Source organism: Pinus tabuliformis, chromosome 6 (assembly GCF_031772625.1).
Source record: "Pinus tabuliformis cultivar Carrire ecotype Pingquan chromosome 6, CPIR1, whole genome shotgun sequence".
Lineage (NCBI taxonomy): Eukaryota > Viridiplantae > Streptophyta > Pinopsida > Pinales > Pinaceae > Pinus > Pinus tabuliformis.
In genome coordinates, this window is record NC_142292.1 from 1,571,725,192 (window position 1) to 1,571,797,280 (window position 72,089).

The window sequence follows — 72,089 nt, forward strand, 5'->3', positions numbered from 1 at the left end:
AAAGGCAAAAGGAAATAAATGGAAATTAATTAAGATAAATAAAGGAAAATAGGAGAAAAAAATGATAAAGAGACAACAATATGCATGCAAAGGAAAATGAGTGAAATTGAAAGAAAATAAAAGGAAAAGGAAACAAAAGGAGAGGGAGAAATTTTTATGCCTCTCTTAGCTACTCTTTGTCATTCTTACACACTTACACTCTTGGAGAATTCTAGTATTTACTTGGACATAGAAGCATTCTCACTTGGAGAAAGAGAGCACTTCAACAGAAGGAAGGAAGCAAGCAAGGAATTTGTGGGCAGCGAAGAAGAAGGTTGGAAAAGCGCCTATAACAGGAGAACATTGTAGGTAATATGATGCATGTGTGATTTCATAGATGTCATTTGAATTCATGGTACATGAATTTAATTATTTGATAAATTTATTATCACTGACATGGGATTTTTATGGATTGATAGTGGTTTCAACCTTGCATTGCCATTTCCTAGATAGCCATTTTGTAGTGGGTTCCCTGTTTTGGTTAAGCTTTAGGTGGTCGCTAGATTTTAGATCCTGGTTGAGGTGGTCTCAGGAAAATTCCCAAGGGTCGAGGGTGGAGATGGTTTTCCTCCTAGAACTCTTGACGGATGGGTGGAGGTAGGAAAATTCCTCTAGATATGATGAAGAAAGTATGAGGCATCCAAGCTTGTTTTGGTATTAGTGATTTTTGGACCGGTTGAGGTGAAATCACTTTGGTTGATGGTAGAGATGGTTTAGCCTCTAGATTCCTTGGTTGGTTTTATTTTGATTTATCCCATGTGATCCAACATTAATGCTTGGAATATGGCACGAGGATGATTGATTGAAAGAAAGAATTAATTTTGCCTAATCTATGGTCAGGTGGTCCATGGAAGTCCCTGATTTGGTTGGATTTATGCATATGTCATTATGTGTTATTTTTTTTTGAGACGAATGAGCACATGTACTAGTTATTGTGTTGATTTTATGATTGGTTTGTCTTGAATTCATTCTGGTTAAATGTTGGTTATCATCATGACATATTCTTGTTGTATAGTGTGCTCTTGTTATGGATATTGCTTATAGCTTTATAAGTTATTGAATGGTTATGTGAATGCATGTTCTAACTAGTGTTTGATGCAGCTAGCTTGAGAGGGCATTGATCCTTCTTGATAATTCTCTAATGAAGATAAGGAGACAATGAACAAATATGCATTCATGACCTGTAGTTACTATGTTTACCATGTGTTTGACAAAATTTTTATCATGTGTTTGGAAAGTTTGGGAAAGATCTTAGCCTTAGTATTTATTATATAGACTTATCATCATCTTAAATTGAATTTCGAAAAGTTCTAGATTCTTCTAGGTAGTTGATCTTGATCTAGGTGGATATTAGAGGCCACCCGCTTATTCCACTTGGATCCCTACTATTGTTTATTTTCAGTTTCCTTAACTATAGAACAACTTATTATTTCTGGCATTTTTTCACGTCCTAAACTTTTGGATCCATTTCGAGCGACTAAAATATTTTTGTTAGGGAAAACAAAGAGATTAGAAAACTCCCAAACTAGCTTTTTGATTTTTTTTTTGCCTCCTCTTAAAGATCTTCAAAATGATTTATTATGATAGCCAAACAGAGATTGTATCCCAAAGTTGCGACCCTGGGAAGTTGATGTACCAATTTAGCCAAACGGGTTCCACAGTTTTGGTGCTTCATCTCCTAGGGTTAGGTTTTTGGATGTTTAGGGTTTTCCATTGTTTCTAAATAATAAATAGGCCTTTGAGCCTCATTGTAACACAATTCAGAGGCATGTACCCAACACATCTCTTCTCAGAGATAAGTTACCATCGCCCGAGCTAGTTTATTTCGATTTTTGTATGTAAGCATATTTCAGTTCTTTGATATTAATGGAGTGAAGTTTTATTTCAACTTCATCCCTGTGTTTATGTGTATATCTATATTTTGTTGCGTTCCTGCATAACTTTGGATTAGTGGTATCAGAGCGGTTTGTACACAGTTTTCTTATGTACAACTCAGAGCATCCACGTACATGGGATGATAGCCTCCCATATGTCCAACACAGCTATAACATAGCTTTCTAGAGCTTAATTGACCACAAATCCTTTTAGGCGGGGTTTGGATTCCATCCACTATGTCCCATTGATGTGGCCATACCATTTGGAGCTACTAAAGAAAATTCGACTCATGTCCAGTCTGAAGTTGATGAGGCTAAAAACTTCATTGAGTGCATTCAACACATCAACCAGTAGGTCCATGAAATATTGGATAGATCCAATGCTAAGTACAAGAAACATCATAATCAGCATCAGGTGCCACACAAGTTCCAAGCGGGTGATAAAGTTTGGTTACATTTACAAAATGAGCAACTCATTGGGCCCCACCACAAGCTTTGCCCACTTCGATATGGGTCGTACACCATCACTAATGTTGTAGGGGACAATGCTTTCAAGCTCAACATTCCACCATTCCTTTGCTTGCATCCAATGTTCAATGTGGACTGCCTTCAACTATACTTTCCACCATTACTGGACACATCAAACATTGCAAAACAACTCACACCAACAGAGTTAAACCCAGATTGCATGTAACATGCCACAATTGATTAGATCACGGACATGCATATTAAGAATACTCGTCGGAAAAAGATCCAACTATATTGGGTTGTCAAAGCTGCCCAACTCCTACACCAAGGCAAGTGGCTCACCAGGGACCAAGTTCAGCATAAGTTTCCCCATCTCATGGAGGCACTCTACGCAATTGGGACCATTGATTCCTAACAAGGGGGGACTAATCCAGGTGGATATTTCTTGCCACCCACCTATTCCACTTGTATCCCCACTATTATTTCCTTTTAGTTTCCTTACTTGTAGCACAACTTACTATTTTTGGTAGTTTTTCGGGTTTTAAACTTTTGAAGTCGTTTTGAGGGACTAAAAGGGGAAAACGGAGAGATCAAAAGAATACCAAGTCAGCCTACCAAGCTTTTTTCGGCCTCCTCTTCGTCCTTATCATGACATGTATTTACTAGCCTCGTTGAGGGTCAGGTGCTCAATTGGTCAAGTACCCATTATCAAAGCACCTTCATTATCTATTAAGAGGTCATGGGTTCAATTCTCTTAAGGATCTAGGGATCACGTAAATTCACTTAAGATTTATCAATAAGTGGATATTATGTTTTAATTGATTCACTCTACATAAATGGGGTTATGAATGGGGCCAACGTTGATTTTATTATTATTATTATTATTATTTTATTTATTTATTTTAATTTTTAATTTTTTTAATTTTTAATTTTTAATTTTTACCTTTTTAATTTAATTTTAATTTTATTTATTTATTTATTTATTTTTGTTTGTGCTCATATGCACTGAAATTTTTCATGGTTATAGTAGATGCATGCATTGATGGTATGGGATGGTTTTGAGCTCAAATATGACACACACAAATAATTTGAAAAAATTATAATATAAATGTTAAGAAAAAAGATTAATTTTTATTTTTTATTGTCCTTATCATGGTATGTATCTACTAGTCTTGTCGAGGATTAGGCACTCAATTGGTCAAGTAGCCATCGTCAAAGAAACCTTAATTTTTTGTTGGGAGGTCACATTTTCAATTCTCTCGACACTCTCGGGGTCAGGTAAATGTTCAATTCACTTAACATTTAATAATCATTTGAAGTTATGTTTTAATTAATCAAGCATGCATAAAGGGGGTTGTGAATGGGGCCAACATTAAAAAAAAATCAATTTGTGCTGGTATGCACAGAAATATGACATGGTTATAATAAATTCTTTTGTTGAAGGCATGGGAGGGTTTTGACACTCAAATATAATTCACACAAATTATTCGACAAAATTATAACATAAATGTTGAGGAGATAAAATTATATATTATTTTTTTTATTTTCCTTATCATGGTATGCATTTACTAGCATGTCGAGTGTTAGGTGCTCAATTTGTCGAGTACCCATCATCAAAGCACCTTAATTTTTTATTGAGAGGTCATGTGTTCAATTCTCTTGATATTCTGAGGGTCAAATAAATGTTTAAATCACTTAATATTTAGCAATCCGTGGAAATTATGCTTTAATTAATTGACCCCACGTAGAGGGGGTCGTGAATTGTACCATCGTAATTTTTTTTTTTTTTTTTTTTTTTTTTTTTTTTTTTTTTTTTTTTTTTTTTTTTTTTTCAGTTTGTGATTGTATGCGCTAAAATTTGACATGGTTATAGTAGATCCATGCGTTGATAGTATAGGAAGGTTGCAAGACTCAAATATGAATCAAACAACGAATCCAAAAAAATTATAAAATAAATGCCAAGGAGATGAAATTTGTTTTCATAGATATTGTGGGGTTTCTCTCACTCCCATAGTCAATCTTGAATTGATGAGTGAGTGCTTCATGCTCTCTAGAGGTCATATCTCCTCTTTGGGTAGCATCCTCTTGCTAACTAGTGCCTACACCTTTCTCATCGGTCATACATTATATTAATAAAATGAAAAACTATATAATGGTTTAATAAAATAAAAGTAAATATATATATATATATATATATAACACTTGTCGATAATATGCCATTTCATTCCACGTACATTTGTCACAAGTGTTCTCCATGTGCCATAGGTGTTCTCTGCGTGCGATAAAATCTTGAACAAACATATATCCTACCTCCTCCACCTTCATTTCACTTTGTTATACATTTTACACATGTGTTCTTTGCATGCCATAAAACCCTAAAAAACAAAAATCTTACCTCCTCCACATGCCATAAAACCCTAAACATAGAAAGCTAGATCTCAAGGGGAAGAAGATTCAGATTCCATGAGCACTAGGAGAGAACCAAGATGAGAGATGAAGGTAAGCACTCCTAATTTCTCATGGTTTCATTAACAATTCTCAGGGTTATACTTGGTTTTCAAGGAACAGGTTATGTTTATACTTAGATTCTCACCAAAAAAACTTAAAACTTTGATATTTGAATCAAAATATGATTTGTAATATGTTAAATTCATTCTCATCCATTGGGAGTCCTCCTGGAGAATCCTAGCTTGTCTGTTTATTGTTTCTATTAGCATACCTCTTGTGTGAGTTTTCCTCCTAATCATAAGAGTAACAATGATTGCTTATACTTGTTTCTCGATATGGATCAAAAAATATTTGAACCAAAGGTCATTTTTATTTGGTAGCATTGATTTAATGTTTGGAGAGATGAATTCTGTGTGGGTTTGTGATAACTCGTGCACAAGCGGGCCCCTGTAGGAAGCTTGAGATTCTCGACTCAGAGATTTTATACTAAACTTTATTAAGCCATTGATTCTATACTAAACTCATATGGATCTCTTATTGATCCATACATCCGATTAATCAACCCTATTACCTTCATCTTTTATCCTAAGGAACTGAACTACCCTAATGAAAGAGGGAATTGAATAAGGAGTTGTGGGGGTGTGATAAATATATTAACCAGGTGGGTCGGAGGGAAAGCTTATCTAATTAGATGGTGTTGATGGTAATGTTTAGCCCTTGTCACATTGTACCTTACAATTGGGTATTTAGACAGATGTTAATTCAAATAATTGGATATTTAATGAGATACTAATTAAATGGGTAGGAGTTGAAACCATTTGGTACGTAATTTAGACATTAATGGAGTGGATTTGTCTCAAAGTGTACATTTTTAAGGTTTTTCAATTTTCTAAAATGTTGAATATGTGTATGAGAAAAGGTTACCAATTTCATAACAAAGTGGAATATGCAGTATAAAAAGTAGAAGTGTTATAGGGTTTAGGGAAAATTTGAAATTTGAGATGAGTCATGAAGGGATGGAAAAAGTAGAAATATTATAGGGTTTCGGGAAACTTTGAAAATTGAGATGAGTCATGAAGTGGTGGTGAGGCCATTGTAAATGGATTGGATGATCTTTTTATTTTCCAATTGAGATATGATACATGAAGTGGTGAGGGTGATCATTCAATAATTTTGTTACATAGAGTAAAATTGGTAATTGGGCTAGTTTTATATTTTTGTGACATACTCGATGTTAATTTTTCACCTATTCATTCATTGAGAAGGATGAAAACCCATATACTCCTAGATGATTACACCTTGCCATCCACCACTTCAACTTTTCACCCCTTTCCATCCACTGCTTTAATTTTTCACCTATTCACTCATTAAGGAGGATAAAAACCCATATACTCTTAGGTGATTGCAAGCCCTTGCCATCCACCACTTTATCTACCTAAAAACATGATATTTCCCCTTTTATAAATCCTTATCCACTGAGATTCATATTAAATCTCCTTCTAACTCTCGTTTATCTCCTAATGTTTTCACATTCAACATTAAAATATCTAATCCCCCCCACTAAATCAAAACCTTAACATCAATATTCACGAAAACACAAATGCCTTATAGTGCCTGTAAACTATTTATAATTTTTTTTTGCTACTATTGTTAACGAAAAATTATAAATTTAACTCTAATGTGAACTTCTTTAATTTTTAAATTTAAGTACACAACAACTCCAACTTTTGGAATAAGTTGGAAAAAAAATAAAAGTTGCTAGATAAGCAATTGGATAATAACATTGCTTATCTTTACTATTCTTCTTACTAAGATGTGATTATTTCTCCCTAACAATATTTACAATACCACCTTCCGTAAGAAACCTGTCCCATGTAATTTATCTGATGGGCCTTGATTAATGCCACATGATAATATTACACGATATTGATGGCTTTACACATTCTCTTTTATTAATGCCACTTGACAATATTACACCATATTGATGGCTTCACCCAGTCATATCTTCAAAGTTTATATTTGTTTGTTTGTTTTTCTTTTCAACCATGATGGCTTCATCCATTCATATCTCCAAAGTTTAGATTAGGTCTTCTTTTCTTCAGCCATGAATACTTCTCTCCAACACATGCCCTATTACCACACCCTTCATGCATACTAGTGCTTGTGGCACAATTAAAATCCCAAATATGAATCCCATCAGTTGTATAAGATGAATAATTCGCTTGGTCAATCCCATCACATCAAACCATATAGATCCCATCCTACTTCAATTATATTTGGTAAATATTATTAAATGTTAATTAGTAAAGGATTGTCAATTAATTTTATATCTTTCATGGGGAAAAATGAAGTATCACCAATTAAGTTGTGTTTGAATGGTAAGTATAAAGTACCATTATTAAGTTCCATGAATCATTAAAAATATATATATGAAGTTAATATGTGAATAATTACAATTTTTTTTAATAATTTAAATTGTTTTACGAAAAGACAAAACCACTATAAGGTAACCCCTTGGAATATCTTAATTTTCCCAACTATTTTTTTCTAAGTTTTTTTAGTTTGTCTTTGAGATGTTTCGTCAAACATTTTGCTTGCTAATGACTATAGGTGTGTTTTTTAATTTTTGTTTTAGATAAAATGAACACAGAGGCATAAATACACCATGAAAGTACTCCAATCCAATAGAATATGACTTATAATAATCTCAAAGATGTGCATCCCAATAGGAAGCAAGCTACAACATCATAAAAGGGAAATATAATACACATATATCAACAAATAAGCTCAGATATTTTGGTTCTAGAATTGCACCTAGAATGAATTCTAGAATCCAGACACAGATATTTATAGTAGACTGATCAATAGAAAGCTCTTCCATCTCTCCACACGTACCCAACAATAAGGGATGAATTCTAGAATCCAGACATAGATATTTATAGTAGACTGATCAACATAAATCTCTTCCATCTCTCCACATGTACCCAACAATAAGGGAATACAACTTTTCTTGTAGCTTGAATGGTTTTCGATAAGGGAACTCGGAATCTGTCATAAATCAACTCAACTCTTACTAAACTCATTCACATTTTTCTTATTATCTCTTAGCTCCATGCACAAAGATACACAAAATTATGGAATGCGTCTAGCAACACTAATATTCATCCCATAAACAAACTGAGAATGGTTACAAATCTCAGCCAACTGAAGAAGAGGCTCACAAGCCTATTTAGCTTATGAAACTCAGCCCTAATAGAGGTTAGACTCATCCTAAAATATGTGGTTTAGCATCATCTTAGCAATGTAAGAATGAACCCATCCCCCTACTTTAGTAGAACTCAACCAACAAATTCAGAAGAAAATTTTCCCTCTTTATCTAAGGAAATTGACCCCTTGAACAGTCAAGGAAATGGCTATGGATTCTTTAATATAAGTCATATTTGGTCCTCATCCTTCATAGATAGTTCAGTGTGAAAAAATATTGAAGAATTCCCAATATTAGGAGATAAAATCAATTGATAACATTGAGAACTTACTTCCTTTGCTAATATCTTTTTCTTCATTGAAGCACAATGGTGAAATCTAAGTGATCCCACTCCCAAACTAGATAGGGTGTACATTATTTTTTCCACTTGAGCCCACCTTTCAAAATTAAAGGGGACGACATAACTTAGCTACAATCTAGTCCACATATTTTTCAATGTTTTCACATGTTCTATTCGACATCCCATATCCTCTTGTCTACCATTTGTTTATTACATGTTTAAAATACTTATCAAAATAACATATGCTCCAATTCAATTCTCCATCTACAATTAAATTGCAAATAATGTTTCTTTGATGCATGAATGAAAGGAATATTCTTTTCCCTAAATATCCAGTGAAATCAAATTGTACTAAGGGGAAATTATACAACCTCCAAAACACCAACTCTGAGTTTAAAAAATATTGGTTTGGAATATTTATTACCTATTTCGCCTTGGCATTTGATGTCTATTTTGGTCAATTAGTGAGCTGAAGAAGTTTGCTGTCTCTCTCTCTCTCTCTCATGCACACACACACACACTTTCCACATAAACCTTGCAAGGAAACCCCTGGTCAGTTCCTTGCATTTCTTGGATGGTGCCCAATGTAAACTTTTCAGTGCTAATTACAACTCTTTACCTGACAAGGACATTGAGTGACACACACAACTGACATAACCAGCCTGGGGCATTGACCCTAAGCCATTTTGCATTAAATTTGAAGTACCCAACCAATCAAGATAGCCCATCAATTATCTCTCACAACACACACATGTGGGTGGATGTGTGTACATTTGCATATTTTCACCATAAGAAAAAAAAATGCATATATTAAAATTTAAAACAAATACATTACATTTTCGAATTTGTGCCTTTGCACAACATGAGTACTTTGTAATGTTGATACATATGCACTTTTCCTCAGATGTGGAAGGGATTTCTCTCAAAATTGTAAAATATTATTTAGTCCTAAGATGCCTATTGTACAGAGCAAGTAAAATGTTGTAAATATTATGACCTTGATGTAATACTTGCCAAAATTTAGATAGTTATCAATTTGATCACTTAACCGACATTTTGATGGACTGCTATCAATTTTTAACCAAAAATGGAGTGAGAATGTGGGTACCTTATAACCTTGATACAAATGTACTTTTCCTCATATTTGGAAGGGATTTCTCTTAAAATCATAAAATCTTCTTCAGTAAGATGCCTACTATACATAGCAACTAAAATGTTGTAAGTATTATGACCATGATGAAATACTTACCAAAATTTAGATTAAAGTATAATTATAAAATTATTAATAATAGTTTTTATTTTGTCGTCATATCAAATTATGAAATCTTAAATCATATTCTTTACATCAAACTAATAATGTGTTTAACTTTTCAATGTTCTTTGTACTCTTTCTTCACAATTTAGGGTTTGGTCTATCATTTGAATTGGTTGCAGTGTTACCCTTAGCGTCTCCTCAAAACTCTGGTCCTACTGAGATTTCGTTCAATTTTCTAGTGTTGGTCTGTGGAGTTTGGTACCCATGTACCTTCTTCAACTGGTTTTAACAGGATATATGGGTTTGTTCAAATTATAATATTGAAAGTCCTTCTCTCTCTTTCAATAAATGTTGCTCATAAAGTTTGGGGTAATGGGAAACAAGGAGAGTTTTTTCCTGGAAGTATCGTGGGTTTTCAATTTTCATTTTTAGTTCACAAAAGTTTATCTCTTGTGTCCCCTTAGGGTTCTTGGCCCCTCTTTTTGGGGACCCCTTCGCTCCCTTAGCTTGGTCCATCCACATCGGCTAGTCTTCCACAATTTCTCTTTTTTTTCCTTGCAGGTCAATTACCCAATATGGCTCCACAAAAACGACTGCCTAGTCATAGGGGTAGCACTCATGGGTCACCTTTGATGCAACGTTGGTGTCTGTCTAGATGGGAATTTGTGGCCAACTTCTTCGATGCAATTCCTCTAGAGATCTATAAGGAAATTATCCATCTGGAGGCCAAGGAGTTTGTTGATCGTGTTTATTTCTTGGATTTGGAGATTGGAGGAAATAACCTCAAGTGTGCTCCAGACCTAAGGAAATTTCACAAGAGAAGGCTCCACTTCCTTCACTCCATCAACCTACATCGACAACTAGAAATTATATTAAGCATGGTAATTAGAGACAATCAAGTAGACAACTACAAGTTATTTGCAGGTCAGGAGGAGATCAAGAGAATCCTAAGGGATATCAGATATAAATTGGATGATATGGTGGTCAGATTGACTCGAGTTGAACGTTACGTGGTCGCTGATTCAGAAATTGAATCAAATGAGCAACATGACGTGCCTATGGTCATCAATGCTCCAGCTGAAGTCTCTCCTCACACCAAATCTTCTTCCACTTCACCAATAATCATCTTGGACTAACAAGTCTACCATGTACTATGTCTGTAGGTTTTCCATGGGTGGCAACTTGTGCTTTCTTGTAAGCAATATTATGATTTTTTGTCAATGTTGATTATGGGCGCATATATGTATTATTGTACCTCATTTTTTGGCTTTTCTTGGCTTTGTAACAGAGCCCTAGTGTTACTAGAAGAATGAAATGGTATTTGTCTAACTCTCCAGTCCTTAGGCATTAGAAGTAGGGTACTTTAAACTTATCATGTTGTCTTTGTTTGACCAAACGTTGTCTATGGTTTTCCTCGATGGCATACAAGATCTTCGAGATCTCTCTTTTGGATGTTTTGTTGAACAACTTTCACTATTAAAACTTTTGGTATTAATAGAAATATATTGTAGAAATTTACCAAAAAAAAAATTGTATGATTCACTTAATATTTTATGCGGCAATATCATACTTTTCACTCGAGTGTAAAGTTCCAATTATGAGTCAAATTGTATACCGTGTGTTGTGGTTTCCCGCAAGCCAAACCAAAACCAACATGAGACTTTTTAAACATAAAAATATAATTTGATGGTAATTGATGGATGTACTAAATCTCACTCATTAATTGATTGGTGGCAGAGTTAATTAATTGTATAGACACTTGGTGATGCTATAATTTCTTTAATTTTAATTTTTATAAATATTTTTTTGACAATTATAATTAAAACCTAAAGAAGTTAATCACTTTTTATATATTGACTAATAAGGTGTATATATATTGTGTGGTCGGGGGTGACCGTTATCGTTGGTCAGCTCCGGGGGGTGTGATTTTTCCAGATCTTCCTTGAGGTTGGGGTTCTTGTAGCCCTTCCAAGTTTTTCCCATGGGATTGGGGATTTTTGGTGTAAGGTGGGGGTCTTTGTCATTGGCAGGGTTAAGTTTTTGTATACTATGTAATTTTTCTTTTGAATTAATGAAATAGAAGGTTCGGCTCTTGCTTCAACAAAAAAAATAAGGTGTATATATATATATATAATAAATTTTTAATTTTCAAAAAATAAAAAATAAAAATAAAAAATTGATTTTTAATTTTCAATCAAAACTTTTTTACTATAAACTAATTACAATATAACTTACCTTAAAACCAATATAAAAATAAAATTTTAGAACACATTTCCATTTAAATATATATATAAAACATAAATGGCAACATTTTTTTTTCACTAACAAAAAAACATATTTTCACACATTTCAAATATAACCAAAATGCAAATTTCTAAATAAAAATGCTAAATAGAATTTGCATTTTGGTTATATTTGAAATGTGTGAAGATATTTTTTTTGTTAGTGAAAAAATGCTGCCATATATATATATATATATATATGGAAATGTGTGTATATATATATGTAGAAATGTGTTTTAAAATTTTATTTTTATATTGGTATAAAGGTAGGTTATATTGTAATTAGTTTATAGTAAAAAAAGTTTTCATCTCTCAAATATTCTGAAAATTAAAAATCAATTTTTTTATTTTTTGAAAATTAAAAATTAAATTTTTATTATATATATATATATATATATATATATATATATTTCTTTATTAGTGAATATAAAAAGTGATTAATTTCTTTAAGTTTTGATTATATGTCATAAAAAATATTTATAAAAATTAAAATTAAAGAAATTATAGCATCACCAAGTGTCTATACAATTAATTAACTCTGCCACCAATAATCAATTAATCAGTGAGAGTTAGTACATCCATCAATTACCATCAAATTATATTTTTATGTTTAAAAAGTCTCATGTTGGTTTTGGTTTGGCTTGCTGGAAACCACAACCCAGGGTATACAATTTGACTCATAATTGGAACTTTACACTCGAGTGAAAAGTATGATATTGCCGCATAAAATATTATAATAAATTTGAAATAAAATATTTTAAATTTAAATTTAAAACAAAATAATTTAAAATTAATTTTTTTAGTTTAAATCAAAATTATATTTATATTTATATTTGTATATTGTTTCCTTCATCTATTAAATAATTCATCTATTAAATAAAGTGGTTATATATATATATATATATATATATATATATATATGTGGGGTATGATGTATGGATATAAACTAAAACATTCAATTTTAAAAAATATACACATAATGTTAATATTTTAAGTATTTTTAATGAAATATGTTATGAGCGTTATAGAAAACAAAAAAAATTTAATTTTAATTTTTTAATTTGAATGAAAATTATATTTATATTTTTGTAGGGTAGTGTAAGTTTTTTTTTTTTTTTTAATTTTTTTTTAACAATCTTAAAAAAATTAAATTGAAATTTTAAATTTTAAATGTTAAATTTTCAATTCGATTTTACTTGCATTTTTTAAAAATGTTGAAAACTGACCCTAAAAAAAACCATCATTCCAGTATCAACACTTTTCATTTTTAGGGTGTTTTGTTGCACAATTTTTCCACAAAAAAATTGTTTTCACTGCCATTTTTAAAACATGTTCAAAATTGACCCTTTAAAAAAAACCATCCTTCCAGTATACCCACTTTTTGTTTTTAGCACTGTTTTTCATGTTTTTTCGGGGTTTTTGGGCGAGAGTTCTTGTTTTGAGTTTATAGTTCACCCCTTTATAAAGACCTCATGATCTAAATTATTGAAAGCCCTACAAACCTGGAGGGTGGGAACCCAGTGAATGGCTCCATAAAAAATCAAAAGTTGTGAATATTAAATATAATAAAAATTGAAACCAAAAACATAAATAAATTGTAATTTTCAAATAGTTACATTATTAACTAAATTATAACTTTATTTTAAATTATTATTATTATAATTATAAAAAAAATTAATACATAATATGTAATAAAATTATTAATTATGGAGATTCACTTTCATTTATTATCGAGATTTTTAATTTGAACATAAATTTTGTCACAAGACTATGGGCCGATATCATGGCTTATCAATACCATATGACATTTTTATAATTAGTCAATTTAATTAAAATGCAAAAAAGACAAAACTATTTTGAAAATAAATGTGAAACTTTGATTTCTGAACTTTGCTATGAATATTCTATAATAGTTTGTGGATGCTAAAGCTATAAATACTTTATAATATTACATGAAGACTAAATCTCTATTGTCCACCTAAATAATTAAATTAAAACTTTTGAACCCCTAATTTGACATAAGTTATACCTAGCATAGCCATATAACTTAAATCACTGGTATATGTGTGTGTGTCAAAACACTTAAATCATGATATATTTCACATTGCCAACAAAAAAAATTAAATTAACACTAAATTTTCAATTATTATCATCAATTATAAAAGAATTATACAAATTAAACATATATAAATTTAAAAAAACAAACATATAACAAGATTAGCTAGTGAAATTCATTATCATTTTATTACAAACAAATTATTAATACCATATACACACAATTTTTTTTTTAATTAATTAAATTAGAAACAAATAAACAAACAAATGCAATTATTTTTTAAATAAATCCAACTTTTAATTTATAATTATTATTTTAAAATGTATTGAAATATTCATAAAAATCCATTCACAATTAAATTAAGGGATTGGACCACTTCAGTTATCCATGTAAAAAAACATATTTTTTATTTTCCAACAAATTGATCTGGACATAAGCTACTTTCCAATTATTACTGCAGTAATCCATCTTTGCCACGTGGTTCACATGCGATAACCACTCTGATTATTGACGGCGTAATCCATCTTCGCCACGTGGCTTCATCAAAATACTCACGACCTTGAATTTGATGCGGAGTCATGGCGGGAGCGCCTGCTGACTGGGAATAGCTTCGCACAAATTTATTTGTTCCAGCCATGCCTCTTTACTGGAGTTAATGCAAGCATGTTCTTCTTCCAAAGCGAAAGAATGATAGAGAAAGATTGGAAATTTAATAGAGAAGAGTTCTCTAAATAGCTTTCTCAAATCTTTTCTCTAAAGTTTATCTAGGTTATAACTTTATGCTTTTTCAGTAAATTTGTTTATTTTTTCTCTAAGTTTAACTGTATGATTTTTCTCTAAATATAAAAAAGTTTCTCTATGTTTTCTCTAAACTTATTTATTTATAGCCATTTACACACAAGTTTACCTAAGTTATAACTTCATGTTTATTTCTGTAAACTTGTCTATTTTTTCTCTAAATTTATCTATGTCATAACGGTATGTTTCTCTATGTTATAACCGTGGGTAGAGTAGTGAAAATTGGAATTTTCGTTATTTTAAGAATAGTAATTTTATAATTAATCTTTCAAAATATTTTTATATAAAACTTCTTTATAACAAATACATGAAATTTATATTTTTATTTAAAAATTTAATGATATTTTTTACTAAGAAATATAGAAAAAAATATTATAATAAAAAATAACTATTACGGATGACATGGTTACGATCCTTGGATCTTTTGATCAGTGCCTCTCGACCTTGGAAACCGCCCTGCGTCCCACTCAGGTCAACAATTAAATAAATAAAGAATCCTGCATTTGTTCTCTGTCAATCCCTTGTATTACAGTGCATCTAAATTATTTATCGCATTTGCCTGGATTTTTATTGAAGTCCGGAGATCGCGCTTTCGATTCCCTGGGGTAGTACCAGGGCTTCTTACTGATATCGTAAATTGAGATACTTTCCCACTTAATATATAATGAAAAATGCATAAAGAACATAATACTTTGAAGATGGCAAAAAGAAATGTGGAGATTGCATACAATTATATTCAAATTTATTCAACTTCGACTATTGTTCGTGTATAAAATTTGTCCGTAGTTGATATTGTTCATATGTAAACTGTGTCTGTAATGGGTATCACTATGAGGCACCGAATTGGAATTCTAATAATGCATCAAATGAATTTTTAAATGAAGCATGTATCAACCCAATATTTATTAGGTGAATCATTTTTTCCGTATAATTTATTTAAAGGGTATGTTAATGCTTTGTAGGGTGGATTTCTTTGGAAATAATCCAAAACAATGATCTTATAAGAGATAGGATGGTTTTTACTAACATGAAAATAGTACCTAAGTTGTTGTAAGAGAGGTAGTCCCATTTGAAGAAGCCTGAAAACTAAGAACATTCCTTACGAATTGTGCTCGTAGTAAAATCAAAATACCCTAAACAAATAGACACCGAACAGGGCATAAGCTCTATTGTGGACCAACGTCGCGGTATCGTTGTGATTGTTCCAATGGAGGGAAGCAGGAAACTATGAATTGGAGAGCAAGGTTTCAAAATACCTAGAACAACCAAACACCAAATAGGGCATGAGCTCTATTGTAGACCAACATCACGGTATCTATGTGCTTGTTCCATCGAAGGGAAGAAGAAAAAGATGAATTGTAGAACAAGGTTTCTGGGTGAGCAAGGGTGAGAATGAGCTCGATCAGCAGCAATCCCGACATGTGGTTTACTTCGTCATAAATTATGAATATCTCCAAATTCATTTCTACATCTTCTTTCCTTCAAATCTACTTCACATAAGCTTCATCTGTGAAAGGTAACTAATGCATAATAGCTCAATCAACTCTCACATTATCCTACTCTCTAACCTCTCAATGCCTTCCAAAATCACATATTTTATAAAGATATTTTGTTGGATGTTTGTATCCCACTTAGGAATATGAAGTGAATAGGCTTGACTCTTTTCCTTCCACTCATTCATTTCCACACTCTTCATATCTTGAATATTAGAACACAAAAATAAATAATCCATCGAATATTAATTGTAGCCACATGTAATGATTAAATGCATCAACCTAATTTCAACATCAAATAACAGTATTTATCATTAATACATCACAACAATATTTGCAACATATTTTCCTTTTCCTTGGAGTCTTGCCTTTGCATCAAACTAACTCGACTCAACCAACAATTTCACATCACAACAAATCCTTCAATATATCAATCTCTGCAACATTATCAAAAAAATTCAATGTATCACAGCTCCTCCTCCTTCTTCTGCTCCTTTGCATTGATGATATTATTCATTATTGTATACATTGCTTTGTTGTTTCTCCTTTACCCGTTGTTGCTCCTTCATTGTTCTTTGTTGCTGCTCCTTCATTGTTCCTTGTTGTTGTTTCTCCTTTGCCTATTGCTCCTCATTCATTGTTCCTTGTTGTTGTTCCTTTGAATTTCATCTTTTGTTTCTTTGTTGCCTCTTCACTACACTTTTTCATTCTTTGCCTTATTGTTGCTCCTACATACCTTGTTGCTCATTTTCTTGTTGTTCCTTGTTTTTCTCCTTTTCCATCAATGACAATATTGCCAACAATCCCCCCTTTGGCATTGCTGGAAACACATTTTTCCTCCCCCTTTCATTCTAAGAAGTTTCTTCCTTCCTCTGATTACCTCCCCCTTTGACATCAATGGAAAGAGGGTTAAAAATGTCTTGTATATTGTAAAAGAGTCCTTAATCTAGCTATCATCATTGCATTAATGCTTTATAACCTGCAACGTCTTGTTCTATATAAACAATGTTGACACTATCATTGAATGAATGCCATTCCAGATGGCTTATTAGGGTTGCTCCATATTGAATGAATGTTGCTCCATAAACATTGCTTCAAATAAGCTTCAACAAATTTTAACACTGTAAGATATTATTGTGAGAACACTCTGAAAGCAAGAATATTGTTGAGAGAACGCTTTGCATACTATTGCAAGAACTCATTGAATAAGCACATTGTAGAGCACATTGCAAGAATACATCACAGCACCATAAGAAAGAACAATATCACCATAAGAACATTGAAATATGAATATAAACATTGCGCACCAACATTCCATGCTTACAATTCTTTTTCTATGCATATAATCATCAATTTTTGTAGATAAAATTATATAGAGATATACACAAAAGCCTTCCCTACTTCTAGTGTAAACCTAATTTTGAGCATATGAGAACTTCAAATAATAAAGAGAAGATTTCTATTGATGAGCCATGAATCTCATTTAAAGCATATTGGTGAGGGATCTAGAAATAAAGGACCTTCAACATAGAAGGCGCTTGGCATTTTGTTTTTTGTTTTCCAAGAAGCAGGAAGCAAAGGTGACCATACAATGCGACCATCTCCAAAATAAAGCGACAAAATTTTTCATGTCTACGTTAATAATCACACCAATTTCCAAAATATATTATGATCCCTAGTTATTTTGATTTTCTTTGTGTTATTCATCTTTCTTGTATAACAACTATCTCTTCAACACTTTTTAGCACCAAGGTTACCTTCAATTTCAGTAAATGGTCCTTCAACCATTCAAATAAATTGTGCTATACTTCAGCAATTGAAACACCATCCTTATCTAATGATAATTCAATAGCAGTTGCATCTATGAATTTAACAAGATTATTCCCACAAGTTCTTTGAATACAATATTAATCTATAATAATATGGCCAGCTTGATCAGTAAACTCAATGTATTCAACTCATCATCTGCTAAATTTGCCCCATAGTGCACAAAAAGAATTTTGACACACTGATAAAGGAAAATCGGCCCTTTATTGAGAAGAACTTGGTCAGGATAGTTGAGAGGAAGCTTGGTTGATAAAATTGAAGGAATCTCAACTTCTGTGGCTGGAACTTTGACTCCAAACCAAAACAAGCATTGGTTTCAATGTTCAAATCTTGGATTTAATATGCGTTCAAATAGTTGCATCTAGTATATTATAATGCAACAAGGATATTCAAATGAGTCAGTTTTCTTATCATATTGGCACATATTATAGTGTATGGTGATCGACAGTAAAATATTCATTGGCTAAGTTAAATTCATTAACAATATATTCATTTGCACTATAAGGGAAGAAGACATTTGGCTAAACCAATTATTTGAGTCTTAGTTTATAACATCTTGGTGATAACGACTTCAGCCTTTAGCGCGAAAATCATGATACCAAGGTAACGGATGAGTGTAACAACATAGGTCGGCTAGTCGAGTGAGATGCATAACTAAGAATCTATCAAATCACAATCTCCTTGTAAGGCTACTTCGACATTAAAATTCCACATGGGTGTATTAAATGATTCTGCAACTGCCAATCCCAACATTCACAGGGCTTCCATAAATTTTTGCATAGACTCTTCTGACAATGGTCACAAAACATGGATGACATTAGCTTGGTGGAGGGAATGTGTTCTCTACTTTCTGGGCCAACGCAACTTTAAACTTCTACATGACTTGTTTTGACTTCAGCCAGAACGCAATCAAACATTCTTTCACAGATCATCTCGCATGGTTGGCTTGCTACAAATATTGACGTCAGGGCCTTATGAAAGAATGACTCATGGGATCACCAATTTTATGAACAACTATGGATTAAAAACTTGTGCTCACAAAAATTGTGCAATTCTTCTTCTTCACGGTGGCCAGATTCGAGCGTTATACTAGGATCAATAAAATTAAAATAGTCATGCCACAAAAGCCCAAATGAATCCACAACACTCCCCCCATAGGAGGCATGCCAAAAAGGACAAAAATTCCAAATGAAGCTACAAATTATCATTGACATGTAATTATGACCCAAATCAGATGTCCTGCCATAGAAAATCATCTTGCACCACTCAGTTTGATCTATGGGCCCATGTAATGCCCCACTATTCATAGGGAGAATGGTTTTCAGGTTACAATTACTGATTGGTCTCATTCAATCCCCCTTTCTTTTCTTTAATAGAAATGAAACCTGCAAGAGAAACAGTCAGAGCTAATGGAAATACACCCAATAATGCCATCATAAATCTCGTATGAGTCATGGTGCCTGATCAGATAATTTTTTAACTTCATAGTAACAAAAATTACGTATAGACAGAGTGCAACAGTAGTCATGTTTTTTCGACATCAATCCTTAACCTCATTTTTAACCTAGGCCATGGAGTCTCAGGCATATAAATTCATCTCATTGCAGTGTAGGCATATCAATTAATACCAATTCATGGATGTTGCTTCAATGACCATTTCCCTGGTTTGACATCTACTTTCATCTATTCTTGCATGATGAGGATACTGAAAATTATATAACGCATATCCTGGAATTTTCGTAAGGCTTCAGATTTGGTAGGTAGAGTAATGTTCAACTTTTCAGTTTTCCTTTAATGCCCATCACGCACACTTTGCAATTGACACAATCCTCTCATCCATTCCTTGGCATAATATGCCACTTGTCCACACTACAATTCTATCACTGCACGCTCAGATCTGCACTATCATTGCATTGTCATTTCATTATCATACCTCTAAGGCATCTGTCATATGGTCACACCTCTCAAACTATTATTTATGGCACATTTCTTTACATATTTTCGCTGGCATAGATAATATTGGTCCATTGTATAGTCTGAAATTAACGTTCCACATTCATAATGTTCCATAATGCTCCAACCTAATTAACTAAGCTCTTCATGATCATGGCAAGGCTTCCAGAACAACCTCTATTGTTAGGATTCCAATAACGTATAAAATGCACTTTCATGAGATTTATTATTTATTCTCTTGTGCATCTTACACATTGTAAGTAATTGCAGTTTATGCTCCATAGTATGACTGGAAATATATATTTTTTGAATAATGAATGCTTGGAATAGGTTTTTTTTCATTCATCTTGATTTTCATTCTAGTTGTCACTATCATTGTCTCGGTAGGGCTATTGGAATAGCGTGACAACTCCATCATGATTATCATAGTGCACCCATGTAGGTGATTATTCAACTCCCATTGCTCTCCAATCATGTTCTTTCAACACTTTGACTAGCGGGAAATTTTCAAGAATAACATTATGAAGCATAACCTGCCTATTTCCATTCACCATTCTCCATTTTTATTCCCAAAACTATATGGATGGAAAGAACAGAAGGAAAAAATGATGTATTGGTTTGTGGAGGAAGTTGGAGGAAGATCGCATCCTTGGTTGAGATATCATATGTCTTTTGCTGAGACTTCTTTCTTTTTTCATCATTTGAATCATCAAATTGTATGGACTTTTCTTCCCAAATAGTATTTATCAAAATGTTTTATGGTATATCTTCTCTTTCAACAAAAAAAAATCTAAGTCACAAATATGTATGGGCAGTTCATTGCATAAGCCATTTATCATAGAATTAGTTTCTAACTTAATAACACCAAATTCAAAATGGGTTGCACCATAGTATTTCAAAGCTTTTCCGTACTGGAATTTCACATCGTCTAGGATATGCCTATAAGAATTGTGGAGAATACCACAATTATTACAGGTATCTATATTAGATACCAAAGACTTTGCCAATGATTTTTTGTTGTGCCCCAATTTGTAATTGATCACAACAATATTGGTGAAATCCTTAACTTTTATAAATGTTATAATTGTTGTTTCAAAAGAAGATTCAATGGATTTTAAACCTCTATTGGATAACTTCCGAACCAATTCATTAAATACCCAATCCTTCTTCCAAGTTGTTAATTGAACTCCTCTGCTCCATGGATGATAATTCCAAACAATATTGTTGTTGATCCAACTCTAACCACTCAAAAACCTAGTACTCCTTAGATGTTAAAACATGCAATATATTCAAATCATTTTTCTGCATCTAAAGAAATATTACTAATAGAGGTTGCAATTCACATTCATGTTGAACTTGTTTTCCATCTTTTTGCAGATGTCTTAACATTTATTTAAACTTCCGTTAATTTCTCTGGATCCACTTAGATTTTCTTTAAAGATTATGGGGCTTCTCTCCCCCTGATATATTGTTTCTCCTGTGACACTACATGAATTCTTCTTTTGTTTTCTTGCACAACTCCCCTTGAGGAAATGATAGCTTCATTTTACTATTGAAGTCTCAGGCTGCTCCCTTTTCTTCCTCTTCCATACCGTAGTTGGATTCCTTGGGTTGTTGTGTGTATTTCTTTTTGGCTCATTTTTTGGTCTGCTTGGAGTTAGTTTTGTTTTCTGTTTATAACTCTTTAGTTTATATGAAAATCTGTGGTCATTAGCTTTGTTCTTCTTTGAAAACAATTTACATTTAATGAGTTTGTGACCATATTCCTTGCACATATAACAATAGCCATGGAAACGGTTTATGTAACTAGTTGTTGATGTTATCCTTTATTTTCTTGTTGGATAATACCTTCTTGTTTGTTGCATGTTTTGCTGAATAATATTGATCGTCTTCTTCTTACAGTTTACTGTTATGTGTCTGCCATGAGATATATTTTTTCCTTTTAAATTTTCTAAATTTTATCAATTCATCTCTAGGAGAAAATGACCTTCTTGTATATTGATTAGAAAGTGATCCTCTATGACTTTTTAATGCTCAAAAATGAAAGTCAAATGATGCTTTTGGAAATAGTCTCATTGCGTAGATTTCTTCATTCTGAATCCAACGCAATTTGAACGGGTAAAAATGGACTCCGGATGAAGGAGATATTGTAAAAAGAAAATCGCCCAATATCCTTACAAAAGGAGGCATTTTCTTATTAAATTGGACTTTAGAAAAATTTAATGTGCATTAATAAAATTTGTTGGAGTCCATGGGATTTGATTCTATGACCTCTCCTCCATAAAGGGGCGTGCCTTAACAAGTTGAGCTGCATATTAAGTCTTGTAATGTGGTGAGCTCAACATGTATTTATTAACGTGGATGTTTTGGATACTGTTTAAAGAAGGGGAGGAGACCGCCAAATCTGGCGGCTCCACTCGACATAAACCTCCAAACAAGAGCGCCCTCCAAGATGGTGCTATGGATATCAACGAATCGACCAAATCGCCATTAGTCGAAGGTCATACGTGGGAGTTGATACAAAGGATAATGCTTATGGAGATTATGCCAATCCACACGAAGTCAAACTGCCAATTAGTACATCTGGACTGTCATGCAGACAGCCACAAGGGCGAAGATAAAGCCATTGGTTTCAATGTACTCATCCAGCCTCCATGCACTCCAAATATAGCTATCCGCTATGAAACTCCAAGATATATATATCCGCTATTTTTAACTCATGATTCTAAATTCGAGATATATAATATGGTGTTATGAAACCAGCTCAGGAAAAGATAGAAAAGATAGATCAACACCTTAGAATTCAGCCTCTTCGAGGGCGCTACCTCCTTTACATTACATAAAAGAACAATTCTTGGATGATTCAAATGACAAAACCTCCTTTCTATATATAGGAGTCTAGGGAGTCACAATATAACCCAGTCGACCTAACAATAATAATATAAAGTCACAAAAATAACAATAGAGGGATTCTATGGGGCACAGTAATAACAATATGGGGACAATAGGGGCACAACAATATTAATAAGGGGTATAACTACAATAGTAATGGGGTAATCACTAGTATTATAGGGACCCAACATGCCCCTCTCCAAAAAAAGTGTTGTCCTCAACGCTTGAGTAGTTCTGGAAACTTCTGTATAAAATTCTCATCCTCCCATGTGGAATCTTCAGCGGATAAGTTCTTCCACTTGATCAGATACTCTGAAATTGATTGATTTCGTAGCTGTCAAGTTCTTGCTTCTGTGATTGCTTCTGGTTCCAATATAATTTTTCCTTCCTCGCCAAGTTCTGGAAATATTGTTTGAACTGGGAGCTAGTCACCTATAACCTTCTTTAAACATGAAACATGGAAACTGGGTGCAATCGAGAAGCTGCAGGAAGCTCCAATTTGTATGCCATAGTACCAATCTTTTGCAAATCTTGTACGGACCATAATACTTTGGTGATAATTTATTATCCTTCTTAGCTTGCTTGAGGGACATTTTCTTATATGGTTGTAGTTGTAGGAATACCCAATCACCTACATCAAAACTTCTTTCGCTGCGATGTTGATCTGCCTGTTGTTTCATTCTATTCTATGCCAACACGAGGTTATCCTTTAAGAGTTGGAGGACTTGTTGTTGATGTTCAATGTGATGTTCCACTGCCTGAACCTTAGAATTTTCTCTTAAATATGATGTGATGGATGGTGGTTGATACCCATAAAGTGCCATAAATGGGGTCATTTTTTTTGTTGTATGGAAGGAAGTGTTATACCACCATTCAGCCAGAGGCAACCATTTGACCCATTGTGTCTGTTTATCAGATACAAAGCAACGAAGATATCCTTCCAAACATTTGTTTACTATCTCAGTTTTTCCATCAGATTGAGGATGATAAGATGAGCTATGAGCTAACTGAGTACCAAGACAAGAAAATAATTCTGTCCAAAAATTTCCAGTGAAAATGGGATCTCTGTCACTTACAATAATCTTTGGGTTTCCATGTAGCTTTTGAATTGTTTCCATAAATGCAGTAGAAACTGTACTGGCTTTAAATGGATGTGATAATGCACAAAAGTGTGCATACTTGGTAAGTCTGTCAACTACCACCATGATGACACTCTTTCCCTCAGACTTGGGTAAACCTGTGATAAAATCCATTGAAACCTCCTCCCAACGTTGGCTTGGAATGGATAAAGGTTTAATAGACCTGGTGTCTTAATTGTTTCAACTTTATTTTGTTGGCAAACCAAACATTCCGCCACAAACTTTTGAATATCTGATTTAAGGCCATCCCAAAAAAATTCCTTCTTAACCCTGTGGTAAGTTTTTAAAAATCCTGAGTGCCCTCCTAAGGGAGAAGTGTGCAATTCCATAAGAATATTTTGTTTTAGCTGGGAATTCTTACAGAGGTATAAGCGATCTTTGTACCATAACGAATCATTTTTCCAGCTAAATGTATCAGACGTACTGGAATCTTGTTGTAACTTTCGAATAAGTGCCCACACTTCTTCGTCATTCTTCCATTCCTCCCTTGCTTCGTTTATCCAATCTGGTTGGATAATAGAAATGGCACACAACAATGCTTCCACATCCTCATCCTTTCTTGAGAGTGCATCTGCCACCACATTTTGCTTCCCTTTTTTGTAGATGATTTCAAAGTCATAACCCAACATCTTTGTGACCCACTTTTGTTGCTCTTCAGAGGATAATCTTTGTTCTAAAAAGTATTTAAGGCTATCATGATCCGTTTTTACCTTGAAGTGTCTTCCCATTAGGTAGGGTCGCCATTTCTTAAGTGCATGGAGTATTGCCAACATTTCCTTCTCATAAATAGCTTTGTGTAAAAAATTTCCCTTGATTGGACGACTTTCAAAAGCAATGGGTCTTTCATCTTGCATTAGAACAGCACCAATTCCATTTCCTGAAGCATCACATTCCACAATAAAGGTTTTTGTGAAGTTCGTGTAGCTAAGACCGGTGCTTGGCACATTTCCTCTTTAAGATGTTCAAAGGCCTTTGTTGCTTCCGGAGTCCATGAAAATGAATCTTTCTTCAATAATGTTGTTAGAGGTGCTGCTATTCTCCCATAATTCTTAACAAACTTGCGATAATACCCTGTCAACCCGAGAAATCCTCGCAGATGCTTTATGGATGTGGGGATTTTCCATTCCTTAATGGCTTTAATTTTGCTAGGGTCTACCTTAACTCCTTCATGAGATACAATATGACCCAGATATTCCACCTCTTGGACTCCAAAGAAACATTTGGATCTTTTTGCATATAATTGTTTCTCCTCCAATAGTTGTAGCACCTTGTCAACATGTTCAACATGATCCTTCCAAGACTTGCTGTAGATTAGTATATCATCAAAAAATACTAACACAAATTTTCTAAGGAATGGTTTGAAAATTGAATTCATCAAACCTTGAAATGTTGAAGGTGCATTGGTAAGGCCAAAAGGCATGACCAAAAATTCATAATGACCCTCATGAGTTCTAAATGTTGTTTTCAGAATGTCTTCAATCTTCATTCTGATTTGATGATATCCTGAACGAAGATCCAACTTGGTGAAGTAAATTGATCCATGCAATTCATCCAGTAATTCATCAATGACAGGAATGGGAAACTTATCTTTAATAGTGAGCTTGTTGAGCTCCCTATAATCCGGACACATGCACCATGATCCATCCTTCTTGTGCACCAATACTACTGGAGCAGAGAAAGAACTTTGACTCGGTTGAATTATACCAGCCTCTAGCATTTCTGCAACCATACGTTCAATTTCACTCTTTTGGGCATAGGGATATCTGTACGGCCTGATGTTTGGAGGAACACTTCCTGGAATCAGATGAATAGCATGATCATGATCACGCATAGGTGGGAGACCTTTGGGAGTCTCAAATACCTTGGAATGATTGTCCAGGACTTTTTGGAGATCTGGAGAAATAGATGATTCCTGTGTGGAAACATCTAGCGAACATAATTGTGCAATTACACCTCTTTGTTCCTTTTTTAGAAGCTTTGTCATACCATTAGAGCTGATTATCTTTCCTGGTTTCCCTGCAATACCCCTTAATTCAACTTCCTTTCCTTCCGCAGAAAATTTGATGAAAAGTTCTTGAAAATTAAAAGCTATTGTACCCAGGGATTGTAGCCATTGGACTCCTAGTACAACATCAACACCTCCCATTGGAATGGAAAGCATTGGGCTAGTCAATACATATTCTCCCATGGATAGCTTGATATTATGGCACTTTCCAGAGAAATTTATTGTTCCTCCATTTGCAATCATCACTTGACACTCTGGTGCTGGATATAGGAAGCAATTCAATTCTTTTGCTACCTTACAATGAATAAAATTGTGGGTGCTTCCTGAATCAATCAACACTATTACCTTTTTCTTCTTGATTTGTCCTTATCTTGATGGTTTGAGGAGTGGTAATTCCAGCCAATGCATTACAAGATATGGTCAGATTCATTTCTTCTTTATCTAGGCTTTTTCTTGGAGTATATCCTCTTCTTTTGACCTTTCTTGCTCCTTTTCTTCTTCCTCTTCACAATCTATGTAGAATAATTTCTTCTCAGCACACTTATGAATTTTAGTGTATTTGCTATCACATCTATAACAAATCCCTTTTGCTCTTTTTTCTTCCAATTGTTGTGGTGTCAACCTTATAGGTTGTGGAAGACTAGGGGCAACAACACTTCCATCTTTATAGTTGTGAGTGGTATGCTTCCTAGTTACCATAATTTTGCTTTCCATTTTTCTTGCTAACCTGAATGCCTTCTCTAATGAATCAGGTTTCCAAAGGCGAACATCATGTTGGATATTATCCTTTAAAGACCCGATGAACACATCAATTCTATGCTCCTCTAGAATATCTTTTACCCTTATGTTCAATTTTTGGAACTCCTCAATGTGCTCCATTATTGAACCCTTTTGTTTGAGACTTATCAATTGACTAAACAAAGTGTTGCTTTTTTATCCTCATAATGTGTTATCAATTCTTCCGTAAAAATTGCCCAAGTGATAAATTGTTTACGAGAGAAAAGCCATTGATACCATAAAAACTGATTTGGTTCCAAATATAAAGTTGCAATACGTACCTTTTGTGTGTTTTGCACATTATTGAGATCGAAAAATTGCTCCATCTGTAATATCCATGTTGCGGGATCCTTGCCATCAAAATTCCTCATATCGATTTTTGGAATATGGTAGGTCTTCGATCCCACATTAGATTCTATGATATCATGATTAACATTTCTTTTGTTCGCATCATGAGTTTCCTTTACTACCTTTTCACCATTAGTAAGTATTTCTTGTAGAAAATTTGTCAAATCTGTCTTCAAATCTGCCATGCCTGTCTTCAAATCTGCCATGCCTGTCTTCAAATTTGTTTTCAAATCTATCTTCAAAATTGTCCATCTTAGCTTCCTTGCCATTCATCTTAGCTTCCACGCCATTTATCTTAGCTTCTGTTAACTTTTGTGAGCGTGACATTTGTTGCACTTGTTCTCGTGATTTTGATATACCATGTAGCATTTCTTCATCTTCTTCATGGGTCATGCTAGAGCTTTCAGGTTCCTTACTAGGTGTTTACATTTTCTTTCCTCGGGGCATCAGTTACCAATAATAATGCTCTACTAGCCCTTTGAATTCCTTCAAAATAAATTTTCAAAACAATCTTAAGCAAAAATTTAAAAGAATCTACACACCTTTTTTTTCACTTTGTAGGAGCTCGATATTGCCTCTGATGTATCTTTGTACTTTCAAAACATCCAATTCTAAAATTACGAAGTGTGGTAGCCCTCTGTGTCCTCTTTCCAATTCCACCAGTCTAATCCAAAGTGGATTCTTGAAGGAAGAGTTATGCAAAATCTCCCACAGTGACCTGATTATAGACTAGCTCAGTAGAGCGAACTTGTACGATGTGCCACGAGTTACTATTTCGACCTTTAGCTCTGAAAAATATATAGAAGAAACTACAGTCCGTCCTTTTTCTGCACCTTCTTACGAAATTTCAATCCAATGCTCAGAGAAAAAGTTATGATGATTTTCCCCAGGTCACCTGTTTGGAATGTAGTTCAGGAGTCTGCAAAAAGACAAACTTCCTCAGACCATATCTCCGCAAATATAGCGCAAAAAGCTCTGAAATTTGGACCCAAGATTTAGCGCGATGTATTCTCAAATGGGTTTTTTTTCAACTTCTGAAATGTCACAGAAAAAAAGTTATAGCAAAAATGCCACGATGACCTGTTTGGAGCAGCGAAACCCTAGAATCCAAAGCTCTGAAACCAAACGTTATAAAACCAGCTCAAGAAAAGATAGAAAAGATAGATCAATGCCTTAGAATTCAGCCTCTTCGAGGGGGCAACCTCCTTTACATTACATAAATGAACAATTCTTGGATGATTTAAATGACAAAACCTCCTTTCTATATATAGGAGTCTAAGGAGTCACAATATAACCCAGCCGACCTAACAATAATAATATAAAGCCACAAAAATAACAATAGAGTGATTCTATGGGGCACAATAATAACAATATGGGGACAATAGGGGCACAAAAATATTAATAAGGGGTATAACTACGATAGTAATGGGGTAATCACTAGTATTATAGGGACCCAACATATGGTTTATATTTTAAATGGATATGGATGAGTGACTATGGCATATTTAAATGGATATGAGATGTGATTCCAAGGATATGCAAGGTTATTTAAAAATGTTAGTTAATCAAAGTGAGCCGAGAAGGTAGGGACAGGAATTCGAACACAGGGTTTATCCTCTACATAAAGCCTTTAACCAGCGCGCCACAAGAACATACTTGTGAGGAAGGCAAAGCACATTCTTTTTATTACTGGTATATTGCAGAAGTCTGCTAACTAAAGTTGGCACCTGGCTAACTTTGGTGGAACTGCCTAATTTGGAGGCAGATTTAGCAGTTGCAGACAGAGAGTTGAATTCTGGGAGGTCCAGAGGTCACTTTGTTAGAACAGGGTCGTGTTTATAGTCAATTTGCATTGTCTCGATGTTCTAAACTCATCTGTGCTATCGGTTTCTTCATTTGATCTACAGAATTCGAAAGGAGTAGTGCCATCAAGAAGCTCATGGTAGCTTAGAGCACTGATTGAAGGAATCAAGTCCAAGGGAGCTTCGATCTGTTTTCAGCCATGAAAAGGATATAGATGGTATTCTAAGTCCATTGGTTTAGTTCAATAGCCTTTGGAGTTAAGTGTGAGACTTGTAAAAGAATTATTGCCATAATCCCAAAGACCCAAGTCAAGTTGACAAGAGCTCGCGGAGAGTAGCCCCTGAGATTTGGGTGAACTCCTAGATTAAATTTGCTGTTATGTGTGGTTGTTTATATGTTGTAGTATATGACTGTTATATTTGTTTAATATCAGCATAGGCAAAAGAACTTAAAGCACTTAAACAATTAAAACAAACACATACACCTATCTCAAGTATTTAATTCTGCAAAATGTCAACATAAGCTAGATCATATATTTGTTAAGTTTTGGAGTGGGAGGTTCTTGTAAGTATAACAAGATGTTAAACCCCCATTTCAGATCATATATGACCATTTCTTCACCATATTTTTTGGTTCTTGATGTTGTTGCTTGTTTTTATTTGTTTCTTTACAAAATATGTTGTTGTTGGACTCTTCTTCTATAGGTATTTTTAGAGTTGATTCATTATATTTTATGGTTTCCTTTGATCTACTGCATTTTTCTGAGTTTTTCATAGAGACAACCTCCTCTTCTAACTACTTACACAACATGTTCTTTTCATCTAGATCACGTTTAACTCAACTAATCTTGACCTCTAACCTTGCACATTGTACCTCTTTCTCCTTTAGCTTACTATTCCTCATCTCTTTTATTCTTCTTGCTTCTTCAAGCTGTGTCCTTAGGCTAATGATTCCATTATTGTATTCATGCTCTCTTTCATCACATATTTGCACCAGTTCCTTCAAATCTTTGTTTTCATTCTTCAGTCTTTCTATTTCAGTTAAGGCTATGTCAAACTTGGCTTGTTCTTCCATTGTTTTTTTTTTCATGGCAATAAGGTCCATTCACACTAGAAGACACCTCTTTTAAATGAATACTTTCCTTTTGAGAGGAAATTTTATTTTTCCTCTTTATCTTATCCTTCTTGACAATGCAACTAGTAGCGTCTCCTTCATGCACGAGATGCAATTTATCCTAGATTTCTTTTGCAGAATTTAATTTTATCACTGTATCAATATCCTTATTATGAAGATTATTAATCATAACACATTTTCCTTAGCATTCCATTGTTGTTATTACACAGAGGGAGAGTCTTTACATTAGCCATCACATACTAGTTTCCACACACCAGGTCCACAAACTATTAGTTCATATTTTACCTTATCTCTCCATTCATTAATGTTTGATGTACAGAGCACAAGTAAAATTTGACAGTCCATGACTCAACTAGAACTACCTTCAAGTTGTTAGGCTTACACCGAAAGAACTGTCTTTGATACCAATTGATGAAAACTTGACTAAAATGAGAGGGGGGTGAATCAGTTTAGTATATTCATTGACATTAAATTATTTTCATTAAACTCATTAACTAAAACATTACATGAGCATATTATCAAATAATGACCAACAAATTGAATATGTGAACAACAACTAATAATCAAACCAAAACATCGCATGAATACATAATAAAAACACACATTAACACCAGATTTATGTGGTGTCCCATAACAGGAGAAAACCACGATTTTATTATTGGTGTGATCCAAAGGCAAGCCTCGACTTCTTATTACATCTGATTTTCTGTAGGCTCCAACCTACACGAGGTTGATATCTCAATTTTCTGCAAGCTACAATTGCAAAGAAGCTCCAACTCCCATATGTTTTATGTAGGCCACAACACACAAGAGGCTCCTACCTCAACAAAATCAAACTTTATGTTTATCAAGCCACTACTTGAAAGCAGACTACAATCCCCTGATACAAATAAGAAATAACTATGTGTTGGTTTACGTTGTCATAATTCTACAATCTCCAACTTCATTTCTGCATCTTCTTTCCTTCAAATATGCTTCACATAAGGTTCATATGTGTCAGGTAACTAATGCATAATAGCTCAATCAGCTCTCACACATTCTATAACCTCTCAATGCCTTCCAAATCACATCTTTTATAAAGATATTTTGTTGGTTGTTTGTATCCCACACAGGAATATGAAGTGAATAGACTTGACTCTTTGCCTTTCACTCATTCGTTTCCAAACTCTTCATATCTTGAATATTAAAACACAAAAATAAATAATTCATCGAATATTAATTGCAGCCACATGTAATGATTAAATGCATCAACCTAATGTCAACATCAAATAGCAATATTTATCATTAATGCATCATAACAATCTTTGTGACATCTTTGCATTTTCCTTGGAGTCTTGCCTTTGCATCATAACAATTCATCTCAACCAACAATTTCGCATCACAACAAATCCTTCAATATATCAATCTCTGCAACATTATAAAAACATTTCAATGTATCACAACTCCTTCTCCTCCTTCTCCTCCTTTGCATTGTTGATCTTATAACAATGTAAACATTGAAACGGGAACTGATACTGTTACCCGTTTCGTAGAGATAGCAAAAAAGTAACCTGATTTTGAAAAGGGGTGATGCAGAACAAACATGTTTTTTTTAGAGCATAGTTTTTGGCACTTTAATTTTTTATTTTTATTTTATTTTATTTTATATATATATATATATATATATATATATATATATATATATATATATATTTTAATGTACATTACATTTTAGAATGGTAGTGATTTTCATGCTGATTTAAAAAAGTGAGTATTCTACATCACACCCTTTTTTTAAAAAACCTGTTTTTTGGCTTTAAATTTTCTAATGTATAAAATGTAAATAATTATGTTGTAAATTTGATAATTTTTGAAGTGGTCGTTTTCTTCATATTTTCTTGTTTTTTATTTTAATTTTATTTTTTTTAGTGAGGTTTTTATTGTTTTGCATTTTTAAATTAGAAGGTCGATATTTAGAATTTTCGATGTTCTACATATTTATACATCCTTAATTAATTTTTCAATCCACATGAAATAATTGTTTCTAGAAAACAATATTTTTTAACAATGGACATAAAAATACCCATTTTTAACATAAATATAACTAAAAAACTACATGTTTTGATAATTTTTTGCTAGAATTGACATGTGAAAATCACAATTTTTATACGAAAATTTTAACTAAAAATGGTTAAATAATGGTTTTTTTATGAATTTCATGTCAAAAAAATAATAATAATCACTTTTTTTTTTCAAAAAATAATGATTAAATTAAAAATCAATGATCACATATTACAAATATTGAACATATAAAAACCCTAATTGAGTGTTTATTCTTCTCCGAAAAAGTCAAAGTCAAAACATTGCAAAGCTTGATTTACAAGCATAACTTAAATTTAATCAACAATGTCACGTGATCCAAACTCATCGTCCTCTGGAGTTTCATCATTGTCTTTTTCCACAATATTTTCTGTTTCTTTTTGCTCATTTTCCTCTTCTAATGGATCTTTGATGTCTGCGAATCTCCCAATGTATGTCTTTCCAAACATTCCATGTCAGTATACATAGATTCAACACCTGAAAGATAATAAAACTCTCAAACTTTGCAGATTAAACAACTTAAATTTATACAAAATATTTCCCATACTTTTTCTCAACTTTTCTCCAAACAAAAGGTGAAAATGATTTTATGTATGTTACAACACACAGGATGATCCTACCTCAATAGGCTCAAACCTTATGTTGATCAAGCCACTACTTGAAAGCAGACTACAATCCCCTGATACAAACAAGAAATAACTATGTGTTGGTTTACCTTGTCATAATTCTACAATCTCCAACTTCATTCTGCATCTTCTTTCCTTCAAATATGCTTCACATAAGCTTCATATGTGTCAGGTAACTAATGCATAATAGCTCAATCAGCTCTCACACATTCTCTAACCTCTCAATGCCTTCCAAATCACATCTTTTATAAAGATATTTTGTTGGTTGTTTGTATCCCACACAGGAATATGAAGTGAATAGACTTGACTCTTGCCTTCCACTCATTCGTTTCCAAACTCTTCATATCTTGAATATTAAAACACAAAAATAAATAATTCATCGAATATTAATTGCAGCCACATGTAATGATTAAATGCATCAACCTAATGTCAACATCAAATAACAATATTTATCATTAATGCATCACAACAATCTTTGTGACATCTTTGCATTTTCCTTGGAGTCTTGCCTTTGCATCATAACAATTCATCTCAACCAATAATTTCACATCACAACAAATCCTTCAATTTATCAATCTCTGCAACATTATAAAAACATTTCAATGTATCACAACTCCTCCTCCTTTGCATTGTTGATCTTATAACAATCTTATTATCTAGTTAGGTAGTCTTGCCACCTGTCATTTACATTTTACCCATGTCATAAGAGTGCATATCAAGGAGATTCCAAATGTAATAGAACAATGCACATCATACCTTTCCTCATTGGATGTCTCGACCTTCCTGATGGAAGAGTAGATCTTGGTTATGATATAGTTCTTTCTAATTTGCGGGTTAGTTCTCATCCATGCATATATATAACAAAAAAATAGATATAGATACGTGATCTTAAACATCATCTTATTAAGTCTAGCATCCATGTATCAATTTTGTAGTTCATACTGGAAATAAATCTTACATTAGATAAATCATAATTTCACTAAGGCATTCATTAGATAAATCATATCCACTTAAGCCATACTTGAAGCAACAATTACTCTGATAAGTCATGCACTAGATAAATCATAACCAAGTAAGTCATACATTAGGTCATACATCGAACATTTCAATCATTAATACCTAATCCATCTAATGATTTATGTCAATAGTTTCACTTATCCAACTAAATGCATCAATATTACATAGTGTTCATAAATAAATAACTTGGAACTGCAAATAGACCCTTAGCATAGGTAGCTATCTAAGTCAAGATGGACATCATAAATGGTCAAAAGTGAGGGATAATTGCGACATGTAATATTTGTGTCCTCTCGGGTAGCAGATCTTTGCTTAGACTTGTCCCATTGTATCTTAACTTGGTCCACCAAGTGATGCCTAAGCCATCAAACCCTATGGTATAGTATGCATATGGGTTTGATCATTATGGTTACCATGTCTAAGACCTATAATTCCCTCTAGTCGAGTCTGTGGGATTCATTAGAGACATAATGTTATAGGACAGATACACTAAAACATCATGAGTTTTATGCAAGTGGGGTGGTAGTTCAAGATAATACGACACTAGTCTAATTTTCTTTTTGATTCTAAAAGGTCCTATAAATCAAGGTGGTAACATCATATCTTTCGCAAACTGAATAGTGTTAGGAATAACTAAAAATAAAAAAAAAACTCAGTCCCCCACTTTAAAACTTCGATCGGTACTATGTTCATCAACATAACTCTTTTTCCTATCTTGTGCTTCCTTTAAACTTTGTTGAATCTATCTTACCTATTCCTCCATTTTTTTGAAACAATCCTATCGTTTCTATTACTCTATCTTCCATCCTTTCGTTGACTCACTGGTGTCTTGCATGGCCTCCCATATAGAGCTTGACAAGGAGGCATCCTAATTGAATTATGGTAATTTTTATTATAGGAAAACTATACCAATGATAAGTACCTTTCCTACCGAGTCTAATTATCCATGACATACATTATAGGCATATACTCTATAATCCGATTTACTCTTTCAGCCTTTCCATCTATTTATAGACGATATGTAGTGCTAAGGTTTAATTACGTCTCCAACACTCACTGCAACTTGTCCAAAATGTGTATGTAAAGCAAGAGTCGTTATCAAAATGATCTTTATGGGTAAAACATGTAGCTAGATAATTTCACCTATAGATACTCAAGCCAAAATGGGTGCAATCTCTTTGACAAAGTAGTTAGCAACCTAGAGATACCAAATACATGGCCAAAATAGAATATGTTAAGGTTGTTTCTCTAGGAAGACAGCAACTCATCTAGGGCATGTGTCTAACACATGTTTGGAACTTGTCCTATTTTAGGACATGTGTCCCAACATGTCACTTGCCTGACATGTGAGATATGGACATGCCCCCCTTGAGGGCTGTGTCCTGTTACTTAGCTTGTAATCCTAATTCAATTAATAATTTTTCCTTCCATTAATGTTACAAACGGGAAGGTGCGATTTGCACAAACTGATGAAGTGTAGTTATTTTATCCTATTCTTTGTTTTAAAGGCTTCAATTTTTTTGTCTACTGGAACCATATTACTAAAATGATTCAAGTGCATGAGTTAAATTGTCCTTCATTTTAGTGTTGAAAAACTGGGCTTCTGTCTGTTGATTATTCTAGAATGTAATAATATTTGTCATTCATATTATATATATTTGAATATATTTGCAGATGGATGCATTTTACTATTGAATGTAAAACAATGGCATTTACAATGTACTGAAAGTCAGGTTAATCAACTGCGGAATTCACCTGAGGAATTCATATTTACAAACAGGGAAGCACTTGAGAGTGAGTATGTTAATTCCAATCTTCATCATTGGATCGATTTAATATTTGGCTGCAAGCAACGTGGCAAGCCAGCTGTAGAGGTGTCATTCTTTTGTATGATCTATTCATGCGACATTTTGCATTGAAATTTAAAACAACATTTTTGTTTGTCAACACTTGATTATGAAGCTCTAAATTGTTTCTGGGATAGTAGGCTGCCAATGTGTTCTACCATTTAACTTATGAAGGTGCAGTTGGTATAGAAGCAATAGAAGATCCATTACAACCGGATTTTGTTGAAGGTCAAATTGAAAATTTCGGGCAGACATCTATCCAACTTTTTTGGAAAAAGCATCCTAAGCGAGGGCTACCCATGCCCATTTCCCATCCATTATACTATGTACGAGGCTTAGTTACATAGACTTCATTAGTTTTTGTAGGCTTTCAAGAACCGAAAGTAATAGTATTTGTTGGTGTGATGGAGTCAGTTGTTGCACTTGTAAACCATGGCTTATCATCTCATTCAAAATGTGGCTAACCTCACAATTACATACTGGAGGTAACTTCACCTTTTCGTCTTCACATGTTTTATATAAAATCCAATGCTTATAGAACTTAATTTTGGTTTCGAAATTGGATCTTAATTCAGAGCATGTTTCACGAGAAAATAATATGAGTTATTCATTTCCTTGGTACCTAAAAGGAGGTGAATGTGGAATTGGCAAATAGCAATGCTAGACAATTTGTATGACATCCTGTTTTATATTGTTATATTGAATAGTTGTGATGAAAGTCAAATATCTTATCAAATATAATCTTATTAGTACACATTACTCTTAAAAGGAACCATTTTTGGTATTGGTTTAGATCTCAGTACTCCTCGTAAAATTGGTGGTCCCTTGGTTGAGAACCTTGAGCTTGGGACATAGTGTTTTCCTACCCTACAAGTCCGGTCATCGAGCTTTATACTGAGTTGTGGAAATTGTGATAACAGTTTCAAAATTATATCTTTGAATGATGGATGAGTGGTTCAAAGCATAAGGCAACACAAATACCTGGTCAGTTGTGTTTTAGGTATTTGAAAACTATATTTTCTAGCAATTATTTTTGACATTTTTGCCTGCTTTTAATTTTTAAATTCTAGAGTACAACACTGCTTTTTCTATCTCCAAATTCTCTGCCATTATTCTATGTTTGGGACCTGATCGTCTTTTTTAACCTAATGATCTGGCTATGTGGTTCTCAAGTCTTCTTCAACTATTAAATTCTAACATTTGTAGTTCTTGGGCTCTGCATTTTTTCCTAGAGTCCACAATGCAATATCGACAATGATCATTAGCTAAAATGGGCAAATCCTAGGCTTTTTATTCTCAAGGAGGACAGATATTTTGTACTTATTTTCCTTGGTATCTATTGTTAAGTGGGTGCTAGTTTGAATTGATTATTCTACATACCTACTTATGTTGTCCATCAACCTACATTTTCTTCTTCCAGTTTATCTGAGTCCAAATGTTTTCTTCCTACAATATATTTTACTGATTTTGTAGTTTCAGTTCAAGAGAGTGATCTCCCTGAATATCAGCTGGGATATTAAATGTTTCTTTCTTAATTTCAGTGGTAATGGATAGGAGTATTATAGTTACTGACAGTCATGATACGACAATTATGGTATGGGAAGTTACTTCGTCTACTAGAATTGTCAATAAGAAAGTTCGAGATGCATAAAATATCCAAAATCGGATTCGAAAAGATCATATTTTATGAGACAACCCTTGCCACGTTCTTTGTGGAAATGATGATGTTGTCACTTGTGTAGTTATCTGCATGGAGCTTGACCTTGTTGTTAGTGGATCTAAAGATTCCAGTTGTATTATTCATACTTTATGGCGTGGTAGGTATGTAAGGTATATTTATCATCCTGTTGGACCAAACAATTAATTAACCAGGAACCAAGAATTATATAAATGAAACTGAATGTAAGGCACAGGTAAAAAAAACACAAGATTTTACGTGGTAAATCCTTGAAAGGGTGTCAAGGAAACATCCACAGGGCAAGGGATTGGCTTTTCTATTAAACCACTAATGATTCTCCTTATTACAATAGTTCGGGCATTCATCATTTTATAGGAGGCTCCTCCATTACATAACGATTGTTTTGTTATAAAACCAACTTGGCAGTAAATACAATTTTACACATATCTACAATTAGTTGTCAAATTTGAACAAACTCCACCTTCACAACAATTTTCCTAACCCCTTTCCCATGCACATTCATCATCTCTTCTGCAAGCCAAGAGAATTTAAACACCATCGGAACTTCTCTACTATAACTGTCTTTGTAAATATGTCTGCACAATTTTCCCATGTATGGACCTTCTTAAGAGCTACCATTTTGCCATCGATCACATGTCTCAGAAAATGATACCTTACATCAATGTGCTTGGTCTTGCTATGATAAGATGGATTTGTAGCCAAGTGAATAACACTTTGATTGTCACATAGTACATCCACTCTCTCCTGCGTCCTTCCAATCTCATCAAGTAGACCCTTTAACCAAATTTCTTCTTTGTTGGCATTTGAAGCAGCTATATATTCTGCTTCGGTAGTGGACAACACAATTATTTCTTGAGGCTTTGACATCCAACTAATTTCTCCACCTACAAGATTAAATACATAACCTGTAGTAGATCTCTTTTTGTCCAAATCACCTACATAATCAGCATCTACATATTCGCAGACTGATACTTCACTACCACTAAAGATGGTTCAATGGTCACTTGTTCCTCTTAGATATTGAAGCACCCAATTCACTACTTGCCAATGTTCTTCACCTGGATTTTCCATGAACCTCCTAAAAACTCAAACTGCATGTGAAATGTCAGGTCTTGTAGATACCATCACAGAAATTAAGTTGCCTACAACATTTGCATATGGTACATGAGACATATATTACTTTTCTTCATCAGTTCTAGAACTCAAAATGGAAGAAAGCTTAAAATGGGAAGTTAATGGAACATTAACATATTTCACACCGTTCATACAGAACTTTTCAAGTACTCTTTCCACATACTTCTTTTGTGACAACCAAAGCTTACCATTTTTCTGTCTCTGTGTATCTCCATGCCCAAGATATGTTTTACTACTCCAAGATCCTTCATATCAAATGTCCTAGAAAGCTGAGCCTTTAACCTGTTGATCTCTTACATGCTTTTTCTTGCAATAAGCAAATTGTCAACATACAAAACTAAGATAATGAATATGCCACTAAAACTCTTAAAGTATACACAATGATCATACTCACTTCTGATAGAGTTCTGGCTCACCATGAAGGAGTCAAACTTCTTGTACCATTGCCTAGGAGACTGCATCAAGCCATACAATGATTTCCTGAGCTTGTAAACTAATCTTCTACTGCCACCTTGTACAAAACCTTCTGGATGTTCCATATATATCTCTTCATCCAAATCATCATGTAGAAAATTTGTTTTGACATATAATTATTCTAACTCAAGGTTAAGTAATGTAGTTAGTGCCAACACAGTACGAATAGAAACAAGTTTCACAACCAGTGAAAAAATATCATGAAAGTTGATACCTTCAACCTGGGAATACCATTTTTCTACTAGTCTCGCCTTATACCTTTTGATACTTCCATCAACTTTCCGTTTCAATTTGAAGACCCATTTGCATCCAACAAGACTTCTCCCTTCAGGAAGTTCTACAAGATCATAGGTATTGTTCTTGGCTAAGGAATCGATTTCTTCTTCCATAGTTGTTTTCCATTTTTCCTTATTCGTATCATCTACTGCTTCCTGATAACAAGAAGGTTCCCCATCTTCAGTAATCAAAGCAAAAGATGAAGCAGAATCTTCACACCTTTTGGGATTTTTTCTTTCCCTTTTAGACCTTCTTAGAGTGACTGGTTGCTGAACTGGTTCACAAACTTCAACAGCTTCCTTTGTATCTTCAACACCTTTTCCTCCAGAAGTCTCTCCTTCCTTTCGATTTACAAAGAAAGGTCTAGCCTCCAACTAAATTTGTTGATTTGGCAATAATTGTTCCGGTTAAATTCTTTCAACATTTGATTTTAAAAGAGAAGATTCATCAAATGTTACATCTCTGCTAATGACTATCTTCCGTGACGTAGGATCCCACAACCTGTACCTTTTCACTATACAGTCATACCCAACAAAGACATAACATTTCAATTTTGGATCTAATTTTGAATGCTGATTTTTAGGAATAAGGATTTCTTCAGGAATTTTATAATTAATTGCTACTGAAGATGATCTATTAACTAAATAACAAGTAGTGGACATTGCTTTTTCCCACAACTCCTTTTTTAGGTTAGCATTGTTGATCATGCTTCTGGTTCTTTCCATAAGAATCCGATTCATACGTTCAACAACACCATTTTGCTGAGTATAAACAACAATTTTGTGTCTAACAAATCCTTCATCCTTGCAGTATTGCTAAAATTCTAGAGAAGTAAATTCACCACCATTGTCAGTTCTTAAACATTTAATTGATTTGTCTGTTCTTTTTTCTACCATTTCTTTAAATTGTTTAAAGACATTGAATACATTAGCTTTCTTTTTCAGCATAAAGACCCAGAATTTATGGGAGAAATCATCAATAAATGTTAAAAAATATAGAGAACCTCCATATGATACAACATGATATGATCCCCACATGCCATAATGAATATAGTCTAAAATATCTTTACTATTATGACTTCTAGTTTTAAATCTCTGTTTACACTGTTTTCAATACACACAATGTTTACAGAAATCCAAATTCAAGGATTTCAAAACAAGAAGTGATTTACATTTCATCAGTACCTGAATACCTTTCTCACTCATGTGACCCAATTGTTGATGCCATAAGCGAGTACCTTCTTCTTCTTTCTCTGACATAATTGTTGCTTCACTGACCTGAGTACTTCCTTTGAGCCTGTAAATATTTTCAACCTTTTATGCTTTCATAACAACTAGGGCACCTTTAGAGACTTTTAGCACTCCATTCTAACATATAAACTTATAACCATATAAATCCAACACTCCCAAAGAAATCAAATTTTTCTTCAAATTAGGTACATGTCTAACACTAGTTAATGTTCTAATTGTGTTATCATACATTTTAATCCTAATATTTCTCATCCCAATAGTATGACATGATACATTATTACCCATAAACACGAAATTGCCATTCACATCTTCATATGAAGTAAGCCAATTTATGTGTGGACACATGTGATGAGAAGCACCAAAGTCTAACAACCAACTTTCAAAATCGTGAGAAAAATTACATACAAGTAAAGTTTCATCTATCATACATAGTTATTCAACAGATAAAACTTCGTCTATCATACCTGAATCAACCCGATTTGCTTCCTTCTTTGGGTTATTAGACTCTTTTCGTTTCCAACAGTCTTTCTTGAGGTGCCCAATTTTATTTCAGTTCCCACATTTTTCTTTCCACTTCTTTCCCTTTGATTTTGACTTGGCAGACCCCCTTGTTTTTTCTCCTCTCTCCTTTGACCTTCCTTTGGTTATCATGGCTTCTAGTGCAATTGTCTTAGCACTAGATTTCCTCCGTACTTCTTCATATAAGAGATCTCCCACAACTGATTCAAATTTCAAAGAATCAGTAGTGCTCAAACTGATTGAAGTTACGAAGTGGTCCCATGACTTAGGCAAAGAACACAACAAGGTTATAGCTTTGTCTTCTTCCTGAATTTTAACTTCCATATTTGATAATTGTCATATAAGTGTATTAAAAACATTTAAATGTTCAGCAACTTTTGTACCCTCCTTCATGTGTATATTGTACAATTGTATTTTCAAATAAATTCTATTATTTAATGAAATTTTCATATATAGCTTTTCCAGTTTTTCCCATAAGCCTGCAACTGTACTCTCTTCAACAATGTTGAAGAGAACTTCATCTGCCAGGCATAACCTGATGGTACTGAGAGCTCGAGCATCCAAGTTCTCCCAGTCCGAATCTGTCACACTAGCAGGTTTCTTGTTTGCCCCATCCAGAGGTTTGTACAACCTTTGTTGCACCAAAAAATCCCTAACATTAGTTTCCATAGAGAAAAGTTGTTCTTGCTGGTGAATTTCTCCACCTCGAACTTTGCATTCGTCATCTTGGCCATTTCTTTCCTCCTAGGGTTTTAGTCTGTCAACTAGGGTTTCTTAACAAGAAAATTGATTTTTCTTCTTCCAACAAGGGTTTTCAAATTTTTCTATCCACAAAATCAATTTCAGAATTATGTTCCTTAACAAAAAAATCTTCAAATTGACTGAAAAATAAATAAAATTAAAAGAAAAAAATATACAATAGTTTTCTTGAAGAATTCCCTTTAATTTATGTTTCCTTGACAAAAAAAACCTTTGTTCTTCAATGAACCCTTTTCTTAAAATATTTTAAAAATCCTGAGACTGCCTCAAATACATAGAAATTTATGTATTTTTTTTTAACTTCAGACAGTATGCTCAATAGAATTAAAAAAAAAAAAAGTTGATTTGTTTTCTTCAACTCACAGTTTTCCAATCTATTTGCTCCAAAAAAAAACCAGAATTCAATTTTTTTTTTTAAAAATACCTTTGATGTTTCTTTCTCTTCTGCACCAGACCTCTGATTTTTTCAGCGGAAGCCTCTAAAAAAAATGGTGGGCTCGATAATCAGATTGGTCGGCCTCTGTGCGGTTTTCTCCCTCACATTCGGCAACAACCCCTCCCCTCTTTCAACACATTTCTACCAAATGCTTTCAACATTTCTTATGCAATGTCTCCTCTTCTTCACGTAGAAATAATCCATCCATAGCATATTTGAGGGTTGCTTTCGCCTTTTCTTATGCAACGTCTCACCTTCTTCCCACAGAAATAACCCAGCTGCAACGCTTTCACCTTTTCTTATGCTCTTCGAGGGCTCAGGCTCCCAATATTCAGGACATCTCCTCAACTCAACTCAATGGCTCCGATACCAATTGTTGGACCAAACAACTAATTAACCAAGAACCAAGAATTATATAAATGAAACTGAATGAAATTGAATGTAAGACATAGGTAAAAAACACAAGATTTTTACATGGTAAAACCTTCACAGGGTGGGGCAAGGGATTGGATTTTCTATTAAACCAATAATGATTCTCCTTATTACAATAGTTCAGGCATTAATCATTTTATACGAAGCTCCTCCATTACATAACAATTGTTTCGTTATAAAACCAACTTGGCAATAAATACAATTTTACACATATTTACAATTAGTTGTCAAATTCCAACACATCCAAATGGAAGTGCCTATCCAAGATTGTAGTATCACAACATGGTCGACTTGTATTATATTCTAATGATGATCTGAATCTGCTTCTTTACTCAATCAATAGGAAACTTCTTGCAACTTCTGAAACAAATGGTCGTATTAATTGCATGGAGCTCAGCAGTTGTGGTGAATTCTTAGTTTGTTCAGGGGATAAAGGATAGATAATATTATGATCCATGCATTCACTTGAAATTGTAAGCGATATGATGCAATGGGAAAATTTATTTTTTCATTGAGTGTGACATCAGAAGATTGTTTCTTAATCGGGACACAAGATGGGAGCCTCCTCGTCTATTCATTAGAAACTCCCCAGCAACGTAAGAGTAGTCTTATTCAAACCATTAAATCAAGGACGTTTGCAACAGTGTAACTAAGTTGGTGATTTATGGATTCAACAAACAACATAAAATGGCCAATTGAGAAATGGCGTATATTTTCTTGAAGTATTTTATTTCAAACTATCAAATCACAAGAATTTGCAGCACAATGTAGCTAAGTTGGAAAATCAGTTTTGGAGTGATAAAATGGATCCAACATTTAGCATACATTAGACCAATGAATCCATTGCTTACAATTTCTTCAAGTTATTTTATCAAAGCTTAAAATCTCAGGAGTTTCCATGGTAACTATGTTGGCAGCTTTGTTCTCAAGTAATACAATGGATCTGGCATCCAAAATACATTGGTCATCTGAGCCATGATTCATAGTTTCTTCGGGTCCTTTTTTTCTCATATTTGTTTTCTTGCCTAAATGATCATACGTTTTATTAGTATGGTGTAGATGGGCATTTATTTATGATGTTATTTTAATAGTAGATGATTTCCACATGCCCTGATTTACTCATGCAATTTTCGTTCTACATGAAAAAATACAAATCAAGTGAATCTCTGATTCTAATGCACTAATGAAAATATTTGTTTAAAGATTGGTTGATGTACAAGATACCAAAATGTGACAGATATATACAACCTTAACTAAGATTATAGTTTAGTTTTGGTTGAGAAGGTCATTTTTCAGAACATCATCTAGTTCCTTCCCTTGGATAATTTTTTTTTTCTCTCCTCTTTCATATGGTAGAGAACAATAAATGAAGTTGAAGAAACTTGGATTGTATTCACTTCACATGGCTTATATTTTTTTTTAATATAATTTGTACTTGATCCTTGCAGAGGTGAAACTACAACATGTTTTGAAAGGTTCATAGATTGATATATAAATGTGCCTTAAGACCGTCTGACTTGGTATTGGAAGATTAGCATAAGCTTCAAAAAGGACAAATGAGTGACCATGCTACATAAATTTAGTCTACACAGTGAAATTATTTTGTGGCTATTGGCAAGAGAGAATGATTCGGCTACCTTTTGTATCATTCCTAGTGAAAACAGAATTGGAATGACTTGTTGAGCTGCTGCGTGATTCCTAAAATTTAAGCTGGATACTTGTAATAATTTAATAAAGAACTGTACATTTGTTCACTATAATTTATTGCCAAATTCTGCAAATTATTTTAAAATCCATGGTGCAAGTATGTCTTTATGTCATTGGTCAGCATTTCAAACTCTGGCTGTGGGTGCATGTGTATGGAGATTTGTATCACGTGGATTAGTTTTTTTTTTTTTTTGACTCCCATCTTGTTTAGGAATTCTCCTAGACGTTGGAGGTTGTACACTCTTGTCTGACAAGTTTTCACCCTTATTTAAAAACAATCTTGCAAACTAGAGAAGCCAGCCAGTAGTCTCTGCAGTTGATGTAAATATTAATTCTTTGAAGTCACAAGAAACTTCAAATCTGGCCAAATTGTTGTTGTTATAATTATTGGATTGTTTATATGAAGTTCTCACCGATCAGAATTGTCCATAATATTTTCATTTTCAATAGACTTTTTAGCCAAGGTAAAGTATAAAACTAAAGTGTTTTTCTGCATTGGAATTTAAAGTGCGGATTTTTACTTTATAAGATGCATTGAGTACAAGTCCTGATACTCATGCAATTAATTGAATGGAAAAATTATACTAATGATGTCTATCTATAACTGAAGCCAACAAGACTAGCATTAATGCATCACACACAACTAAAAAGAGTAGCATTAATGCAATACATGCAACCAAAGAGATTTACTCAAAAAAATCTAAGTCCATTTATCATAAACGAGAGGCATAAGTTTCCCCAAATCAACATATGCCTTCTTGCGTTGCAATTGACTTACGAAGAGAACTCATGAAAAATGTTCTCGTTTTCTTTGTGATGAATGTAGCATTCTATGGCTTGATGACATTTCCATGTGGTAATTTTATTTTTGTTGTTGTTGTCAATCATGAATTTCGAACAAAGCTTTGGTCCCTTTATGATCCTAGCACTGGAAAAACTATGTCCTTGGATCCAAAAACAACAATTGAAGTCTTGGAAGACAAATTTGGACTATATTCTTGTGACATTCTGGACCCTGATCTGATTATTCTTGGAGACTAGATTGATGCTGCTATAAATGCTGGAAATTCTAGGGAACCTGCTTTCAATGAAAAAGGCCAATGTATGGGAATTGCATTTCAATCACTTAAACATGTAGATGCAGAAATTATTCGATATGTTATACCAACTCTAGTTATTACACACTTTATCATGGATTATGAACGCTCGAGAGACTACACACGATTTCCCATACTTAGAATAGAATGGCAGAAAATGGAGAATCCTGATTTGCGTATTGCAATGGGAATGATGTCTAACCAGAAAGGTATTCATGTAGGAAGGGTAGAACCAACAGCTCCAACAAGTACCTGTTGGCTGGGTAAGCTTGTCATTTCTATAATATCTGGGGAAACTAGAAAATCAGTTGCAAGAACTAACAAGGCTCTGGTTCAAAGTGGGAGTTTCCAGTGGTCTAAAGTTGTGTGAAAATCTGTGCACTTTTTGCAAGATGATGCATCAAAATATCTCGAGGAAAAAATGTTCAAGTTTGTTGTTGCAATGGGATCTGCTCACTCAGGCGTTCTTGGAGAAGCTACAATAAACTTGGGTGACTATTTGAGTTCAAAGTTTCCAGTTTCCATTGCTCTGCCACTAAAGAAGTGCAATCATGGAACTATTGTGAGTGTCAAAATTCAGTGCCTTAATCTAAGAGCAGGATCCAGAAGTTCGAATGATGTAAATAAGGTGCCATTCAACAGGATGATCAGAAATTCTGTTTCAGATGATACCGATAAGAGATCTGAAGGTTCTAATCATATACTCGCTGGGAGTGTTGGATCCTCATCTAGAAGTCACTTGGGTTATGGTATTCAAAAAAATAAGGATGGATCTTCTTCACCTGCAACCTCACAGCATAGCTCAGACTCAACAAAGTTTTAATCATCTAGAAGTAGTATAGTAAATAGCTTACCCAAACGACAAGATTCAACTAGCTCTCGAGATGGCAGTGTACCAAATAGGACATGAAATGGCCAGAATTCATCTAAATCAAGCCCTTCATCTTTCAATGGAATGGGTACTAGTGCAATGGTTAACCCCCAAAACAATTGCAGGAGCGATCAACTCAAGGTTCCAAAAGGAGCATAGAAAATGTTAACAAGGGCATGCATCCAATAGCTTTTTATGAGAGACGATGACCATTCTAAAGGTTCCTTGGAAGCTGCCGAGGCCACAATTCAGGAACTCTGTAAAGAAGCAATAATGTGGGAAAGGTAGAACCAATAGCTCCAGCAACGAAATTCTTGACATCGTCAGATATTCTTCTCAGTTTTGATGGAATTGATATTGCTAATGATGGAACTATTCCTTTTAGACGTGGTGAGAACATAGGTTTTAACTACTTTGTTTCAAATAAGTACACATGAGAGCATGCCAGCGTCAAAATTCTATGTGATTCTAAGTATCATGAATTTGATATCGATCTTTCTACTCATAAACGCCTAGTTCCTGCACATATAAAGGGGAAGTCTCCATCTTATTACATCATAGCTGGATTTGTATTTTCAGCTCTATCTGTGCCATACCTTCATTGTAAATATGGAAAGAATTATGACTATGACACTTTGGTAAAATTGTTGGACAAGCTACTGCGTTCTATGGCATGAACAAAAGATGAATGGTTGGTGGTGATTTCTCGGTCCTGGTTGCAGATATAAATATTGGTTGTGAGGATATCGTAAATGCATAGGTCCTAGCTTCCAATGGAGTGCATGTGAAAAAATCTTAGGCATCTTGTAGACATCGTGGAAAACTAAGAGGATGAATTTCTGAGATATGACCTGGAGTATCAACAGATTGTTGTTTTGGCAACAAAAAAAATTGAAGGATGCAACTCCTGATATTCTTGCAACACATTGCATACCTTCAGCTATATCTGATGATTTGAAAACATGAATCAATTTTCCAGAGGTGACATTACTTACATTCTGATCTAATTGTTCGGATGAATATTGTTTACTACTTCCACGGCATGATAGGAAAGATGTTAGGTTGGGGATATCAAGAGGGTACTACTCTCTTTGGTTTTGGCTATGACCTTCCATAAAGTAACAGGCTTCAAGGTCTAGATTTTGAACCTCAGCTCTGATACCACATGTGAGGACCCAACTATAGGTCCTCTAACTACTACTACACTCATTCAAATAAATTTCTCTAATTTTCATAACAAGGAAAATTTCAGGGTTATAAAAAATCATAAGCATAAACATAAATTAATTTAATCTACAACATGTATAACTTATAACAATTTACAAAACTAAAATAAATGACGGATAATATATGTTCCAATAGCTTAGTTGAGATGCTCTTGAGATCCATGGTCCTCTTGACTACGCGATTGGATTTACCTCCCAGCCAACTAGGAATTAATCCCTAGCCCAGGGAACCTCCACAGGTTCCCTAGCCCTTTGAGCCCAAGTCCAACCATATGTAGTGTGTCAAAATTTAACAAACACTGTCCAAATCCAAGTTTGATCTCCCTCCTCTTTCTCCATATCCCTCCTCCAAAACGAAATCTTCGAAAACAAAACTAAACCAAAACCAAGACCAAGGGTCCCCTCTCCTCACATCATCCTTCCCCTTTTATGCCCCCTTCTCTTCTCCACCTCAACCACCTATCATTAATGTCATAACTACCCCCTCATCCTTACATTGTCTTATATTCTCCCAAGTAAATTTTTGAGGACATTTTGGGGATGAGATATGAATTTATAATTTGGTAATTAATTGGAGAGGATCATGTCTTCTCCCAAGTAAATTTAAGAGGACATTTTGGGGATGAGATATGAATATATAATTTGGTAATTATTTGGAGAGGACCATGCCTTCTCCCAAGTAAATTTGAGAGGACATTTTGGGGATGTGGATATTTAAATTGGAATATATGGAAGGAGACCATATCCTATCAAAATTTAAATTTGAGGAGGTAAGTTGGGAATTGAATAATAACAAAATTTATATCAGTAATAAATTTATAGTTTTACCAATGTAGGTATGTACTAATATTTCTTGATAATTATAAGGCAATATTTTAAGGAAATTTAAACACTAGTAAAATTTGCATGAAAAGATTAAGTAGGGCATTACAGAAGGCCAGCCAATAGGAGATGCTAAGAAAATATTCAATGTCATGATAATGTGTTCCTAGATTAGAATTGTTATCTAGATAGGACAAGAAGATAGAGTTAAATCAATCTTTTTGTATTTTTCACTAAAAAACATGGATACTTTTAAGATTTACTTATTTACTGTTGATAAAAAACAATTAGTTTATGTTTTATGGTTGGCTTGATCCTTGCAATGGATAACTCATGCATCGCACTTGGTCATGGAATTTTTGAGGATGTAAACTTATTTATTTCCATGTAATACAAGGTAGAAGGGGTTGGTTGTTTGGTGAACTGATCGGGGCATAACTATGTGTGGTGTGATCTATTTTCAATAAATAAAATACTCAGTGCAAAACTTTGCCAGTTATCATTCAGAGATTCTTGTGGTACCTTATTTCAAATCTACGTTTCTCCTGTGTACTACTTGCTTTTAACTCATTTTTATTCTAACTGTTTTCGAAAGGTGCAATGGAACAACTTTTCTAGGATTCATCATGCATGCTCTAGTACAACTATGTCTTACTATTATGCTTATGTTTATCTCTTTCTTCTAAGTACTCAATCATAAAATTAGTAAACATAATTCTCATATGCTCTATTACATGTGAATGAGTGTTGTTATATGTTTTATTTCCCACTGTACTGCAATCATTATCAATTCGAAGTATGTACTTGACAAGCCTTTGTCTCTGTAGTTGGTTGATACATGCACTAGTATAATGAGTTAATAATACTTATGGTCACATGCACTAATGTCCCATATTCCTCCACCAAGTTTCCACTAAATTTTACAAATCTTCTTTCGATCTAGTCTCTGTCAAGTTATGATCTTTAGAGTCCTCTATCTTTAGATTTGAGTGAGGGAGACCCATCTAGCTAGAAAGGACTAGTTTCTAGTCCAAAGTGGTCTTGTGGTTACCTCTATGGTCCTTTCCTCAGCCTAAAGGGGCTTACAGAGTGTTAACAGTTGTGATGCAAAGGCAAGCTCCTACTTCTTATTACATCTGATTTTTTGTACGCTCCGGAGGTTGATATCTCAATTTTCTGCAAGCTACAACTGCAAGGAAGCTCAAACTCACATATGTTTTATGTATGTTACAACACACAGGAGGATCCTACCTCAATAGGCTCAAACCTTATGTTTATCAAGCCACTACTTGAAAGGAGACTACCATCCACTGATACAACCAAGAGATAACTTTGTGTTGGTTTACCTTTTCATAAATTATAAAATCTTCGACTTCATTTTTTCATCTTGTTTCCTTCAAATATGCTTCACATAAGCTTCATATGTGCCAGGTAACTAATGCATAATAGCTCAATCAGCTCTCGCACATTATCCCACTCTCTAACTTCTTAATGCCTTCCAAAATCACATATTTTATAAAGATATTTTGTTGGATTTTTGTATCCCACATAGGAATATGAAGTGAATATGCTTGACTCTTTTCCTTCCACTCATTCATTTCAAAACTCTTCATACCTTGAATATTAGAACACAAAAATAAATAATCCATCGAATATTAATTGCAGCCACATGTAATGATTAAATGCATCAACCTAATGTCAACATCAAATAACAATATTTATCATTAATGCATCACAACAATATTTGCAACATCTTTTCCTTTTCCTTGGAGTCTTTCCTTTGCATCAAACTAACTTGGCTCAACCAACAATTTCACATCACAACAAATCCTTCAATATATCAATCTCTGCAACATTATCAAAACATTTCAATGTATCACAACTCCTCCCTCTTCTCCTTCTCCATTTCATTGTTGATCTTATTCATTAGTGTATACATTTCTTTGTTGTTTCTCCTTTACCCGTTGTTGCTCCTTCATTGTTCTTTGTTGTTGCTCCTTTGCCTTTGTTGCTCCTTCATTGTTCCTTGTTGCTTCTCCTTTTCTTATTAATCCTCTTTCCTTGTTCCTTGTTGCTGCTCCTTTGAATTTCCTCTTTTGTTGCTTTGTTTCCTCTTCACTACGCTTTTGCCTTCTTTGCCTTATTGTTTCTCCTACATACCTTGTTGCTCATTTGCTTGTTGTTCCTTGTTTTTCTCCTTTTCCATCAATGACAATATTGCCAACAATCTCCCACCTTGGCATTGATGGAAACACATTTTCCCTCCCCCTTTCATTCTGAGAAGTGTCTTCCTTCCTCTGATTACCTCCCCCTTTGACGTCAATGGAAAGGGGGTTACAAATGTCTTGTATATTGTAAAAGAGTCCTCAGTCTAGCTGTCATCATTGCATTAATGCTCTATAACCTGCAATGTCTTGTTCTACATAAACAATGTTGACACTCTCATTGAATGATTGCCACTCTAGATGGCTTATTAGGGTTGTTCCAGATTGAATGAATCTTTCTCCATAAAGATTGATCCAAATAAGCTTCAGAAAATTTTAACACTGTAAGATATTGTTGTGAGAACACTTTGAAAGCAAGAATATTATTGAGAGAACACTTTGCATAATATTGCAAGAACTCATTGAAAAAGCACATTGTAGAGCACATTGCAGGAATACATCACTGCACCATAAGAAAGAACAATATCACCATAAGAACATTGAAATATCAATGTGAACACTGTGCACCAACATTCCATGCTTACAATTCTTTTTTTATGCATATAATCATCAATTTTTGTAGATAAAATTATATAGAGATCTACACAAAAGCCTTCCCTACTTCTTAGTGTAAACCTAATTTTGAGCGTATGAGAACTTCAAATAATAAAGAGAAGCTTTATATTGATGAGACATGAATCTCATTTAAAGCATATTGGCAAGGGATCTAGAAATAAAGGACCTTCAACATAGAAGGCGCTTGGCATTTTGTTTTTTGTTTTCCTGAAAGTAGGAAGCAATGATGACCATACAATGCGACCATCTACAAAATAAAGAGCCAAAATTTTTCATGTCTATGTTAATAATCACACCAATTTACAAAATATATTACAATCCCTATTTATTTTGGGTTTCTTTGTGTTATTCGTATTTCTTGTATAACAACTATCTCTTCAGATCTTTCTAGCACCAAGGTTACCTTAAATTTCAGTAAATGGTCCTTCGGCCATTCAAATAAATTATGCTATACTTCAGCAACTGAAACACCATCCTTATCTAATGATAATTCGATAGCAGTTGCATCTATGAATTTAGCAAGATTATGCCCATGAGTTCTTTGAATACAATATTAATATCTAATAATATGTCTAGCTTGGTCAGTAAACACAATGTATTCAACCCATCATTTGCTAAATTTGCCATAGTGCACAAAAAGGATTTTGACCCACTGATAAAGGAAAATAGACCCTTTAGAACTCGATCAGGATAGTAGAGAGGAATCTTGGTTGATAAAATTGAAGGAATCTCAACTTCCTTGACTGGAACTTTGACTCATTCAAACCAAAACAAGCATTGGTATACATCATTGATATTGACAAAGCTCGTTCATTCATTGAAAGAATTCAGCAAATACATCAGCAAATTCAAGAACATCTTGAGAAGAGTCAAGGCAAGTACAAAGAAAGACACGACAAGCATAGAGTCGATCACAAGTTTCAAGAAGGAGATGAGGTATGGTTGTACATTAGTAAGGAAAGGATGCAAGGAGAAGGTAAAAAGTTGAAGCCTATTCGTTATGGTCCATTCAAAATCCTCAAGAAGGTTGGAAATAATGCTTTTCAATTAGATTTGCCTTCCTACATGCAAATGTATTCTGTTGTCAATGTGGAGAACCTACGTTTGTATGAACCTCCTTTGATTGCTGATCATGAAAATGTTGTTCAGCTGCCATCTATAGAAGATTTCTTGCCAGAATTCTTAGATGAGCTGAAAGAAGATACAATCCTTGACAGAAGGACACGCACTTCAAGAAGGGGCAGTGTAGATTATGTTTGGGTTGGTTTCAAAGGCAGAAAACCGAGCAAGGCAAAGTGGATGGAGGTGGATAGAGTTAGGGAGTTCTACCCTCACCTCCTTAACAGGTAGTTGAAGGCTTTTGGGGTCCAAAAGCTTCCCAATGGGGAGGCGTGATCAGGTGCTCATGTCCTAAGTGTCGTAAAATGCTCAAACTTTAAAGTGCTTAGAACTGGTTCAAAGTTGAATGATTGGAAAGTGCTCTTCTTTCTGATTCCGGTGCCACAAATGGTTCGAAAAACGGTCGCCGTATGAGGAAGTTATGGCAAAAAGAAGAATTTGTCCATAACATTAGAAATTTTAATTTTTCAAAAAAAAAATTAAAAAAGGAATATTCCGTCGGGCACGAAATCCGAGGCAACCACCAAACATTAAATGTAACTGTAGTTAAGTTGGCGGAATTTTGGCAAGAGCGCCAAATTTGGCGGACCCGCCATAATTGGCAAAGCTATCTGGAGTTAACTAAAGTTAGCTGGAGTTTTTCTAGGGGCAAACTGGAGAAACTTTAAATGGCCATAACTTTGGCTAGGAAAGTCGGTTTTGGACGAATTTTTATTTTTTTTTATTTTGGGTATTTTCGACCTTCTGAAGCCATTGGTGCAGGTCTTACCACCATCTGAGGTCATTTCCAAAGGTTTTGGAGCCATGAAATTTCTAGGAGCCACAAGGGCCCATTTTTGTGAAGACTGTATAGGGTTGCAGGTATCCATTGGAGGTGATCCAATAGTCAATCCTGAAGGATTCAAGTGTTCTGAATCCATTTTTGTCATATATTTCACCTGTAGATGCTTCTATTTAGCTGTATTTTCAATTTGAGCATTTAATAAAAACAAGGACAAGCCCGGTTGGGAGCTTTGGACCCAGCAGACGTAGCCCTGGAGGGGGTGAACTGCTTTATCAACTTCTTTTGCATTTGTGGTTGATTTATTTTGTGGAACAAATCCATTTTAATGTGTTCAACAGTAAAAGGAAATAACTTTGCTATGCTTAAATGGGTCATGAACAGCTGAAAATTTCATGTGTTTTCTTTCTGCAAGACATGGAAATCTTTTAAACATGTTTAATTCTGAATTGAATACCTTGCAAACAAATTTCAAGTAGTTTCAAATTCAGATCATCGACTTTCAAATGTTGCATGAGCATATTAAATGATTCTGCAACTACCAATCCCAACATTCACACCGCTTCCATGAATTTCTACATAGACTCTTTCGACAACGGTCACAAAACATGGATGCTATCTACTTGGTGGAGGGAATGTATTCTCTACTTTCTGGGCCAATGCAACTTTAAACTTTTCCATGACTTGTTTCGAATTTAGTAAAAATGCAATCAAGCATTCTTTCATAGATCATCTCGCATGGTCGGCTTGCTACAAATCCTGATGCGATGGCCTTATGAAAGAACGACTCATGGGATCACCGCTTTTATGAACAACCATGCATCAAAAACTTGTGCTCACAAAAATTGTGCAATTCTTCTTCTTCACGATGGCCAGATTCAAGCATTATACTAGGATCAATATAATGAAAACACTCATGCCACAAAAGCCCAAATGAATCTGCAACACTCCACCCACAGGAGGCATGTCAAAAAGTACCAAAATTCTAGATGAAGCTACAAAATATCATTGACATGAAATTATGACCCAAATAAGACGTCCTACCATAAAAAATTATCTTGCACCACTCAATTTGATTTATGGGCACATGTAATGCCCCACCATTCACAGGGAGAATGGTTTTTCAGGTTACAGTTACCGATTGGTCTCATTCAATCCCCCCTTTTTTCTTTAATAGAAATGAAGCCTGCAAGAGAAATAGTCAGAGATAATGGTAAGACACCCAATAATGCCATCATAAATCTCGTATAAGTCATGGTGCCTGATTAGGTAATTTTTTAACTTCACAGTAACAGAAATTACATATAGACAGAGTGCAACAGTAGTCATGTTTTTTCGACATCAGTCCTTAACCTCATTTTTAAGACAGGCCATGGAGTCTCAAGCATATCAATTCATCTCATTGCAGCATAGGCATACCAATTAATACCAATTCATGGATGTTGCTTCAATAACCATTTCCCTGGTTTGACATCTACTTTCATCTATTCTTGCATGATGAGGATAGTTAAAATTACATAATGCATGCCATGGAATTTTCATAAGGCTTCAGATTTGGTAGGTAGAGTAATATTCAACTTTTCATTTTTCCTTTAATGCTCATCACGCATACTTTGCAATCAACACAATCCTCTCATCCATTTCCTTTCCATAATATGCCACTTGTGCGCATTGCAATTCTATCAGTACACACTCAGATCTGCACTATCATTGCACTGTCATTTCATTATCATACCTCTAAGGCATCTGCCATACGGTCATGCCTCTTAGACTATTATTTATGGCACATTTGATTACATATTTTCGCTGGCATAGATAATATTGGTCCATTGTATAGTCTGACATTAACGTTCCACATTCATAATGTTCCATAATTCTCCAACCTAATTAACTAAGCTCTTCATGATCATGGCAAGGCTTCCATAACAACCTCTATTGTTATGATTCTAGTAATGTATAAAATTCACTTTCATGAGATTTGTTATTTGTTCTCTTGCGCATCTTACACATTGTAAGTAAGTATGCTCCATAGTATGATGGAAATATATATATATTTTTGAATAATGAACGCTTAGAATAGGTTTTTTTTCATTCATCTTCATTTTCATTTTGTTTGTCACTCTCATTGTCTCAGCAAGGCTGTTGGAATAGCAAGACAACGCATCATGATTATCATAGTGCACCCATGTAGGTGACTATTCAACTCCCATTTCTCTCCAATCATGTCCTTTTAGCACTTTGACTAGCGGGAAATTTTCAATAATAACATTATGAAGCATAACCAGCCTATTTCTATTCACCATTCTCCATTTTTATTCCCAGAACTATATGGATGGAAAGAATAGAAGAAAAAAATGATGTATTAATTTGTGGAGGAAGTTGGAGGAAGATCACATCCTTGGTTGAGATATCATATGTCTTTTGTTGAGACTTCTTTCTCTTCTCATTATTTGAATCATCAAATTGTATGGACTTTTCTTACCAAATAGTATTTCTCAAAATGTTTTCTGGTATATCTTCTCTTTCAACAAAAAAAAATCTAAGTCTCAAATATGTATGGGCAGTTTATTTGCACAAGCCATTTATCATAGAATTAGTTTCTGACGTAATAACACCGAATTCAGAACGGGTTGCACCATAGTATTTCAAAGCTTTTCTGTACTGGAATTTCACATCATCTAGGATATGCCTATAAGAATTGTAGAGAATACCACAATTCTTATAGGAATTTGGCTTAGATACCAAAGACTCTGCCAATGATTTTCTATTGTGCCCCAATTTGTAATTGATCACAACAATATTGGTGAAATCCTTAACTTTTCTAAATGTCATAATTGTTTCTTCAAAAGAAGATTCAACAGATTTTAAACCTCTATTGGATAGCTTCTGACCCAATTCATTAAATACCCCACCCTTCTTTCGAGTTGTTGGTTGAAACTCCTATGCTCCATGGATGATAATTCCAAACAATATTGTTGTTGATCTAGCTCCAACCACTCAAAAACCTAGTACTCCTTAGATGTTAAAACATGCAATATATTCAAATCATTTTTCTACATCTAAAGCAATATTACCGATGGAGGTTGCAATTCACTTTCAATATGTCCTTGTTTTCCATCTGTTTGCAGATGTCTTAACATCGATTTAAACTTCCGTTAATTGCTCTGGATCCACTTAGATTTTCTTTAAAGTTTATGGGACTTCTCTCCCCTTGAGATATTGTTGCTCCTGTGACACTACATGAATTCTTGTTTTGTTTTCTTGCGCAACTCTCCTTGAGGAAATGATACCTTTATTTTACTATTGAATTCTTAGGCTACTCCTTTTTCTTCCTCTTCCATACCTTAGTTGGCTTCCTTATGTTGTTGTGTGTATTTATTTTTGGCTCATTGTTTGGTTTGCTTGGAGTTAGTTTTGTTTTTTGTTTATAACTCTTTAGTGTATATGACAACCTATGGTCATTAGCTTTGTTCTTCTTTGAAAACAATTCACATTTAATGATTTTGTGACCATATTCCTTGCACATATAACAATAGCCATGGAAAGATTTTATGTACCTATTCGTTGACATTCTCCTTTATTTTCTTGTTGGATAATACCTTCTTGTTTGTTGCATGTTTTGCTGAATAATATTGATCTTATTGTTCTTATAGCTTGTTTCTATATGTCTGCCATGATATATATTCTCTCCTTTGAAATTTTCCAAATTTGCTTGATTCATCTCTAGGAGCAAATGACCTTCTTGTATATGACCATTTCTTCACCTTATTTTTTGGTTCTTGATGTTGTTGCTAGTTTTTATTTGTTTCTTTACAAAACATGTTGTTTTTGGACTCTTCTTCTGTAGGTCTTTTTAGATCTAATTCATTATATTTTATGGTTTCCTTTAATATACTGCATTTTTTTGAGTTTTTCATAGAGACAACCTCCTCTTCTAACTACTTACACAACATGTTCCTTTCATCTAAATCACGTTTAACTCAACTAATCTTGACTTCTAACCTTGCACACTATACCTTTTTCTCCTTTAGCTTACTATTCCTCATCTCTTCTATTCTTCTTGCTTCTTCAAGCTGTGTCCTTAGGCTAATGATTCCATTCTTGTATTCATGCTCTCTTTCATCACATATTTGCACCAGTTTCTTCTTCATTCTTCAATATTTCTATTTCAGTCAAGGCTATGTCAAGCTTGGCTTGTTCTTTAGTTGTATTTTTTTCATGGCAATAAGGTTCATTCGCACTAGAAGAGACCTCATTTAAATGAATAATTTCCTTTTGAGAGGAAATTTTACTTTTGTTCTTTATCTTCTCCTTCTTGACAGTGCAGCTACTAGTGTCTCCTTCATGCATGAGATGCAATTTAGCCCATATTTCTTTTGCAGAATTTAATTATATTACTGTATCAATATCCTTGTTATGAAGATTATTAATCATAACACATTTTTTGTTAGCATTCCACTGTTGTTCTTGCACAGAGGGAGAGTCTTTATAGTAGCCATCACATACTAGTTTCCACACAGTAGGTCCATAAACTACCAGTTTAGATTTTACCTTGTCTCTCCATTCATTAATGTTTGATGTATTGAGCACAAGTACAATTTGAAAGTCCATGACTCAACCAAAACTACCTTCAAGTTGTTAGGCTTACACCGAAAGAATTGGCTCTAATACCAATTTGTGAAAACTTGACTAAACTGAGAGGGGGGGTGAATCAGTTTAGTATATTTGTGGACATTAAAATTATTTTCATTAAACTCATTAACTGAAACATTGCATGAGAATCTTAGCAAATAATGACCAACAAATCGAATATGTGAACAAAAACTAATAGTCAAACCGAAACATCACATGAATACATAATAACAACACACATTAACACCAGATTTATGTGGTGTCCCATAACGAGAGAAAACCACGATTTTATTATTGGTGTGATATAAAGATAAGCTCCTACTCCTTATTACATCTGATTTTCTGTAGGCTCCAACCTACATGAGGTTGATACCTCAATTTTCTACAAGCTACAACTGCAAGGAAGCTCCAACTCCCATAAGTTTTCTATAGGCTACAACACATAGGGAGGCTCCTACCTCAACAGGCTCAAACCTTATGTTGATCAAGCCACTACTTGAAAGGAGACTACCATCCACTGATACAAACAAGAAATAACTATGTGTTGGTTTTCCTTGTCATAAATTCTACAATCTCCGACTTCATTTTTGCATCTTCTTTCCTTCAAATATGCTTCACATAAGCTTCATATGTGCTAGATACCTAATGCATAATAGCTCAATCAGCTCTCACACATTCTCTCATTCTCTAATCTCTCAATGCCTTTGAAATCACATCTTTTATAAAGATATTTTTTTGGTTGTTTGTATCCCACATAGGAATATGAAGTGAATACGCTTGACTCTTTTCCTTCCACTCATTCGTTTCCAAACTCTTCATATTTTGAATATTAAAACACAAAAAAAAATCAATCCAATATTAACTGCAGCCACATGTAATGATTAAATGCATCAACCTAATGTCAACATCAAATAGCAATATTTATCATTAATGCATCACAACAATCTATGCGACATCTTTGCATTTTCCTTGGAGTCTTGCCATTGCATCACAACAATTCATCTTAACCAACAATTTCACATCACAAAAAATCCTTCAATATATCAATCTCTACAACATTATAAAAACATTTCAATGTATCAAAACTCCTCCTCCTTCCTCCGCTCCTTTGCATTGTTGATCTTATTCAATAGTCTATACATTGCTTTTTTGTTTCTCCTTTACTTGTTGCTGCTCCTTCACTGTTATTTATTGTTGCTCCTTTTCCTTTGCTTCTCCTTCATTGTTCCTTGTTGTTGCTCCTTTGTCTATTTCTCCTCTTTCATTGTTCCTTGTTGTTGCTCCTTTGCATCTCATATTTTGTTGCTTCTTTGCCTCTTCATTGCATTTTTTCCTTCTTTTCCTTCTTGTTGCTCCTGCATAGATTCTTTCTATTTTGATTGATGATCCTTGTGCTTCTACTTTTCCATCAATGACAATATTGCCAACATCTGGTTGCAGTTTCTTAACTAAGAAATCTTGGTTGTAGTTACATGGAGGAAGGCATGTGCGTGCGGCTGGATCCTTTTGGCCGCGTGCACAACTTAGAATGTGTGTGGTTTGACTGTAAGGTTAGGTAAAAATAAATTTCTAGTTCAGGGAAAGATCACCAAGGGTTGTTGTCTAACACCTAGGTAATCAGGTGTCCCTGTGAGGTTACAGTAAGTTTCTGGTTAGCAAACCCCACTTCCATAACTGGAACTTGTAAGTTGGATCATGTCATATTAGTAACAATCAGCTCATGTTTACCCTATAGAGCTTGTAAAAGTGGGTAAATGTGGGGTGGGGAGTTACATACAACGTATAAAATTTTACTATATATGGGTGTAACACCCATTCAATGAAGCTGCCCATTTTGTGGTACCTTATTGTTTGGCTATTGAAATTGTTGATGCATGAGATATTAGTTGGTCAGCTAAACTACTATTAGAAATGAAAAGCTTCTATCATGTTGAATTCTATAGTGATTGGAGTTCTTGCAATGGAATGATCAAAAACACTACCATGGGCATTTCTCTTCAAGACTTGTAACAAAGTTCAACAACCACCTTGTAAATTTGACATTGTTAACGAGGACATAGGGTTTTCATAGTCCCCTTATGAATAATTCGTCAACTAACGAGCCTTTTATATAACACGGGCGATGTATGTCCATGAAAATAATCTAGAATTTTGTATTTATGCCATGGTTGGAATGAGCCAAGTTTCTTTGGTTTTACTTACTGAGAGTAATACTAATTGCACCCAGATTGATGAAGTACTATATAGTGCAAATAGTCTGTATGTATAGATCTATTTAATCTTGGATCAAAATTTCATTTTCTTTGCTGCTTTTGTGAGGGAGAAGTCTAAGGAAGTGACTTTTTTTCGCCCAAAAAATAATGGAAATTTTGGCACGATTTTGAATAAAGGCAGTTTTTTTTTTGGAAATCTAGGTTAGAGTTGTCAAGATTTATAATTTTGGCTCCTCCAGGGGTTCTTGATGGCGCTAAATCCATTTCCACCATCAAAACACTCCCAAGATCAAATTTCTTGAAAAAAAAAATCACTGGATTACAATGAAAGATTCGCCTTTGGGTGAAATCATCACCTCCTTAGACAATGCCCTTTGCAGAGCATTGAAACAGTAATAAAATCAAATGTAGTTTCAAGGAAAAGGAAATTTGTCCAAGATGGTTTGACGAAGCATGGTTAAGATGGATCTATGGTCCTTAATATAAATACGCAATGTAAACGCTTTGGTTTTGAGAAATGGAAAAGCATAAATCCATAGAAATTGCATGTCAAGAATCATATATTTTCGGTCTTTGTGGACCATGAAACAACCCTTACCAATTGGGCACCCCTTTATAAAGACCTCATGATCTAAACTATTGAAAACCCTACAAACCTGGAGGGTGGGAACCCCAGTGAATGGCTCCATAAAAAAACATAAGTTGTGAGTATTAAATATAATAAAAATTGAAACTAACAACATAAATAAACTGCAATTTTCAAATAGTTACATTATTAACTAAATTATAACTTTGTTTTAAATTATTATTATTATAATTATAAAAAAAATTAATACATAATATGTAATAAAATTATTAATTATGGAGATTCACTTTCATTTATTATGGAGATTTTTAATTTGCAGATAAATTTTGTCACAACACTATGAGCGGATGTCATGGCTTATCAATATCATATGACATTTTTGTAATTAGTCAATTTAATTAAAATGCAAAAAAGGCAAAGCTATTTTGAAAATAAATGTGAAACTTTGATTCCTGAACTTTGCTATGAATATTCTATAATAGTTTGTGGATGATAAAGCTATGAATACTTTATAATATTACATGAAGACTAAATCTCTATTGTCCACCTAAATAATTAAATTAAAATTTTGGAATCCCTAATTTGACATAAGTTATACCTAGCATAGCCATATAACTTAAATGACTGGTATATATATGTGTGTGTCAAAATACTTAAATCATGATATATTTCACATTGCCAAAAAAAAAAACTAAATTAACACTAAATTTTCAATTATTATCATCAATTATAAAAGAATTGTACAAAACATATATAAATTTAAAAAAACAAACAGGTAACAAGATTAGCTAGTGAAATTCATTATCATTTTATTACAAGCAAATTATTAATACCATATGCACACAAAAATAAAATCTATAAATTATATTCCTGTAATATTTTTTTTAATTAATTAAATTAAAAACAAATAAGCAAACAAATACAATTCCTTTTTAAATAAATCCAACTTTTAATTTATAATTATTATTTTAAAATGTATTGAAATATTCCATAAAAATCCATTCACAATTAAATTAAGGGATTGGACCACTTCAGTTATCCATGTAAAAAAAACATATTTTTTATTTTCCAACAAATTGATTTGGACATAAGCTACTTTCCAATTATTACTGCAGTAATCCATCTTTGCCACCTGGTTTACATGCAGTAACCACTCTGATTATTGACGGAGTAATCCATCTTCGCCACGTGGGATGTAACCACAGGAAGGCGCGGGGCTTCATCAAAATACTCACGACCTTGAATTTGATGCGGAGTCCATGATGGGAGCGCCTGCTGACTGGGAATAGCTGCGCACAAATTTATTTGTTCCAGCCATGCCTCTTTACTGGAGTTAATGCAAGCCTGTTCTTCTTGGTCCACATAAATTCTAAATAAATCTGATAAATTCTCCCTTATACGGAAAGCTGGATTCCCTCCGGGAACCTGAATTGCTGACGAAATAGCTTCGAACTCGAAGCACTGAGTAGCAGACGAAGAAATTGGATCCCCATCAGGAGCTCCAACCCCAACAACAGCACTATAACTTGCACTATGATTCCCTACGTGAAAAATTGGATCTTCATGGGAACCTGAAGCGCTGAAGAAATGGCTTTGAAGCTTTGAGGAGGAGGATCATCGACTTTCACCTCAGGAGCAGATACGCATGGTAGCTCATCTTCCACACAGATATGCATGGTAGCACCAGTGAGTGAGTAAAGTTCGTGAGATTTCTTGAAAAGTCCACAGAGTCTCTTTCTATAACAATTACTACCTGTAGTTGGGTTCTCAACATTAAACATCTCAATTATTTTCTTCCCCATTGTAGCTTAACTCAAAACTGCAAACCCTGCGATGTTTTAAAAAGATAACCAACTTCCGAGCGAAAGAATGATAGAGAAAGATTGGAAATTTAATAGAGAAGAGTTCTCTAAATAGCTTTCTCAAATCTTTTCTCTAGAAGTGTCTGTCTATATATAGTCCTTTATAGACAAGTTTATCTAGGTTATAATTTTATGCTTTTTCAGTAAATTTGTTTATTTTCTCTCTAAGTTTATCTATGTCATAACTGTATGATTTTTCTCTAAATATAAAAAAGTTTCTCTATGTTTTCTCTAAACTTATTTATTTATAGCCATTTACACACAAGTTTACCTAAGTTATAACTTCATGTTTATTTCTGTAAACCTGTCAATTTTTCCTCTAAATTTATCTATGTCATAACTGTATGTTTCTCTATGTTATAACCATAGGTAGAGTAGTGAAAATTGGAATTTTTGCTATTTTAAGAATAGTAATTTTATAATTAATCTTTCAAAATATTTTTATATAAAACTTCTTTATAACAAATACATGAAATTTGTATTTTTATTTAAAATTTAATGATATTAATATTATTTGTATTTTATTTAAAATTTAATGATATTAATATTATTATAAGAAATATGGAAAAAAAATATTATAATAAGAAATAACTATCACGGATGACATGATTACGATCCTTCATCTTTTGATCACTGCCTTAGACCTTGGAAACCACCATGCGTCCCACTCAGGTCAACAATTAAATAAATAAAGAATCCTGCATTTGTTCTCTGTCAACCCCTTGCATTACAGTGCATCTGAATTATTCATCGCATTTGCCTGGATTTGTATTGAAGTCCGGACATCACGGTTTCGATTCCCGGGGCAGTACTCCGCCCTCGCAAATAATATGTTCTCTAACTCATTAAATTGGATGCGTTTGTTGGCAAAAAAAAATGGAAAATTGAAGCTCTTTCTGCGATATTGGAATTTGAGTTTTAATTTGGCATTTCAGCTATACAATTAAGAAATTAATTCTTCCGTCATTGTATCCTCCCATCTAGGTAATAATAATAAAAAAAATCACACTTTTCAAATCATAAAGCAGGAAGTTCAGCAGGGGTAAACTTACACAAAACAAATTTAAGGGTCGAAACCATATATATATACATATTTATTTTGTGTACTTATCTATATATATATATACATATTTATTTTAAGGGTCGAAACCATATATATACGTATTTTGGAGTAAACTTACCCAATATATATTAGTTGAATCATTTTTTCCCCGTACAATTTATTTAAAGGGTATGTTAATGCTTTATAGGGTGGATTTCTTTGGAAATAATCCCAAACAATGATTTTATAAGAGATAGGATGGTTTTTACTAAATGTAAAAGTAAGTACATCTAATGTATTTCAACAAAAGAAGTGTATCAAATGAATTTTTAAAATGAAGCATGTATCAACCCAATATTTATTAGATACAATTTGTTTAAAAGATATGTTAGTGTTTTGTATGGTGAATTTTTTTGGAATTTTTAAAAGAAGCATGTATCAACCCAATATTTATTAATGGAATCATTTTTTTTACATATAATTTATTCACCGATATGTGTATATATTTCAATTTTAGGTGGATAAAGGTTGGTTGAATTTTGCTTTTCAATATTAATGAATGCTTATGATTAAATTTAGGGCAAATATACCAAGGATATACTTCGTCTGAGTGTTAAATCCATGACTCAGGCCTTGGGGAGCATACTTTCATTCCACAATTGGCTGACAATTTCATTCGCCGCCGATCCTGGAAAGGACATTTTCATTCGACAATTGGCTGACGGTTTCATTCATCTTTGATCCTGGAAAGGAGCTTTCATTTGGCATGCTTTCATTCGACAATTGGTCGATGGTTTCATTCGTCATCGATCATGGAAATGATAGTTTCATTCGACAATTGGTCGATGGTTTCATTCGTCGTCGATCATGGAAATGATGGTTTCATTCAACATGCTTTCATTCGACAATTGGCTGACAGTTTCATTCACCATTGGAAAGGATTTCCTCTGGCACTACAAAAGCCCAATGGGGAAGGATGGTTACTCTTCCTCTGAAGCAGGCATGCATAAAAAAAATTAGGTATTTTTTCTGTGACATCACTGATTCTTGCAAAGCTCACAGTGTTTCTGTGGTTCATTTTGATTCTATTTGTTTCCAGTTTTAGTCATGGTCTTATGTTAGTAGTTTCTTACTCTCTCTTTTTCTATTTTGTTTTCTTAAAAAGCTCTCTGCATTTTCTGTTTTTCTCTTTGGTTGTGATAATATTAAGCCACTTTGCTATTGGCGGTTCGCAAGAAGTACTTATTTTGCAGGAATTGAAACGTGGAGCTTGGGAAGATGCTCTAAACTCCAGTATTTGAATTTATCGCAGAATCTCATCGTCGGCCGACTCCCGGAGTTCATCTCCGAGCTCTCGAGGCTAAAGCATCTGGATCTTTCTGGAAATAACTTAAGCGGTCCCCCCCTTCGTTCGGCCAGCTGCCAGAGCTGCAAGTCTTAAATCTCGTCTCCAATCTTCTCAACACTATGATTCTGCCCTTTTTAAGCAATCTCTCAAATCTTTTGCAGCTTTATTTGGCCTACAATCCTCCTCTCACCGGAGCTCTACCTCCCGAGTAGAAACTAACGAAGCTACAAAATCTATCGCTTGTGGGTTGCAAGCTCATTGGAGAAATTCCGAAGACATTAGGCAATCTTTCTGAGCTAACAAATTTAGATTTGTCGACCAACCGATTCTCTCAAGTTTAATTCCTGAAAGCTTCACGAAGCTATATTAGATACCAAAGACTCTGCTAATGATTTTTTGTTGAGCCCCAATTTGTAATTGATCACAACAATATTGGTGAAATCCTTAACTTTCCTAAATGTTATAATTGTTGTTTCAAAAGAAGATTCAATGGATTTTAAACCTCTATTGGATAGCTTCCGACCCAATTCATTAAATACCCCACCTTTCTTTCAAGTTGTTAATTGAACTCCTCTTCTCCATGGATGATAATTCCAAACAATATTGTTGTTGATCCAGCTCCAACCACTCAAAAACCTAGTACTCCTTAGATGTTAAAACATGCAATATATTCAAATCATTTTTCTGCATCTAAAGAAATATTACCAATAGAGGTTGCAATTCACATTCATGTTGAACTTGTTTTCCATCTTTTTGCAGATGTCTTAACATTTATTTAAACTTCTGTTAATTTCTCTGGATCCACTTAGATTTTCTTTAAAGTTTATGGGACTTCTGCCCCTCGATATATTGTTTCTCCTGTGACACTACATGAATTCTTCTTTTGTTTTCTTGCGCAACTCCCCTTGAGGAAATGATAGCTTCATTTTACTATTGAAGTCTCAGGCTGCTCCTTTTTCTTCCTCTTCCATACCATAGTTGGAATCCTTGGGTTGTTGTGTGTATTTCTTTTTGGCTCATTGTTTGGTCTGCTTGGAGTTAGTTTTTTTTTTTTTTTTTTTTTTTTTTTTTTTTTTTTTTTTTTATAACTCTTTAGTTTATATGAAAATCTGTGGTCATTAGCTTTGTTCTTCTTTGAAAACAATTTACATTTAATGAGTTTGTGACCATATTCCTTGCACAGATAACAACAACCATGGAAAGGGTTTATGTACCTAGTTGTTGACGTTCTCCTTTGTTTTCTTGTTGGATAATACCTTCTTGTTTGTTGCATGTTTTGCTGAATAATATTGATCTTCTTGTTCTTACAGTTTACTGCTATGTGTCCGCCATGAGATATATTCTTTCCTTTGAAATTTTCTAAATTTTATCAATTCATCTCTAGGAGAAAATGACCTTCTTGTATATTGATCAGAAAATGATCCTTGATGACTTTTTAATGCTCAAAAATTAAATTCAAATGATGCTTTTGGAAATAGTCTCATTGCGTAGATTTCTTCATTCTGAATCCAGTGCAATTTGAATGGGTAAAAATGGACTCCGGACGAAGAAGATATTGTAAAAAGAAAATCGCCCAATATCCTTACAAAAGGAGGCATTTTCTTATTAAATTGGACTTTAGAAAAATTTAATGTGCATTAATAAAATTTGTTGGAGTCCATGGGATTTGATTCTATGACCTCTCCTCCATAAAGGGGCATGCCTTAACAAGTTGGGCTGCATATTAATTCTTGTAATGTGGTGAGGGCAACATGTATTTATTAATGTGGACATTTTTGATACGGTTTAAAGAAGGGGAGGAGACCGCCAAATCTGGCGGCTCCACTCGACATAAACCTCCAAACAAGAGTTCCCTCCAAGATGGCACTATGGATATCAACGAATCGACCAAATCGCCATTAATCAAAGGTTATACGTGGGAGTTAATACAAAGGATAATGCTTATGGAGATTATGCCAATCCACACGAAGTCAAACTGCCAATCAGTACATCTAGACTGTCGTGTAGACAACCACAAGGGCGAAGATAAAGCCATTGGTTTCAACGTATTCATCCAGCCTCCATGCACTCCAAATATAGCTATCCGCTATGAAACTCCAAGATATATATATATATCCGTTATTTTTAACTCATGATTCTAAATTCGAGATATATAATATGGTGTTATGAAACCAGCTCAAGAAAAGATAGAAAAGATAGATCAACACCTTAGAATTCAGCCTCTTCGAGGGGGCAACCTCCTTTACATTACATAAATGAACAATTCTTGGATGATTCAAATGACAGAACCTCCTTTTTACATATAGGAGTCTAGGGAGTCACAATATAACCGAGCCGACCTAACAATAATAATATAAAGTCACACAAATAACAATAGAGGGATTCTATGGGGCATAGTAATAACAATATGGGGACAATAGGGGCACACCAATATTAATAAGGGGTATAACTACAATAGTAATGGGGTAATCACTAGTATTATAGGGACCCAACATGCCCCTCTCTTAAAAAAAAGCGTTGTCCTCAACGCTTGAGTAGTTTTGGATACTTTTGTATAAAATTATCATCCTCCCATGTGGAATGTTCAGTGGATAAGTTCTTCCACTTGATCAGATACTCCGAAATTGATCGATTTCGTAGTTGTCGAGTTCTTGTTTGTGTGACTGCTTCTGGTTCCAATATAATTTTTCCTTCCTCGTCAAGTTCTGGCAATATTGTTTGAATTGGGAGCTTGTCACCTATAACCTTCTTTAAACATGAAACATGGAAAACTGGGTGTAATTGAGAAGCTGCCAGAAGCTCCAATTTGTATGCCATAGTACCAATCTTTTGCAACACCTTGTACGGACCATAATACTTTGGTGATAATTTACTATCCTTCTTAGCTTGCTTGAGAGACATTTGCTTATATGGTTGTAGCCGTAGGAATACCCAATCACCTACATCAAAACTTCTTTCGCTGCGATGTTGATCTGCATGTTGTTTCATTCTATTCTGTGCCAACACGAGGTTATCCTTTAAGAGTTGGAGGACTTGTTGTTGATGTTCGAGGTTATTTTCCATTGCCCTAACCTTAGAATTTTCTCTTAAATATGATGTGATGGATGGTGGCTGATACCCATAAAGTGCCATAAATGGGGTCATTTTTGTTGTTGTATGGAAGGAAGTGTTATACCACCATTCAGCCAGAGGAAACCATTTGACCCATTGTGTCTGTTTATCAGATACAAAGCAACGAAGATATCCTTCCAAACATTTGTTTACTATCTCAGTTTGTCCATCAGATTGAGGATGATAAGATGAGCTATGAGCTAACTGAGTACCAAGACAAGAAAATAATTCTGTCCAAAAATTTCCAGTGGAAATGGGATCTTTGTCACTTACAATAATCTTTGGGTTTGCATGTAGCTTTTGAATTGTTTCCATAAATGCAGTAGAAACTATACTGGCTTTAAATGGATGTGATAATGCACAAAAGTGTGCGTACTTGGTAAGTCTGTCAACTACCACCATGATGACACTCTTTCCCTCAGACTTGGGTAAACCTGTGATAAAATCTATTGAAACCTCCTCCCAATGTTGGCTTGGAATGGATAAAGGTTGTAATAGACCCGGTGTCTTAATTTGTTTCAACTTTATTTTTTTGGCAAACCAAACATTCCGCCACAAACTTTTGAATATCTAATTTAAGGCCATACCAAAAAAGTTCCTACTTAACCCTGTGGTAAGTTTTTAACAATCCTGAGTGCCCACCTAAGGGAGAAGTGTGCAATTCCATTAGAATCTTTTGTTTTAGCTGGGAATTCTTACAGATGTATAAGCGATCTTTGTACCATAACGAATCATTTTGCCAACTAAATGTATCAGACATACTGGAATCTTGTTGTAACTTTCGAATAAGTGCCCACACTTCTTCGTCATTCTTCCATTCCTCTTTTGCTTCATTTATCCAATATGGTTGGATAATAGAAATGGCGCACAACAATGCTTCCACATCCTCATCCTTTCTTGAGAGCGCATCTGCCACCATATTTTTCTTCCCTTTTTTGTAGATGATTTCAAAGTCATAACCCAACATCTTTGTGACCCACTTTTGTTGCTCTTCAAAGGATAATCTTTGTTCTAAAAGGTATTTAAGGCTATCATGATCCATTTTTACCTTGAAGTGTCTTCCCATTAGGTAGGGTCGCCATTTCTTAAGTGCATGGAGTATTGCCAACATTTCCTTCTCATAAATGGCTTTGTGTAAAAACTTTCCCTTGATTGGAAGACTTTCAAAAGCAATCGGTCTTTCATCTTGCATTAGAACAGCACCAATTCCATTTCCTGAAGCATCACATTCCACAATACAGGTTTTTGTGAAGTCCGGTGTAGCTAAGACCGGTGCTTGGCGCATTGCCTCTTTAAGATGTTCGAAGGCCTTTGTTGCTTCCGGAGTCCATGAAAATGCATCTTTCTTCAATAATCTTGTTAGAGGTGTTGTTATTCTCCCATAATTCTTAACAAACTTGCGATAATACCCTGTCAACCCGAGAAATACTCGCAGATGCTTTATGGATGTGGGGATTTTCCATTCCTTAATGGCTTTAATTTTGCTAGGGTCTACCTTAACTCCTTCATGAGATACAATATGACCCAGATATTCCACCTCTTGGACTCCAAAGAAACATTTGCATATTTTTGCATATAATTGTTTCTCCTCCAATAGTTGTAGCACCCTGTCAACATGTTTAACATGAACCTTCCAAGACTTGCTATAGATTAGTATATCATCAAAAAATACTAACACAAATTTTCTAAGGAATGGTTTGAAAATTGAATTCATCAAACCTTGAGATGTTGAAGGTGCATTGGTAAGGCCAAAAGGCATGACCAAAAATTCATAATGACCCTCATGAGTTCTAAATGATGTTTTCAGAATGCCTTCAATCTTCATTCTGATTTGAAGATATCCCAAATGAAGATCCAACTTAGTGAAGTAAATTGATCCATGCAATTCATCCAGTAATTCATCAATGGCAGGAATTGGAAACTTATCTTTAATAGTGAGCTTGTTGAGCTCCCTATAATCCGGACACATGCACCATGATCCATCCTTCTTGTACACCAATACTACTAGAGCAGAGAAAGAACCTTGACTCGGTTGAATGATACTAGCCTCTGGCATTTCTGCAACCATATGTTCAATTTCACTCTTTTGGGCATAGGGATATCTGTACGGCCTGATGTTTGGAGGAACACTTCCTGGAATCAGATGAATAGCATGATCATGATCATGCATAGGTGGGAGACCTTTGGGAGTCTCAAATACCTTGGAATGATTGTCTAGGACTTTTTGGAGATCTAGAGAAATAGATGATTCCGATGTGGAAACATCTAGCGAACATAATTGTGCAATTACACCTCTTTGTTCCTTTTTTAGAAGCTTTGCCATATCATTAGAGCTGATTATCTTTCCTAGTTTCCCTGCAATACCCCTTAATTCAACTTCCTTTCCTTCCGTAGAAAATTTGATGAAAAGCTCTTGAAAATTAAAAGCTATTGTACCTAGGGATTGTAGCCATTGGACTCCTAGTACAACATCAACACCTCCCATTGGAATGGAAAGCATTGGGCTAGTCAATACATATTCTCCCATGGATAGCTTGATATTATGGCACTTTCCAGAGCAATTTATTGTTCCTCCATTTGCAATCATCACTTGACACTCTGGCGCTGGATATAGGAAGCAATTCAATTCTTTTGCTACCTTACAATGAATAAGATTATGGGTGCTTCCTGAATCAATCAACACTATTACCTTTTTCTTCTTTATTTGTCCTTATATCTTGATGGTTTGAGGAGTGGTAATTCCAGCCAATGCATTACAAGATATGGTCAGATTCATTTCTTCTTTATCTAGGCTTTGTTCTTGGAGTATATCCTCTTCTTTTGACCTTTCTTGCTCCTTTTCTTCTTCCTCTTCACAATCTATGTAGAATAATTTCTTCTCAACACACTTATGACTTTTAGTGTATTTGCTATCACAACTATAACAAAGCCCTTTTGCTATTTTTTCTTCCAATTGTTGTGGTGTCAACCTTATAGGTTGTGGAACACTAGGGGCAACAACACTTCCGTCTTTATAGTTGTGAGTGGTATGCTTCCTAGTTACCATAATTTTGCTTTCCATTTTTCTTGCTAACCTGAATGCCTTCTCTAATGAATCAGGTTCCCAAAGGCGAACATCATGTTGGATATTATCCTTTAAAGACCCTATGAACACATCAATCCTATGCTCCTCTGGAATATCTTTTACCCTTATGTTCAATTTTTGGAACTCCTCAATGTGCTCCATTGAACCCTTTTGTTTGAGACTTATCAATTGACTAAAAAAAGTGATGCTTTTTGTATCCTCATAATGTGCTATCAATTCTTCCGTAAAAATTGCCCAAGTGATAAATTGTTTAGGAGAGCAAAGCCATTGATACCATACAAACTGATTTGGTTCCAAATATAAAGTTGCAATACGTACCTTTTGTGTGTTTTGCACATTATTAAGATCGAAAAATTGCTCCATCTGTAATATCCATGTTGCGGGATCCTTGCCATCAAACTTCCTCATATCAATTTTTGGAATATGGTGGGTCTTCGATCCCACATTAGATTCTATGACATCGTGATTAACATTTCTTTTGTTCGCATCATGAGTTTCTTTTACTACCTTTTCACCATTAGTAAGTATTTCTTATAGAAAATTTGTCAAATTTGTCTTCAGATATGCCATGCCTGTCTTCAAATTTGTGTTCAAATCTATCTTCAAATTGTCCATCTTAGCTTCCATGCCATTCATCTTAGCTTCCACGCCATTTATCTTAGCTTCTGTTAACTTTTGTGAGCGTGACATTTGTTGCACTTGTTTTTGTAATTTTGATATATCATGTAGCATTTATTCCTCTTCTTCATGAGTCATGCTAGATCTTTCAGGTTCCTTACTAGGTTTTTACATTTTCTTTCCTCGGGGCATCAGTTACCAATAATAATTCTCTACTAGCCCTTTGAATTCCTTCAAAATAAATTTTCAAACCAATCTTAAGCAAAAATTTAAAAGAATCTACACACCTTTTTTTTCACTTTGTAGGAGCTCGATATTGCCTCTGATGTATCTTTGTACTTTCAGAACATCCAGTTCTAAAATTACGATCTGTGGTAGCCCTCTGTGTCCTCTTTCCAATGCCACCAGTCTAATCCAAATTGGATTCTCGAAGGAAGAGTTATGTGAAATCTCCCACAGTGACATGATTATAGACTAGTTCAGTAGAGAGAACTTGTACGATGTG

At 34.2% G+C, this 72,089-nt stretch overlaps 1 pseudogene; it reads left to right on the forward strand.

The window, feature by feature from the left end:
- Nucleotides 1–22,399: 22,399 nt before the first annotated feature.
- Nucleotides 22,400–47,325, forward strand: LOC149264791 (protease Do-like 9 pseudogene; annotated as a pseudogene).
- The last annotated feature ends 24,764 nt before the right edge of the window (nucleotides 47,326–72,089 follow it).